The sequence below is a fragment of the Simochromis diagramma genome, unplaced genomic scaffold (assembly GCF_900408965.1).
Source record: "Simochromis diagramma unplaced genomic scaffold, fSimDia1.1 OVJJ01000753.1, whole genome shotgun sequence".
In the NCBI taxonomy this organism is placed as follows: Eukaryota; Metazoa; Chordata; class Actinopteri; order Cichliformes; family Cichlidae; genus Simochromis; species Simochromis diagramma.
In genome coordinates, this window is record NW_024387523.1 from 17933103 (window position 1) to 17996011 (window position 62909).

General features: G+C 42.6%; 2 protein-coding genes across 5 annotated transcripts in view; both read right to left on the bottom strand.

Annotated features, from left to right (window-relative positions):
• Positions 1-1457: 1457 nt before the first annotated feature.
• Positions 1458-40810, bottom strand: fam49al (family with sequence similarity 49 member A, like). 4 transcript variants are annotated; one of them, XM_040020647.1, is made up of 12 exons: positions 40431-40810; positions 21583-21673; positions 15083-15162; positions 11297-11418; positions 9545-9650; positions 6682-6818; positions 6467-6544; positions 6061-6177; positions 4476-4555; positions 4055-4181; positions 2017-2087; positions 1458-1916 (listed from the first exon to the last, which is right to left on the bottom strand). In XM_040020647.1, exons 3-12 carry the CDS (start codon positions 15153-15155, stop codon positions 1853-1855), a joined length of 975 nt encoding a protein of 324 aa, XP_039876581.1. In that variant the 5' UTR covers positions 15156-15162; positions 21583-21673; positions 40431-40810; the 3' UTR covers positions 1458-1852. The 4 variants fall into 4 exon arrangements, with proteins under 4 accessions (XP_039876581.1, XP_039876580.1, XP_039876583.1 ...); XM_040020646.1 differs by having other exon boundaries at positions 20233-21673; XM_040020649.1 differs by lacking the exon at positions 15083-15162 and adding an exon at positions 17055-17134 and having other exon boundaries at positions 40431-40808.
• A 21463-nt stretch (positions 40811-62273) lies between these two features.
• Positions 62274-62909, bottom strand: part of txnl4a (thioredoxin-like 4A) — a 4599-nt gene continuing 3963 nt past the window's right edge. The window contains exon 4 of the mRNA XM_040020930.1: positions 62274-62821. Within this exon, the coding sequence (XP_039876864.1) occupies positions 62650-62821 (172 nt within the window). The 3' untranslated portion in view covers positions 62274-62649. The remainder of the gene's footprint in view (positions 62822-62909) is intronic.

Consider the following 62909-nt stretch of genomic DNA (forward strand, 5'->3'; position numbering starts at 1 on the left):
CGGCTGTTGTTGAATGTAATAAATGACAAGTTTATTGTTGCACAAAATATACAAAATAACAAGCAAATGGACAGCCCCGGCCCCCTCCCCACTTGGCGTCCCTCCCCTCCCTCCGGTTCATTCGCCATTAATGAAGCTGAATTTCTGAAACCTATGACTACGGCAAGTCCGATGGTCCAAGCCAAACGCATGGTAATTCTGAGAGACAACACATACCCAATTTCAGCGTCACTGAACGATTAAAAATGAATAAAAACACCTTATTTACACATTTCTGTCAGAACTTTTGCAACATGCCATCTATGTATTTATACAGAATATGCTCACGCACATACCCCTGTATAGAAAATATATTATAAGATCAAATTAAATAAGACTAAGGGCTCTAGACATTACAGCACTTCTTTTGAATCTCCTTTTGGATCATTTTTAGTTTCATTTTTATTTCCCACTTATTGATGGACTTTTTAAACCTCGCTCTAAAAGAAAGCACTCGAGTTTTTATGTGTGAGTTCGTGATGGTGGTTTTTTCATATTCCCCGACGGGGAACGTGTGGATACCCGCTGTGAAACGCTTCACGTATTTACACCGGAACACTCAGATCGCCCTTAAAATGTATGTAAATCGGACCACCTTCCCACTTGTTTTTCACGTGTGTCTCGGCTTTTTAATCCTCTTTTACAAAAGAAAAGAAAGATGAGTGATATAATAATACCATCAAACCCTCGAGCCTGACTCACGTGCGATGTAATAACAGAATAAGCTTTGGCACTGGGTGAAGAACTAAAAGTGTGCTGCGGTTTCCCTAAAAACGCCCTCTCAGATTTGACCCCCTTTTTTTACGCACCGAGATGCTGAAGGCTCACTCGCCATCGTGGCTAACTTGTGCACAAAAGAAGAGGATGACAAAATCACTGTATGTCCCACATCACAGCCAAACGATATCAGATAAGAAGCTGCGATAAACCACATTAGCACCATGGAGAGAGTGAAGGACGTAGTTCAAGTAAAGCCAGACAGCTGGCAAGATGGTTTTTGTGTGCAGGAACATAAACGGCATCGGGGCACACGACACGGGCGGATCTTTAGTTATTTATTTATTTATTTTTTTACATTTTTGTTGGTGATGAGGAGAAATTTAAAGGAAAAAAAGCATATACTTGATAGATGGACGATGAGGAAGAAATCGGGGCAAAAACAGAGGCGTCCCGTCTCCGCCTGCCTGCTTTCCTCCAGCTGCACCAGAAAGAAAGTGAAACGGGTAAAAGCAAATCTCCGGAGTGTATCCATCACATTGCTTTATGATTCACCCGTCGGTGGAGACCAGTGCAGCTGAAGGAGAGCCCCTCCAGTTCAAGCAATGGGAACCAGTTTGGGATCAGATTTCATTGGGGAAGGAGATGTTTTCAAAGTGTGTGCAAAAATACTCGTCAGACTACTTCTGGAACATTAACCCTCTTTTTTTTTTCTTCCTTTTTTGTTTCGTACACTTTCAGTTGGTTCTGACCTTAAATCTTCCAATATAGCTTCCTCTTTAATCCTACCTATTCTTCACCTGCTGCTCAGTGTTTCACTTTTCTTAATATATATCTATATCTTCTTTTCTGGCTTCTTTTTTTTTCTTCTTTTCTTACTTTACAAAATGAGAGACAGAATGATGGACAGCTGACAATATATATAATTATTTTCCTCTTCTTATTGTCATCAGGTCGCACTTAACCCCGGAGATGATTTTTCTCTTTGTTCGTTGTAAACAAACAGGTTTATCAGCGTTTGTTTCCTCCTCCTTCAAGTGCGCTCCTTCGTTTCCCCTCCTCCTCCTCTCCTGGTCGCTTCTTTTTCTTCTTTGTTTCATTGCAGGAGGGCCCTGATTTGTTTGGAGGTGCTGTCATCGTGTAGATGCCGTGTCGTGTATCTGAAGAAGCAGAAGCACATTCATGTCACATTCACATTTATTCAGAGCGAGGAAGGAGGAGGAGATTTGTACCTTTCTACTCTTCTACATTCATACTCACCTCAGTGCGTTCAGGAGTCCCTCCACACTGTTAGACGGTTGCTCTTTCAGCACCTTGATGCAGCCCTTCATCTGCCCACCACAAAGACAACACAGGGCATTAGAGAAAGGTCAGCGGGCTCACATCACATCCTGGTACTGCTGCTGCAAAAAACCCAAACTCACGTGCACACATTTATGAAATGTTGTCAAGAGCCTCCTGTCTCAGTACACCCTCACTGCTTTCATAGGAGTTACGAGGGCAAGTAGCAGCCAGGCGCCGCCAATCAAATTCACTTGACTAACTGATCAACAGGAAGTGTGAACACCTCTATAAAAGCTAAATTCACCCCAGATCAGACCATCCTGTGCCCAGAGAAACTGCACAGAAACCCAAGAGCTACGTCTTAAATGCATCATCCTTTTCTCTGAAACTCAGTGAGCAGGTCAGGAACCATGAACCATGGCGTCGTTTTTGGACAGTGATCACAGCTTTTTGTATCATATTCAGGAACTTAATATCTCGCAAGTTAAAAATTCTCAAACCAACTCTCCTAACAGGTACATAGAAATGTGAACATGTTATCCCATTATTGAAGTGACTTCACGGGTTCCCAGTTGAATACAGAATTACCTTTGAATTCTTTCTCATGAACCTTTTAGCTCCCCAGAACATCTTGTCCTGCTGATGTGAGGTCAGTCAAATCCTTGCATGCATTTAAAAACAGACTAAGTTCTCGCAGGCTTGCAGTTACGAGTGTGTGTGTGTGTGTGTTAGCTTTTATTTTCATCTTAAACCTACACAGGATTTGGTGTTTTTTTTATCTACTGTAAACACACTCAGATGAACTATAATGAAATGCAGCAAATAAATGAAACTGAGACTGACAACTCAGTCTCTACAGGCCTCGGCTAGAATGTTAAATTTTAGCATTCATTAAAATTCAGTACAGTTAGAAAAAGATTAAACATGTATGGCTTGACTGGAAGGTTTGCCATGAGAAAGCTTCTGCTCTCAGCATGTCTTGTGTTTGCAAAGTTGCATCCAAATAAACCACAAGACTTCTGGAACAATGCCCTTTGGACAGACAGGGCCAAAGTGGAGATGCTTGATATCTCTACTTTGGTGGAGAGCACTACGTAATGCGCAGAAAGGAGAAAACCAAACGTTGCATATCACTACAAACACCCCATAACCAACTGTCAAGAACAGTGGTGGAGGGGTGATGACTTGGGCTTGTTTTGCAGCCCTTAATGACACCTTGCTGTCATTAAGTCAACCATGAGCTCCTCTGTATATTGAAGTACTCTACAGTCAAATGTGAGGCCATCTGTCAAAACAACTGGTTCCCAAGCACAGCAGCAACTCTACAACAAAACGTCTGAAAAAGAAAATGTGCTGCAATCAAAGTGCAACAGGAGTTAAAGAGAGCTGTGCATGAACAAATGCCCACCAACGTCAATTAACTGAAGCTGAAGATGTGGGTCACTGATAAAGGACAGCGTGTATCAGTTCTGTGCTCGTCTATTTGTAATTCCTTATTATCAGTTTGTCCTGGTAATAAATGGATAGAAAAAGACAAAAACATTTAAGAGAGGCATTCATCTTGGTATGAAACTTGGGGATTTGAAGCTAATGGATTTGCATCAATCATAACAAAGCCCACATTACATTCATGCTCACAATACCCAGCTATTAACAACTCCATCCATCTTATGCAAAATTTAAATATTTTCATTTTTTTCTAGGTCTGTTACTCAACACTCATCACACTTCTTTACAAACGTGCTCCAGAGAGCAGATAATCTGAGCTGTTATGAGATAAAAAGATTATTCTGAGCTTTGAGTCGTGCAGATCTTCTCTGGTGGAGCTCAGTAATAAAAATATGGAGATTGAAATGAATGCAACTGGTCAACTAAAGCTTTGTGATTGATGACCAGCCTAACCAAACTGTTGGCTTAGCAGGACCCCTCAGGTACACTAGATTAACCTCCTTTGCTTTACACATGCAACAGAGGGCCATTATTTTCAAAGTATGCAAGTATTTGCTGTACTCACATCAATTTTGGAGGTCTTGGCGAAAGCCCCGACAGGGTGAACGTGGTCATACAGGATGATGACGCCCACCATCACCCTCATGCAGAACAGCATAGTGTCTGTGTTGGTGAACCGACAGCGGTACTCCCTGGGACAAAAACAAGAGTTAATATTTGCTCTGTTTAACAGAGGGCACGGCGGGGGTTGGGGGTGTCCACCAAATACCAGTGAACAAGTTATAGATGAGAGTTTCTTCACACAAAGACACACAGAATAAAGATTAAACATTTTATATTTAGCATGAAGGACTCTGAGCGTCGATCTATTGAATTACTGACATATTATACGGCACAGTGAAAGAGCCTGTTAATTCGAATTTAGGATTCTGACATTCAAGGAGATGGACTGAGCGAAAGAAGATGGGGAGACAAGAAGCACTTACGGAGTCTCCAGCATGACGCGACACACGCAGGCCATGGTGCTCAGGCAGTCTGTGGTGTCCTCTATGGGCAAGGTCTTATTCTGATGAAAGACAAAAGGGAAATGAAAGAAGATGTAAAAATGGCTTCCATTTGGATGAGCGGACAATGTGAGAAAGTCCTCTACACTTTACTGCACTGCCTGCGCCAAAATGTTCTGCCACAAGGTGGCGACAAAGCAGGGCAAAAAGCATGAGGACTGTGCAGCTGCTATGCTGGAAGGCGTTCATCACCAGCACGCCCTCTACATATCGCACGAACCTCTGAAGTCTTTCTCCGTGTGGCGTGCGGCCCATCAGGATGCATCGAGGTGTAAAGTTAGCAAAAGGCTGCTGCCTCGCCCGTAAAACTGTGTTTTGACAGGAGAAGGCGGATGTTTCACACAGCAGTTCAACATGGCCGCCTGAGGTGAAGACTCGAGTGTACCATGGAAGTATATGGTTTTGTTTTTTTTCTTACAAGCACAGCAAAAACAGACTGTACATAGAGACACACAGTAATTCGGATCTAATCTATATAGAGGGCTCTGTTCTTCTATTCGCTTTATTGAGCTTCACTTCTGTGCTGACAGACTCTACTTTACTCTACTGACTCTACTTTAGTTACACCCAGATGTCTTGACAATGACCACGTCTACGACTAAGACCCCCACAGTGAGGGAAACAGGACTCCCTTTTATACTGGTCATTGTAACTTGGGTTAGCCCCTCTTCAGAACCCAAAAGCAGTTAACAACCCAGTCCTTTCATTTGCTCTCAGGTTAGCAGGAGACATCTGGTACTCTTGTTTCTTTAATTTCTCTAAATAAAAATCATTATTTTATTTTGTGTTTTTTGCTTGGTCGCTCCACACTTGGAGCAGCTCTATCCCCCATCAGCTGGGGCCTGCTTACTGTCATATATGAAAGTTTCACTGCAAATTAATACAGCAGAATTCAAGAAACTTGCTAAAGTGGTTAGTCTACAGCAGGGGTGGGCAACTCCAGGCCTTGAGGGCCGGTGTCCTGCAGGTTTTAGATATCACCCTGGGTCAACACACCTGAATCAAATGATTAGTTGATTACCAGGCCTCTGGAGAACTTCAAGACATGTCGAGGAAGTAATTTAGCCATTTAAATCAGCTGTGTTGGATCAAGGAGTCATCTAAAATCTGCAGGACACTGGCACTCGAGGCCTGGAGTTGCCTACCCCTGGTCTACAGTGCTGTGTTGACATGGCTGACTGGTGCAGAGCAGCTGTGGTGTTCCTGGTCAGTGTTAGGTTACACTAAAGACATCGAGTTAAATTTAAAGGGATGATGCTGATCAGATTCACTCACTGAATTACAGCTGGTAGAATTATCCTCCAAAGAGCTACATTTTACTTTTATCCAAAAAATGGGGTAATACTACCAGAAACCTTGTCTGCATTGAATACTTTTGGTCTTTTACTCATTGTTGAGGATGAATTGTGTCACCACTACTTTATTCATTATTATTGATTGGAATGTTGTTCTTGGAAATGTGGACTAAGCCATAAACACATGTAAGCAGTGAGTGGATGACGTGTACCTCTGAGACAAACTTGGTGGTGGCGTTACTCAGAGTCTTCAGCATTGGTGTTGCTTCGGCGTAGAACAGCGACATCCTGTTTGCCATCTCGTTGTTAACCTCGTTCTCCGCTTCCAGCTGCGCGCCGAAACAAAACAGATGTCACACTTAAAACAAACGTTTGTTTTCAGACGATCCGATAATCATGTCACACAGCTGGTGAAAGGAGAGCGTAATGATGAAGGCAACCCTGGTGTTAATTTGTATAACTCGAAAGTTAGATGAAATATTGATTGTACACGTCTTTGCGTCGTTGGAAGGAAACGGACACCCCCATTTCATTAATGATTAAAGAGGGGAACTGAAGCCGCGCTGAACCATTTGATCATGTATGCAGTGCAAACATCCGGAGCCAGGCCTGCCTCACCTGCTGGTTGTTCAGCCTGTTCCTGCTTATGGTCCTCCTGTAGTAGCTGAAGTCATTCTGAATGGCTGGATTTGTCATCTGCACGGCGAGAGAGAAGGTGGCATTTAGTTTCACAAAGGCTGCTCAACGACCGTATTGATGTTTCAGTACAGTAAAGGTCAGCGTCTGAGGGCTGTAATTAGAACAACAACAACAACAACAATGATTTCCTTCACCTTTAGTTCATCGAAGCTGAGGGTGAAATGGAGGATCTCGGCAAACTGCTTGGCCAAGGCCTGCTCTCTCTCCAGGTGCTGCATGGGAGCATACGGCGGGCTCGTCAGCGCCTCCAGCAGGCTGCGCAAGGCGTTCTCTGCAAATGGATCCAAGTCAGAAATTCATCCAGTCCAGCTAGGACCTGGCTGTTTTATCTTAGTTTGGTCAGACTTGTGTAATCCTCTCTAATCTAGCCAGGATCTGAGTGTTTCTTCTTTTTTCTTTCTCTAAAATACATACATTTAATCATCGTTGTCATCAATCTCTGGCTCTCTTCCACAATGTGTCTTTTGTCTTATCTACCTCCCCTCAACCCCAACCAGTCACACCACATGGCCGCCCCTCCCTGAGCCTCGTTTTTCTAGAGGTTTCTTCCTGTTAAAAGGGAGTTTTTCCTTCCCACTTTCGCCAAGTGCTTGCTCAAAGGGGGGTTGTTTGATTGTTGGATGTTTTCGCTGTATTATTGTATTATTCAGGTGTCCAAAAATTTAGAATTGGAGCCAAACAGTTGGTCTGAGAAATAAAGCTTCAGAGGAAGTGAAAGTATGCGAACAGAAAAGCTGCTTTCCTAAAAGGAAATCATTACCAGCGTGTCTTCTACATTTTGCATGAGCCTTAAAAGTCTTTCTCTGATGTGTGTCCCGTTAGGATGCACAAAGGTGTAAATTTAGTAAAGGACTGCTGCCTCTACACTGAAATCGTTTTTGACAGCAAAGGAAAGAATTTCTTTATTTATTTCTTTATGCAACAGCTCAGCGTGGGCACCTGGGACAAGGGGTCAAGTTTATCATGGTATAAACACCAAAATGGCTTTATCACAGCAGAAAGAACGTTTGAAGACTGCGGTTCGGCAGACAGGCCACTTGTGGCTGGCAGCTCCCACAAACACTATATGCTATACACAATTTGACAGATCTATACTATTTGCAGTCTCGTGACCTAAGAGGACATGCAAGAAGTTTTATGTTCCATACTTTTACTCTTTGCATAAAGTTCCAAAATTGAATTCAACAAACCAACAGGTTTCGTCACAGTGGCAATTTCCATCTTTTATATGCAGTCAGTGGAGCCACGGGATTTTAAACAGCATGTCTGTTGCATTTTTAATGTTGCATATTTAGCTACACTTCGAGGCAGAGCTCTCAGGGAGCAGTTTCAGTTTGTAGGTCGTGAGTGAGATGATTAGAGGCAGATCAGTCCAACATTTTATGTATTTATTTTTTTGGAAGCAAATGCAGTGGTACCTCCCTGAACTGGTAAACAGACATCGGTCGTGATGGTGAACATGATGAATGTTTTTCTGCTTAGCATGAAATCCAAAATACCCACTTGCACGCTCTCCTTGCTATTGTCTTGCTAGTTTCACTTTCATTAAGGCTCTCAGCAGGATTTTATTTGCCCTCAGTGACCACAGGCTTAACAGAGCGCTCCTTGCTAAAACAAAGACTGCATGTTGCATGTTCACAGATCAAGCTACAGCTGCTCACACAGCCTGAGTGTGGCTGTGACTGCAGAGGCAGTGGCCATGGTTATCCCACCCGTGTCATCCATGATGTTAAACTAAGTCTGCAACAAATCACACTCCATAGCCGGACTCCAGAGGCTGTATGTACAGTGGTGTTGATGCCTCAGAAGCAAAAGCTCCTGGGGCTCCATCCCTTCCTCTGCATTAAAAATGCACGAGTGCCTTCTATAAATACAACATGGAATTGTTTCATCTGAGGCCCTGGGCAGATACCCCAGTCTCGCTCCTGCCGAGAGCACAGAGTGCACGATCTCCATCCTATGACAGCTTATAGAGATGCAGCAGCTGTTAATGTTAAACTGGACCTCTCCACCCCTTACTGCCCCCTTTGATCAAATAACTATAAAGCAAAAGGTGGTGCTGGGACATACTGCCACCTTTTCTCTTCAGCACGATGGAAGTATGTGATCTCTATTGTACTGAATCTCATAGCTACATTAGCCGCCAGACATTATCATCAATTATTGGCCAGCTCCCATTGTATGGTAATCTGAGAACACAATGTCCCTGAGACTGAAAGTATTATTGGAAGGCAGCGCAGAGGCGGCAGCTGAACTCTATTTCTCTGCTCATACTCCTCTCTCTACTCTCTCTCTTTCTCTCTGCGCTGGACCACTGTGGACCACTGTTTCCGTAGCAACGGCTGCCTGGCTGCTGCTGGGTCAGGATGCTGCAGAGATGGCTGAGAGGACATCATGGAGTATGAATGTGAGTGTGTGTGTGTTTGTTGAGGAATGCTGTCAAGCCTGGAAAGGCACAATGCTGATGGAGCTCTCAGCAATGCCAAGGCCCGTTTTTATCACTTTAAACGGACCTCCTTCCTGTTTAAGGTAACATATGCGGCGTGGACACTTTTGACTGCATTCATCAGTCAGTCTTAACAGGATTTATCACATCCTGAAATTGCTGAAAAGATGCCAATTTAAAAAAACAACAAAAGAAAAAGCAGTATAATAGCTAGTGCTGTAGTACGATCAGCTCTAGCCTGTGCAATGAAGCACAGATGCTAAATACCAAAACAGCTGTTTCAAACTGAGATAAACAGAGGACAGAGACTTTAATCTGAGGGGTGCACCCATCACCTCATCTCCACTCATTTTCCTGCCTTCTTCTGGCTCTGCAGCACATCCACCCAGCTGACAACCCTGCTTCTCTCATAAATGAGCAGCTGACAGCAAATGCCGTCTCTTTAGATTTTAGGTTCATGTTACAGATGCTTTCAGCTCCAACATGGCCACCAGAGATGGGGTTACATCACTCTCTGAAATGCTTTCATAGACTGCAACGGCCACACTCACCCAGTCGGAGGGAGAACTCGTAGAACCGCTTCAGCTTGGCCACCAGAGGGCACACTGCGTTCCAGGCCTTCTCCTGAAGAGCGAGGTCGCCCGGGTTCTGGATGGCCTGCAGCCCAGTAACAGACAGATGTTACTTTTAAAAACCTTGCCATCTTTTTTGTTCCCTGTCCTTTCCTCTGACCAGTGATCTCACGCACAGTATCACACACTCAAATTGGCCTCAAATAATCTCACCTGATCAATATGATAAGAAAAAGTGTAAATGGTGTATATTTCTTTGCATCAACAAATACCAATCAATAAATAAATCAAAGCAAAACATGTTAATCCCAACTCTCAATTTCTTTACACTGAAAGAAAACAACAACAATTATTTGCCCTCATAAACATTAAATAATTATTTTGGGTAAAATGTAACTGAAATGTATAAAATCAAGCATTTATTTCTTCAAATTATTATTCATTTTTAATTAGTCATTCCTCGAGTTTCATTAAAGACAATGTGCCTTCTATGTTGTACTCCTATAAAAAAAATTAGAGGTAAAATTTACATGTAATCAAATTTGTCAAAGTCAGCATTGTGTGGATACATATATTCGTTTTGCACCTACTTTTGGTGTAAATCTTTAAATAGGGCACAGAAACATTTTGCAGAGGCTAACTCAGTGCTTAAAGCTGTTTAAACAAGAGGAAATTGGTGCATTTGCTCAGAGCTATTTTCAGCAGCAAATCAATACATATCAGCTCCATAATAAGCCCTTATGACTGTCATTATTTGTTTTCCTGTAAATTATTCTATTGAATATATAAGACATATAATCCTGTTGTGACGGCACGTTCTTTTGCCAGCAGATATCCCCAATTTTTAAAAAAAAAAGAAAGAACTATGAGTTTTTCTAATTCTCTGAGCCAAAAAGCTCCACTCGAACAGCTCTTAAATTCACCAAACTTCTCACTTTTACTGTTCTGTCTCTATCCTGATGATTTTTACACAATCAGCTGTTCATATAGCCCTTCAAAGCCTGATTTATGGCCCCTTTCATTGCTAAAACACAGTGAAAATTGACTTTTTAATGGCTGTTATGGAGTGATAAACACAGATTTCCAAAATCCCTCCTGCAAAAAAAAAACTTTTACTCCAATTTGCCAACAATATGAAAGAAGACTTTTTGAACCCGGATCATCTAAATGTTCCCATTTCTGTCCTGGAAAAGTGTGCAAACTGACACATATTTAGTCAAAATTTATATTTCACAAATGCCTCAGTGTAAAAAAAATGCAGAGTGGAATATCTGTTGGTTGCATGTTATCACTAAAGATATATTTCTAGTTATCTTTACTCAGGTTTGGTAATAATGCTCTCCTCAGTTTCTCTCCGCTGTGGAATTAATAATACATTATCTTCTCTATAGCCCCCGGCATACAGTATCTGTGTCCTCAGAGTTAGGATGCAAGGAAAGGAAATGATTCAGCACTTATAAATGTAGTTATCCTGACAGCTAAGCTATCAGCAGTGGTTCTCATTAATGTTTCTGAAGACAGTTAATTGTGTACCATGTGATCATCAGGACCAGTGTACCAGCTTTGTAGCTGATTATATTTATGGAAACGATATATTGCATGAAATGTTTCTGGTGTTTCTGCTTGGATTTAGATTCGGTGCCTGCTGCACGGCAGAATTCCAACCCTGGCATCACACATGAGCGCTAGTTTCCCCATGCTGCAGTGGGGGCTCGACTGATTCATGCTCACTTCTCGTATCTCCTGGCCCGCTCCGTTGTAGGACTGCAGCTCGGCCAAGATCCCGTGAGCCTCCTCCAGCACGGCGCTGACCTGGTTCCACACGGCCGTCTCTGCCTCTGTGGGCTGGGCATCTGTGAGGGCAGGGAGGGAAGAAGGACGGGGAGTGGGAAGTGAAAGTGTCATGACGGGATGAAAATATCAAGAGCAGAGGTGATGGGATACAGAGAGGAGGGAGGAAAGGGAGAGCGAGTATTAGTGAGGAGCTTAGATGATGATGTCCTAGAAGGCCAGATAGAAACCTGAGATTAGCAAAGAATTAGAAAGACAACGAGTAATCATTGCATGTGTAAATATCTAAGGTTAAAATCTGGCCAATAAACAACCTACAGGTAGAACAATAACAGGACACTCATAGAGCGCTCTGTCACACAGCGAGGTTTGTGGTTACTCATATAACAAGTCGGCTCCGTGTCAGGGAACAGAGTTTTGCATTTTGATGGGCTGCAGTCGCTGTAAAAGCAACCATTCATGTCCACTGCCCATTCAGCATAAATGTATCAAAGCCTGGGTAGGTGTAACAGCAGAATCAGACTGATGTAATAGTCTTATAGATTTTTCTCACTCTCCTTTTCCCTTTACACATCTGTGAAAATGATTTTTTTAATGACTGCTAAGTTTAATTGTGAGAAAAAATAAGCAGCAGAGAGGGAAACCTCTGGGCATGCTCAGTCTTTATCTCAGTTTTTTTTCCAGTCATAGTTTTTGCTTCGTTCATGTATGCACGCAGGACAGATGAAGTGCTTACAGGGACACAATTTAGGAGGGGTCCTCTTGAGTCAGCGATGTGTTTGGTTTTTCTTGCCTCTGACTCAGGTATAAAGAGTGGGAGTGTGCCCAGGCAGCTCGCTACATGTGGTAGCTCTGCTGATTATTTTTGCACCCCGAGGCGCTGCTTCCCTGCGGAGAAATAGTAATCAAGGTATATTTGCTGTCCTGCGTGCACACCAGCTGCCATTATAAGCACAGCAAGCAGTGCAACATTAGTGAATTCTCTCTAATGCCCTCCTTCATTATTCTGGTAAACAACACATTATGTTTACTTGGTATCAATTAAGTATAGCATAATTGCTTTGTATTAAATACAGTTATTATGCCAAGATCTTGTGATTGATAACGCCCTCATATTTGTAAGCTAAATTAGTTCTGTATAAAAGATGGACATATTCAGGTATCAGTCTTGAACTGCCTTAAACCCGCATTCTTTATACTGGCCAGCAGGGGGGTCGCCTTTGGTTGGAAAAAATGAATCAATTGTAGATCTTTACAGACAATTATCCTGCTGCTAATTTGATTTATTAGCTAAAGAACTATTTATGGTCTGAGTTGCAAATTTAAAGTCTTCCTTAATACAGAATGATTTCATTTTGTAAGCTGTAGTTCAAACAATACAGCATAGTATACTTCAGGCAAGGCTACACTGTGATCATATAGTTTTCTCATTCATATCCAGCCCACACTTTTGGTTCTACTAAAAGGCGTTGCTGTGTAGTTTTCTTTATTTTGTTTTAACCCTGTCTTTTGCTAGCCAAATTAGCCAAATTAGCATCCCAAGTACGGCTAAGTAAATAACAGATGCACCTCATTAGCTAAGCTAGCTAGCTAGCAGTCAGTATTAGCTGATCAGCAGAGAAGGTTGACAGTCAAAATGCCAAATTAGAGGCGTTAAAAAAATTATTTTCCAGAAAACAATTGGTTGCATTACAGTTGTGATGTCCATTTTTAATATACAGTTAATGATATGAACCCGGAGCAGAGAATGTGTTAGCATGCGCTAGTATAACAAAAAAAGCCAGGGATAGGGTCTAAGGTTTCGACTTCACTTTTATGGTTCATTCGTTGTTGTAATTTAGCAACATAAAAATTAAAATGAATTGAGCTGAATTACTTAATTTTATTACTTTGCATATATAAAGCTCATGCAGTGGATGGAATTACTGCGGGGAGTCATCGATATAAATTTAATGACACAAAATTTAGATAATTGAATAAAATGGACGACCCTAACTATAATACACAGTGCAGTGAGTGATTCGCACACACTGTTTGTGACAGAAGTCTCATTATGGATATGGGAAATCTGGCCATAATTATCACAGTATTACACAACTCTGATAAACCTCAAGCTTCACTTGTTGATTTTTGTATTTAGTCGTGCTCCCAGGGGGATTTTTACAATGTGTGCAAGTTTGTTTCTCTCTCCGAGGTTGGCTGATTACAGCTTCACGGTGAGAGCAGTATCTTCCCTGATTCTCAAACCATTTCCCTCAGATGTTTTAAGACACAGAGGTTTCTATAATTCAGTCTGAGGATGACTTCAAGCTGACTGATGATTTTCACAGACAGCAGCTCAGTCCAGACATCCATCCTGATAATCTTTTTGTCAGTGGTCAGAATTGCATCTTATCCTTCAAAGGGTGTTAGGGAGGTGCGATCAGCGCCGAGCTATAAATAGTTTAACGAGAAACCAAACTTGAAGCTGTGTGACAGAGGTGAGTGTGTGTCTCCAGGTGGAGAAGGAGAGCTCACAGATGGCACAGGGGGGTGGATGAGAAGGGGGAGGGACGCTCCCAAAGCTGCCATTCCCGAGTCTGACTCATCCCAACTCGCTTTTGAAGTAAAGTGAATCACAGGCCCGACACACGAAGGGGAAATTCAACCTATTTGACGGCTGACGTCTCTCGCCAGCAGTGAGCTCTCCCACTCCCACTGTAACAGCGGGTAAAGAAAGAGGGGGGAGGAAGGCAGCTGTTAAAAGGGAGAAGGGGATGTTTGAGGAGGTGCAGAGCATGTTGGGGATACAGTGCAAAACATCTACATCTTAAAAATTCATAATCAGTGTTAAGATCTTCACTGGAGATGTTTTTTCACAGTTTTTTAAACTCATCAAAAGAGGAACAAAAAAATCTGAATCTCAAAGATACCCAACAATTCAAGAAAACCTCTAAACATGTCAGCTCGCTTACTGAACTTTGTGTTAAATGCCGAGCCTGCTAACAAAGTAAATTATAAATTGACATGAACTACAAAAAGATTTTAACACTGAGTAATGAAGTAAAAAAAAAAGATTTGTTAGGATGGATGCTTTGCAAAGTTCATACTTCACTGACTGGGTAAATTAGAAAAGAGGGGACAGAGGTGAAATCATTAGCCTTTCTTCGCAGTCATACTTCAGCTTCTCTTTATCAGTCCCACTCTCCTAACGCACACTCACACTCACAAATAGATTAGACGTACAATAGGGGATGAGGAGATGAGGAGGTGGAGGGATGACGATAGACTTTTTGTTAGCCATCGTCATCCCCGAGCAACAGAAACCCACACAGGACTGGCATTCTCTGTTTGTTTCTCCTCAGCTCTTTGTAGCTTTGGAGAGCAAAGTGTTATTGTTGTCAGTTTTTAACATTAATGAATTTATTTTCTTTTTGCTGCAGTGCCACCCTGCTATTGTGCATCTGTGTGCGTCTAATAGGATGCAGCGTGCGTGAATAAGACCCTTCAGAAAAAAGCCAGATGCCTTTCAAATGCCGGTCCCCAGAGCAGAAATCAAAAAGATAAAGAAAAGGAGGAGGGGTGAGGAGGGGGAGAGCTGAGGAGGAAATAAAATATAACTAAGGACCTAAAGATGACACAATGGTCAGCTAAGATGGATGATATGACCAAAAAATAAAAGGGAGGAGGGGGGAAGCAACAGAGAGAAAGGGATAACTCAAAAAAATAAGAAGCGGATGGTCTCACGTTCAAAGTCAAGGAAAACTATTGGGCCATGCTCAAGTTCGGCGCAAGCCAGCACTTTCAGGAGGTTTCCCATGAGCCCCCTGGAACAGAGAGAGGGGAGAAGTCTGTGGGTGATGAGGGGATGGGTGTTGGGAGTGGTTGTGCGCGCGTGTGCGTGCCTGTGAGGTGTAGGTGGGTGTGCGTTGTGCGAGAGGTGAGGGTGTCGAGGTGGATGAGAGGACGTTGTTGGAATGGCATGATGGGAGTATGTCCTGGGTGGAGCGTGACAACGTGGACGCAGAACGTCTTTAATCCCACTCTCACTGTTTCCTCTGAGATAAAATAGTCCTTCATGAGGAGGCGCCGACTCCAAAAGCAATCAAACTTAAAGATCAAAGGTCGCAGGAATGCACTACTAGCCTCAAACTCAAGACAGTTTGTCGCAAGAACAGTTTGAATTTATTTATTTTGGAAGACAGGAAACTCATTAAGACTCAAATACAAGAAACTACCTGAGTCTGGTGCAGAAAATTTAAATCAAAAGTTGCAATAAAGTCATGAAATATAAAGATAACGACTTAAAAAATACTTCAGGGGCGCACTTTATTTTTTGTTGCATTAATAACACTTAATCAGCTGTGCTTCCTTTTATCAAATTAGACAAACACTAGGAATAATATGTTCTGATTAGACACAATACCTTAATTATGATCTAGTTAGAAACTCCATATACTGTCAGATCCAGAGTATCCAGTTCTACTCTGTGTACTGGTTGACACTGAAAACACTGCACTCAGAGGACATTTACTGGGCCTTTATTGACCATGTTTTTACTTTATTACAAGGCCATTTGTTGCTCATTATAACTGCTTCACATGCATCTTGATGTGTTCAAGTCCTGTTGAGTTAGTGAGCTCGTATCAGTTTTCCTGCATTCTGCCTCCATGTGCAATTTATTGATCTCAAACATTCGTGTATAAAATATGCTGCCCTTGGTGTTATAGGATTACCTCCAACAGCCTAACACTGGCCTAGAACTAGTCAGGCAATGTTATTATAGTTAACTAAAACTACACTAAAAGCTAAAACTAGGTGATTAAAAAAATCAGTTATTTTAAAATACAAATAAACTGTAAAACAGGAATACACTCATTGATAAACCACTAACAGTTTGCCTGATGAGGCTTTGTTGAGCCTGTGATGTCTGCAGTACTGCGAGGGCCTTTGTAAAGTGTTAAAACAAATGTTCCCCCTGCCCACTCTGGAAACTAACTAAAACTAAACTGATACAAAGAAAATTGAGAATGAAACAACAGTTTTTTAAATGCCAAACTATCATAATTCTGTTGTCTGAACATCGGACCCATCCAGAGTGTGAATGAAACACATTACAAGAGAACCGTGCGGTAAAATGAAGTGAAAGAATAAAGTCTTGCTCTGTGTTTCATCCCATTGTAATAAAGGCCAAACCTGATGTAATTAGGTTTAATACTTTTGGATCCAGAAACATTATGCACAGGTTCTAATTAGCCCATAACTGCAGTGTAATTAGGATATGACTGTGTTTGTTTACTGTGTAATAAAAACAGATTGTTTCTAGTTTGGTATAATTTGATGCAAAGTACAGCTGGTTGCGTAGCACTGGTGCAGAGTTTCTATGAGACAAAAACCCCATGTGCTGCTTTCAATTACCTGTGGTCACTGTTCTCTATTTTACGGTCAAGCCTCTGAGGTTGTTGGTTTGGTTTGTTTCTGTTTATTGGCTTCTTATCATATCTGATTTCTGTGGACGGCTGACAAGTTCATGAAACAAAGGTTTCCTCGTGTGGAGAGTGGGACTAAAGAGTGTCTGTTAATGACAAACCACACCCTCAACAACACTCCATCAAATCACCACCAGCTGGCCCCACCCCCTCCCCGCCGCACACTTCCACTCCACACACTCACAATTCAACCACACGGACACACGCACGCAACCCTGGCGCCCACTTACTTTCAAAGTCCAGGAAAAAATGTGGACAGTTCTCTAAATCCTTGCCAAGGACCTTAATGAGGTTCCCCATGGCTGGCGACCTGGACGGGAGGAAACAACAAAATGCATACAGTACCCTGGATCTGGCAACCTGCATCAAAATACACAACCGGCACATGGAGGACGCAGCAGACGCACTTTAGTTTCTTACCCATCTGCACTTGTCTAATTTTCCCCTCTGCATCCTTCTGTCTAAGCAATATGTGCAGAGCGAAGCCGGACGTCCAGTCACAGATGACACCGATTGCAGTTTGTGTCCGATACGCATATGCTGTATTCAATTACAGCACGGCCCAAATCTAGCCGTGAATCATTTAGCTCACTCATTGGGAGTCGCTCGAGCTGAGCGGTGGTTTTAATCCATTTACATTACTATAGTAACCCAATAAAAGCCTGCCATGTGCAGACTGCTCCCCTCTAATGCTCTTTATATACAGCAGTCTATAGATACTTCTTCAGACCACAGGGCCAGATGCCAGAGCGTGAACCCAAGGATCCAAGCTCAAGAGATAAAATTTGTGGTCAGACAGGTACGTTATAAAGTCTCGGGCTTTTCAGCTTATTTCTCCATGAAATACAGAGGTTTTCAGAATGATTTCATAGAATTAAAAAATAATAATTTCAAGGTGTTTAATGGTTTTACTGGTCTGGCCCATTTAAGATCAATTTGGTAACTGGTGAAGCTATTTTCTGCCACTAATCACACTAACAGGAGCGTCTGTGCTCCAAACTACTAGTAAGTACAGGTGCATTAAGTTGTCCACATCTCAATGAAAATATCAGATGTGTCAGCTGAATTTTATTTCTGTGTCTGAAATGATGCTGATGATTTACCTCTGACTGATTCACACACAGCTTCAGTAACACGTGCACAAAACATTTCATACTGTGGAACAAGATGATTTTTAAAATGTTAAAACTGCTTAAACAGGAAGTTTAGAGCAAAAAACACCAAAAAAAAGTCATCCTCCTTAAAGGGGACCTGTTATGCCGTTAAGGAAGCTCCTTATTTTTGTATATACACCGCTCAAGAAAATTAAGTGAACACTTAAAAAACACATCAGATGTTTCTATGCTGATGTTGACTCTGTAGGAATGAAAGGATCCCACATTGTTTGATGGAAATGAAAATGATCATCTTACAGAGAGCTGAATTCAAAGACACCCTGAAAATCAAAGTAAATTATCAAAGTAAATTATAGAGCAGATTACTCTATTTTGCCTATAACAGCAAGGGGGGCAGTCAGTGGTGTCAGGTCCTTCATTCTCCAAGAACTGCCTCCATACTCGTGCCACATGAAGTTGGAGATTGTCATTCACCACCCATTGCACCAGCATAAAGTCTGGGAATGGAAGTAAGGGTTTCATCCTGATACCTAATGGGAGTACCTAACCTGTAGAGGTCTGTGTGTTCCTCCATGGATATGCTTTCCCAGACCATCACTGACCCACCACTTAATCGGTCATGCTGAATGATGTCAAAGGCAGCATTATGTTCTCCACAGCTTCTCCACTTCCTTTCATGTCTATTTCATGTGCTCAGGGTGAACCTGCACTCATCTGTGAAAATCACAGAGCGCCAGTGATGGACCTGCTAATCCTGGTATTCTATGGCAAATGCAAACCTGGCTTCAGGAGCCACCCTCATGATTGTTTGGTCAGATCAGGTCTGATTGAGACTGTGCTGGGAGGAACCACAAACCTTTTGGCAATGGCACGTATTGATGTGCCATCCTGGAGGAGTTGGAGTATTATGTTGATGCCAACCATGCCTCATGCTACAAGTAGCTACAAACAACAACTGTCTCATGATTGCCCCTCGAGTGCACCTGTTGTTAAATTCATCAACACCAAAGCAGCTGAAACTGATTAAAACCCCTCTGCTACTAAACCGAGCAGATCAATATCCCACAAGTTTAATTCCAACACTTCAATGAAAGTGTTCCTTTAATTTTTTGAATAGTTTAAAAATCATAAATGTTGATAAGAAACATGACTTAGCCAAACGCACGAGAGAGTACTTTGAGAGTGACAGTAGATATCCTTTATATGTCAGCATTGGATGCCCCTCCCAGTTCAAAGGTTTGAACTGGGAGGGGCATCCAATCACAAGACATCTGTCCTCATAACCAATATAAGATAAATAACGATTATTTTTAACTCATGCATCTGCTCTTACAGTAAAAGCACGGAGCTGGAAATGAGCATAACAGGTCGCCTTTAATCGTCTTCCTGCTTCTTGCTCGCTTTGGTAGCAGAAGGTAAGCGGCTGCCAAGTTTCACTTCCTCTGCCGTGCCCTTTGTGTTTGTGCATGTGCTGTGTTAGCTCACAGCTGAGGTCTATCAGTTTCCGGCTTCAAGAATAAGCTACAGCCGGCATTTGCATGTTCTCTAGATGCCATCTTGCAGAAAATAAATTAAATGTATCAACTGTCTTTTCCCTGTTACTCAGCAAGAACGGGTGTTGCACTGCAGCACAGAGGAAGGGATGGGGTTACACTGTCCGGTCGCTGAGACAGTTTCACACGAGGACTGCAGCTACCTGCCGTACTCTGTGTCTGCTCCATCTGCAGGTAAATCGCTTAAACGCGGCTGTGTGCTGAGTCACGGCTGTAACCTGTGAGCGTTGGCCCAAAACGCACCTCGTCTCCGACCTGACTTTTCCACCACCTGCTCCGAGAGATGCAAACCGAGCCGACACCGTGAATATATGAATAACGGATCCTCATCTTCGGCCTGACAAGGTGACTACAAAGGCGAAGTCAAGCTGAGATCCACGTCACAACCTCGCATAGAAAGATTTCTCTGAAGTGTTGGTGCGTGTCCGCCTCACAACAGCCACACACGCACACATTAACACACACTGAGTCTGGAGCAGCATGTGGTCCGTGCCGAGAGCAGAGCTGGGCTGATGGTTGCCAGGATACTGTTGGCCTGGTAATATCTTCTCAGCTGAAGATGAAGGAGAAAAAAGGAAAAAAAAACCCAACAGCATCCAGCTCACTCGCACACCGGGTCAATCGCTCACAACAGCGATCCGATGCTTCACTTGTTACTACTCATGAGATTGGTCTTTATTTTGTGGCACGGATGGTAAACGCGATTCATTAAGCTTTAAAGCCAGCCTCTCTCCTCTTACCCTGCTTTCCTATGAGTGTGTGGCCTTTTCGTTTGTCTTTGGTCCTCAGCTTCTTCTCGCACGTCCTCGCCTCCTGTCAGTAAATCCCAGAGTGACAGCGGGAGTCCCACGATGGTTTCCACCGGTTTCCACTCTCGGCTTTTCTTAGAGACTGATGTAAACTTCTGCTCTCGCTCTTTCTCCCTCAGTCTGTCCACTTCACACTTCTCTTTTTTTTAGACATCTATTTAAAGGCCTGTGGGTTTTTTTCCTTTTCTATTTGCTCTATGGGCTTTTTTTTGTTTTGTTTTTGCTGTTGTAAGCTTGTGAGTCTACAGAACATAAGATGTCTCTCTCTCTCTTTTATTGTGTGTGCGTTTATATCATTTCTACTCAAATAGAGAAAAGTCTCTTCTCTCTTTTTTTGTTTCTGACGTCAGAATGGGTTCCTCAAAAATATCCCCTTCAGCTCTCCTTTCTGCTTCACTTCCCTATTTCACCACTCAGCAGCACTCTCCCGGCTTCTTTGGCCTTGTCTTGTCGCAGCACATCTCTGTCAAGGTGCCATTCGGCCTCACTGGTGGCCCTCGGGCGCAAACAAATCCAAGTGGCAGAATGGAAATGGCGATAGGGTAGCGCAAACACACGTTTGCTATTAAAACTTTCCACGAAGCCACTGGATGCATCACAGATGGACTCTCTGGGCGCTGAGACGCAGCACTCTGTGGAATTAGGAAGTGTGTCTTTGGTGGCCACCGGTTGCAGCTCCTCTCACACGCACAGTGTTTGCAGTCTGCCGGCGTTTGAGTGGATGAAAGTGCCTCTCTTATGCAACCGCACAGCACACACAGCTCTCATCTGTAGTCCGGCAAGAGACACCAAAGCGAGGGGCTCCTCGAGCCTTAATAAAGACACAGCCCGGCTCCCACATGGGCCTGAAAAGCAAATCTGGTCCAGACTGGAAGCCAAGCGTCAGCGCTAAGCCTCCCAGCCTCCTTTCAGCTCTCACTGAAAGATTCCTCCTGTTACAGCCCAGGAGCTTCATCAGTGTGGATTTAGTGAGCACAGGAATGGCACTGCCAAGCCTAACCTCTATTAACTCACCAATAATACCATCCGCATTCCCTTTCTATTCTGTCTTTCTTCCTCTCTGTCTCTAACCACAATCTTTCTGTCACTAACTGAGTATTCAGTGGCCTGTGAATCAAACCCTTTAGCAGCTGTACTGTATGCAACGGATGCAGCGACTGCACTCGTTCAGCTCTCATCTTCACCAATCTTTATTCAGAAAATCTGCCTCTCCTCTTCCCCCGAATGGTGTTTTGTACGCTTCTGTTTTTCTTTCTCCGAGTTATCTGCTTGCATTCCTACCTTTGCTTGTGTTTATCCCACTGGAACACTTCACTGCATCAACCAGGGCTTGTCAGCTCCAAACAGTGGTTACAGCATCAGCACCCACAACCTGACAAAGACAGAGAAACAGATTAAGGAGGGTAACAAGAAGGAAAAAAAAGCAGAGGGAGGGGAGTCGGCGTAAATTTCAACTACATGTGGAGACAATGTGGGGAAAAACAGGAATGTAGTGTGTTGTTTATTTGGATATCAAGATGTTAAGAGTTGGTAACGGCAACAAATTAGGAACAAATATGACTGTGATATGATTATAATTGGCCAGACTGAACATGTGACGTCATCCAAAATATGTTCAAGCCTTTGTTTAAACCTACAAATAACAGATTTATTGCCACACACTCACTCTCCTTCAGCTCTGTTCTTTATCTTAACCATGCTTGTTTCTTTAGATAGCCAGTAACTTTGTATCTAGTTGTTTTTAACTGATGAAGGCTACCTTGGTTTGACCAGAAACTGAAAACAGGTCAGTCAAGACCACGACAGTCAAAGAAGATTGTTAATTTAATCTGTATTTATTTAAACTGCCTGAGTGAGTCAGATAAAGCATTAACATGGAGCTCGGTTAGGGGTGGGTTGCAAAATGGCTTGCAGAGCATACCGCTGTTGGCAGGCTAAGGCAGACTAAATAGCTGGCCTTGTATATTTCTTTTCTACATTAACTGAGCACTCACAGCACTTTTTACTAGATTTTTACCCAAACACATATTCATACAGGTGCTTTTTGTGTCACGGGGTGGAAAAGGGACAAGTTATCTAGGGTTTTTTACTATGCATGTTTTGCTGTGTTTTACCTTTTTAATATTTTAATATTGTACACTGGTTTATTTTTATGAGTTTTATTGCATGTTTTTATGGTATTTATTGGTGACTTGTCCTGGAAAGACTCCGCCCCTACCTGATTATGAACCTGATCACACCTGGGAGGTCCCAGAGGCCAATAAGAGGGCCTGGCAGACCACAGAGAAGGAGGCTTAAGGGGAGGCTTGAGAGACAGGCAACAGTGGCGGAGTGAATGGTGTCAGGCGGCGGTGCCTGCAAGCCCGGAGGGCTGGTAAAGGTTGGCGTGGGCTGTGAACGAGGAGACGACGCCAGCGAGCAGGGATCGGAGAGAGCGCTCCGGCTGCTGGAGTAACTGGAGGCCAGATCACGCTTTTGCGGGGAACTAGAGGCAGTGAGACAGTGCTCTACCTTCCGCGGCGAGACGGGCCAGTGCCGATTGGCGTGTTACAAGGAAGCAGCGGGCAGAGTTAAGAGCTCTGCCCACCCGGGCGCGCCGGAGCGGAGAACGCGGACAGGAAGGCGAGGACGCCGCCGGGTTTCCCCCTTGCACACTGCTTGCCTGGATTTTTAATTTTGAGTGACTTTTATACCGTGGCGGACGCCACTGGGTTTTTAATGTTGTGTTTTATTCATGTTTATTGTGTTGTTCCCTGGCCAGGGTTGTTTTAATTCATTTTACATTTTTAACTGTTTAAATATGATAAATTATATTTTAATTATACAGTCTTTAATTCAGTGCATTCCCTTGGCTGCTCCACTGCTCCGTCCGTTTTTGAGGAGGGTTTCCCTCCTTTAGTAACACTTGTGCAAAAATTACCTTCACCTCGGTTACATAAGCACCTAATCTAACATTCACACTCCAATAGATGCATCAGGGGCAACTTGGGGTTCAGGATATTCAGACATGGAGGAGTCAAACCACCAGCCTTCTGACTGGTAGATAATCTACTCCAGCTGCCTTAATGAGCATCTGCAGAGTCGGGTAACAATTCTTTTTACCATAAGCAACTGCACTGCATTATATATATTTAGACCATACACTAAAAGCAGCTGTAATCCACACACAGTTGTGGATTATAGACGTTTTCTATGTCCCAGGGTGGTTTTGATGGAGTAATACCATTTAAAATACAGACGCTTAACAATCTGTTCAGTCTGGGAGCCCGTGAGTGGTGCTTCTTGCTTTCTTCTTTCCATTTTTATGTCTTCATTTAAGCTTGTTAAGCTCATCTTACTGACTGAGCGTCTTGCACACCTCCAGCACTCTTACCCGCTGACTGGTGTAACTATTAACACTGCTGCTGCTGCCATTGCATCATCAAATCTCATCAGAGATTTGTACCACAGGCCTTCAAGCTGGCAGTAGTTAAACCTTTACTTAAAAAGCCATCTCTAGACCCAGCAGTCTTAGCTAATTATAGGCCAATCTCCAACCTTCCTTTCATATCAAAAATCCTTGAAAGAGTAGTTGTCAAACAGCTAACAGATCATCTGCAGAGGAATGGTTTATTTGAAGAGTTTCAGTCAGGTTTCAGAGCTCAGCACAGCACAGAAACAGCTTTAGTGAAGGTTACAAATGATCTTCTTATGGCCTCTGACAGTGGACTCATCTCTGTACTTGTCCTGCTAGAACTCAGTGCAGCGTTCGATACTGTTGACTATGATATTCTATTAGCGTGATTAGAACATGCTGTAGGTATTACAGGTACTGTACTGCAGTGGTTTGTATCATATCTATCTAATAGACTCCAATTTGTACATGTAAATGGAGAGTCCTCTTCACACACTAAGGTCAATTATGGAGTTCCACAGGGTTCAGTGCTAGGACCAATTCTGTTTACATTATACATGCTTCCCTTAGGCAGCATCATTAGAAGACATAGCATACATTTTCACTGCTATGCAGATGACACCCAGCTCTATCTGTCCATGAAGCCAGATAACACACACCAATTAGTTAAACTGCAGGAATGTCTTAAAGACATAAAGACCTGGATGGCCGCTAACTTTCTGCTTCTTAATTCAGATAAAACTGAGGTTATTGTACTCGGCCCTGAAAACCTTAGAAATATGGTATCTAACCAGATTCTTACTCTGGATGGCATTACCTTGGCCTCCAGTAACGCTGTGAGGAACCTTGGAGTCCTTTTTGACCAGGACATGTCCTTCAACGCACATATTAAACAAATATGTAAGACTGCGTTCTTCCATTTGTGCAACATCTCTAAAGTTAGAAATATCCTGTCTCAGAGTGACGCTGAAAAACTAGTTCATGCATTTCTTACTTCCAGGCTGGACTACTGCAGTTCGTTATTATCAGGAAGTCCTAAAAACTCCCTGACAAGCCTTCAGTTAATCCAAAATGCTGCAGCAAGAGTCCTGACAGGGACTAGAAAGAGAGAGCATATTTCTCCTGTTTTGGCTTCCCTTCATTGGCTTCCTGTTAAATCCAGAATTGAATTCAAAATCCTGCTCCTCACATACAAGGTCTTAAATAATCAGGCCCCATCTTATCTTAATGACCTTGTAGTACCATATCACCCTATTAGAGCGCTTCGCTCTCGCTCTGCAGGCCTACTTGTTGTTCCTAGAGTATTTAAAAGTAGAATGGGAGGGAGAGCCTTCAGTTTTCAGGCCCCTCTTCTGTGGAACCAGCTTCCAGTTTGGATTCAGGAGACAGACACTATCTCTACTTTCAAGATTAGGCTTAAAACTTTCCTTTTTGCTAAAGCATATAGTTAGGGCTGGACCAGGTGACCCTGGATCCTCCCTTAGTTATGCTGCAATAGACGTAGGCTGCCGGGAGATTCCCATGATGCATTGAGTTTTTCCTTTCCAGTCACCTTTCTCACTCACTATGTGTTAATAGACCTCTCTGCATTGAATCATATCTGTTATTAACTTCTGTCTCTCTTCCACAGCATGTCTTATTCTGTCTTCCTTCTCTCACCCCAACCGGTCGCAGCAGATGGTCCCGCCCCTCCCTGAGCCTGGTTCTGCCGGAGGTTTCTTCCTGTTCAAAGGGAATTTTTCCTTCCCACTGTCACCAAAGTGCTTGCTCATAGGGGGTCATATGATTGTTGGGTTTTCCTCTGTATCTATTACTGTACGATCTACTGTACAATATAAAGCGCCTTGAGGTGACTGTCATTGTGATTTGGAGCTATATAAATAAAATTGAATTGAATTGAATTGAATCAGGGGAGAGTGCAGACAGGAGGAAGGCAGGATATTTGCAGAATAGTTGCCAGGGAAACACAGCCTCTTATTCTCATGGCAACGCACAGTTTGGTGTTATCAATGAGGTGGGATGGATAGATGGACTTCACTCAATATCTGGAGCACGAGGGGACACCAAAGCATTTACTTTCCTGTAGCAGTGTTAAAGTGCTGTGCAATCATGGAATCGCGTCTTCTGCCTTATCGGGGAGTCATGGACTGATTCAGGAGTCTAATGTTTATTCTGTCAGTGAAAGGGCAAAGGTCAAGCCTTTCAAAGGAGACTAAACCCAAGAGACTAAAGCCCAATCCACATAAAAGATTGATTTGTCACTTCTTGCATTTGCAGCTGTAAGGTGGTTGCTAATCGACATACCGGTGGTCACCAGCAGTGCTAGCTAGCTAGGTAGCAGCAGGCGCTATATGTAAAAACCACAGATTAAATGTGTTGTGGCAATGTTTAGTGTTCATCTGTGTTAAACTGTCGTCTTTACTGTAGAAGAATTTAATATGCAAAGTCACATCTGGTGAGTTTGCAGCTCGGTGCAGACAGAAAACTCAGTGAGTAGCCTTTACACATTTATCCACTTAACAAGCGCAGTTTAAGTTTGCAGACTTATTGTGAACTTTATTCTTGCTCCTAACTGTGGAGCTCTCACACGAGCCCTTTTTGTTGCAGCTGTAACTATTTGAGCCTTTACCAGACAAGAATAGATATCTAATTTTACCCCTGCTTCAGGGCCTCGACTACACACTTTGATGGAGAACTATTTTTTTAAATCTGCTAATTGCTAATCAAATGGTCCACTTTTCCATTAAAGCTACATGCCACTTGTTTGCTTTCTCACCATGCACAAACTTCAGTTTTCATCTCTACTTCCAGCATACATGTTTATATTTACAGCTCGAGGGTTTAAGATGCATCCACCTTTATAGTGCACAGCTTTTCATTTCAAAATCCAATCACCACTAAGTGAGTAATACTGCAGTGTTACAGGAGGCGTAAAAATGGTCCTCATGACTAATGTGCTTGATTAACATTTAAGTAAATACATTTAGTTTATTTTTTTATACAGATGAGTAAAAATGAAGGAAAAATGGTCTCAGGGACTCAGTAAGATGAGGATGCTATCTAGCATGTCACGCCCAAAATTTCGTAAAACTGTTTCAAGATTTGAGCAAATAATTCATATGATTAACTTTATGGATGAATTTACTTACACAAATCTGATCTGTGTTATTACAGTGTTAATATATATACAGAGGACAAAATTATTGGCCGCATTTGTTTTCTAATCGTACTAGTTTTCTTTAGAAAGCATAAATTGTTTATATTTGGACACAGAAACAAAAACTACCAGGGTCATTATAATTAGCCACCTGAAAAAACTTTTTATTGAGCAATAGCATGAACCAGCACTGTGCAATGATGTGCTTTAACTTTGTAATGCTCAAAGCTCGTGAAATCAAGGTCAAACTGAGCGTTAGCTACTATTTACACACAGTATAAAAACTTCAGCAAGGGTTTGGGCTGAAGCTTGAGAAAGCATCACGGCAAAAACAACATAAATTAGTTTAAAATTGAGAACTGTTGATGCTCATAAAGCTTTTTTTTTTTTGCCACTGAGGTGCTGCTTAAGTTTAGAGAAAGAAGGGAGAGGTGTACAAGCTAAAGAGCAGCATCCCTACAATGAAACATGGTGGTGGGAGTATCATGCTGTGGGGACGCTTTAGGATTTCTGTAACTGGAAATCTCGACAAAGTGGAAGGAATCATAAAGAAAAAAGGACGTGAAGATTTTAAAAGAAATCCTCAAGCAGTCAGCAGCAAAACTGGTTCTGGGTTGTCACTTTGCCTTCCAGCACGATAATGACCCAAAACATGCTATTGGTGAAGAGCTACCTGCAGAAGATTAAAGTAAATGTTCTGGACTAGCCTGCACAAAGTCCCTGGCTTGAATCATTAAAAATCTGTGGGGTGAACTGAAGACCAAGGTCACGCCAGAAGACCAGCACATCTGGAGGAGCCTGAGAGATTCACCAAAGAAGACTGGGCTGGGATTGCTCAGGAAACATTTGTGAGACTACAAATAAAAACTACAACAAACAACTGCAGGATGTTATCCAGCAAAAAGGATACACAACTGTATATCAGCAATAAGCTAATAATTTTGACCCTGGTAGATTTTGGTTTTTGTGAAATAATTTCGTTTCTGTGTTCAAAGTAAAATAATGTAAGCATCCCCCAAAAAATGAGGTTAGGAAAAGCTATTTGAAAAATTTGTGTTTCTGTTTAACACAATTTGGGAACAAATTTTTATGAAGTGCTAATCATTCCGTCCTCATTTGGAAACGGTCAAAACAAATCGATGAATACTCGTCTTTTTGCCCTTCATGAGCCTCATCGTGAATCAGTGTCATGTTAATCAAATATCAGACTACTCTGCCGTCTCCAGATGGCAGACACTGTTAGACGAGCCAGCTGGAGGGGACAGTGTTTAAATGCACTCTAGCTGCTTTTTTCAGCAACCTGACAGCTGATATGTAGAGACTCAGACTAGAGGATTATAGGTGGGGCAGGAGAAGACACAGATTAGAAGTCATTGCAGAGACACATCATTCCATTTTGATTCTGCGCTCTCAGCAGGTCCCACCCGTGACTTTTCTCATCCTTTATCTCTTCCACTTTTTCTGCAACCTTCTTTTTTATGCAGCCAATCATTCACTTCTCACCACCTGCAATTTTGACTTGTTCACTTTCTCGTTTGTCCTTTCTTGCCAGATGCAGATAAGTGTGGTATCACAGGATACATCTGTTTTTTTTATACTAACATTAATTGTAACTAGTCTCTACAATGATCATGGTTGCTAATTTCGATCTCGCGCAAAAAGTAACGGAGCATGTGTCTCAAAATCCTAAAACCAAGAAATTTGGCATTTTGTACTTCCAGTTCTCTTCATCTAGAAAGAGAAGAACTCAAACCTGTGACTTTTTTAAGCTTTGCGCTACAACATTAAATATGTAGGTAAATAATTGACCTGTAAATTTCAAAGGTGTTATGTGTCCCAGAAAGGAGTTTGCTAACAAGTGGCTAAACATGACCGCAAGCGATATTAAACGCCGTGACAGTGAGCACAGCAGCTTAGCGGCGATGACGCTCAAGTAGTTCGTTAGTCTCAGTGCTGATTGCATTCAAGCTTTGAAGATCAAAAGTGGCGTCACTTCATGGAGATTATCTTTCTCAGTAAAACGCCTGTTTTCTCCAAGAATCCAAAAAGCCTGTCAAAAAAATACCGCTGGCTATTTTACTGAGACAACCAGAGTGATGCTGGGCTTGCATCATCCTCGTGGAGCTCTTGTATGTTGAAGTGCTCTGGGAGCTCCTCACACTGTCAGATTGGTTGAACTTTGACCACTGCGTGGCATGTCAACTTCTCATACAGCCCACAGAAACCCGTCATGCACCTAGAAGCAGGAAGGAAGGGCAAAAATGGCTGAATAGTTGATGCTGTGTGTGTGAATTCTTTCAAAATAACTTACACGCCTCATTAAGGAAACACTTTGCATTCAAGTGCACAAGTGAGGTGTGTGTTTAACAGTCAGGCAGCGTGTTTAGATGAAGCTTTAAAGATCTATTAACGCTTCAAAGTTAAGGTTTGGAGAGAAACAGGTACAGCTCTGGCTATGGCCGCTGAACCCTGCTGAGAGCCCAAGCAGTGTGTGAGGACACAAGAGGAGACAAAGAGGCTTTTCCAGTAGCAGAATGGGAGGTAGAAGCGTCAGACAAGGCCAGACCATCACCAAAGATTGACCACTGAAGGAATGTTACAGCCAATTTGCCTCAGGCCCTCCCCATCCACATTCATATACAATAATAGATACCGCTGTCCCTCCTTGAAGTGAGGTGGGATGGAGAATGAAAAGAAGAGAGAGGCTGAGTGTGAGAGCAAAAGATGGAGTGCAAAGGAGGGATGGAAATCAAAGGAGGAGGTTACGATTCTCCACCGCTACCCCTCCCCCTTCTCTCGCTCTCTTTCACACACACCAGTCCGGAGGAGAGCACGGTGCCTCGTGAAAGGCCGATTGCAAATGAGCATTGTGAGTCTGCGCTGCTGACAAAGAAAAGAGGATATAATGAGAGGCAGAAAAAAATGGCAGGCAGGCAGATGTGCGGCTCGTTTAAGTTGCACTTGAATCCGTTTCTACAGTGGAACATCCTTCAGTGTGATCTTTTCTCAAGTGAAATAGAGAAGTGGGGCAGCGACTGGGGGATTTCATAGCTTATTTGTTCAGAGGTGGATAAAAAAAACACCTGATGTGTATTTGCCTTTGCTGCGGCAGCTCATTTTGCTGAAGCGTTGAACATGGGAAAATCTTGGGAATTAAATTGAGTTCTCCTCTGTAGTTTCTTTCTCTTTTCTTTCTCAGCACAGATTAATATATGCCTTATATTTAATGTGGTCATTAATATTTGAATACCGTGGCTTGGCTCCGGGGCATTTTCAAACTTGGCAAAGCAGATCTGGAAAAATTACAGCTTTATATATCAGTTTTAATAGCGGTTTTGTCTCTGTGCTTCGGCTGTCAGAGGACATAAAGGAATGTATCTGCAAGCTCTTGTTATCTGTATTTGTGTTGCGGGATACCAATTAGCTGCCATCAAAGAGAACAGGATAGGCTTTTAGGGTTCTACATGCACTCGCAGGGGGGCTCGTGTGTGTGTGTGTGTGTGTGTGTGTGTGTGTGTGTGGTAGTTAGTTATTGTGGTCCCCCTCCCCCATTGAACCCCCTTTTCTAGAACTCCCCACCACCCACTACCTGTAAACAAAGACAGACAGAATATGCGTGCGTGCATGCTGGCGCTCTTTGTTCTTGATGGACTGCTTGCACTGTGTTTTATATAGGTCAGAGGAGAGTGTGTATGTTTGTGTTTTTACATGTGACGATAACTGCAAGGATAGACGTGAACAGCGTGAGCATTAGAGCAGATGCCTCCACATGCAGTGAGCGTGCATTTGGCTGAATCAACATCATCTACATCAGTCAGGATGGACTTTAATTACACTGAGTAATAATGTACTGTATCTTATGGACCTAAAATTTTGGTTGTAAGAACCAGTCGAATGCTTTGTTTTACCTGTTCAGCTGACCTCTGTCCACCCTATCTGGACCAAATGAGGCGTGCTTTATCGTAATTGCATTGTTATAACTAGATTAAAAATTTCAGCTTCACAGGTGCTAAAATATGACTGTATTTGAAAATTGTTTTGACCAGTAAGGAAGCATGGGTAGAAGATGAGCATGGTTTTAAAATGTAGTTAAAAAGGAGATCATCACATGCTTCAACCTGTTTTTGTAAGTCAGCAATACAATATTCTAATATGACTCTAAAAATGTACCCAACCATTGTTAGGCCTGTTTGTGCAGTTGGCAAACTGACAATACTAAGCCTCACTGACAAAAATGAAAAACTACAAGCAGTAGATGTTCTTTATATGCTAAAAATGGGTTATTTTAGCCTGTTACTAGGTGGTTGCTAGGCAGCATAATGACATCCTAATGCGTGATGTAGATGAGAACCTTCAGGGGCCTAAGCTCTATCTGTGTGCAAAGTTTGTTTACTTGACTCCTGGTGGTCAAGCAGGAGTTTGTAGACAAAGAAACAAACACACAGAGATTTTGTGTTTAATATTAAAATGAAATATCCCATAATACTGATGCTCAAGACTGGCTATAGACAAAAATCCTGCCAAAGAAAAACTGTCTTTGCTTATGGGCGTAAATGTGATTTGGTCAAAGCTTTTAACAGAGCTTCCTTTTTTAACACAAAAAAATTCTGTCACTATCTTCTCCACTTAATACCTTAAATAACTTAATCTCTTTTTAAATATTTATTTTGTTTTTGTATAATTTCTTTATCATTGTTGACTTGTGTAGTCAAGTCAGGGGATTTAAGTGAGAGAGGCAGCGAGAGACACAGTGTGTGTAAAACACAGAGAGTGAATGTCACAAGGACGAGGACTACTATAAAACGGTACGTAAAGGCAGTTTGAAGTCAAGTCCCTGGAGTCTCGCTGTCTTGTGATACTCCCCTCCCCTTCAACTCTCCTTCACTCTTTCATTCCACTCATTCCACGTCTGGTTGTATATTTTAGTCCACTTCCCTCTTTGCCTGCACCCACTAGCCACTGTTCTGTTCTTTAACAATAATTGTTTTCAAGTAGCACTCGAGCACCAAAACTCTTCCTTATCTTGAGCCTCAAACTCCAAACTCTCTAGTTGTGATCCAGCTCCAGTATATAAGCAGTATCTATTGTCTTATTCACCTTCATCAAACAGAAGCTATGGCATGGACAGAAGGATGCCCTATTGACAAATAAATACTGAGAAATTGACAGTACAGTAAATTTCATGAAGTCTGCATGCCTGATAAAAATGCTTCTGATTGCACAATTTTTGCTGTTTGCTTAAGTAGAGGAAATTAGAGAAGAGTTCAGCGCCATCTTTGATGTTGAGTTCCGGGTAAGTGATTTCCACGGATGCACATCTTGCCCAATTTTTCCTTAGCACAAAACAGCAAAGCAGATTCCAGCAGATCTGGTGTCTACTGGCAGTTGTGCTGCATTTGCAAAAGCGACTGAGCCCATTAGAGGTGCCTAAAAATGGAAACGTCATCCTCCTGTGCAAGTGCATAAAAATAGTGAAAGAAAAATTGCTCCAAATGGCAAATGAAGGCAACATGAAGCGGATGGAAGGAGCAGTGCACATACCTGAAAGTGAAACTTTACAAATAAAAGCTCCTTAAACTCCAACCTAAATGACACAGAGCCCCTAAGCAGGCTTTAAATCTGGATATAAATTCTCTATAAATATAAATTCTCTGTTAACTGAAAATGACATTAGTGTAGCAAATGCATCACTTATTGCTAAAAAACAGCTAACATGAATGCACCTTGATGTCAGACTGCATAATGCAGAGACCAAGAAGGAGAGTGAGAAGAGGCCAGAGTTCGTGCTGATGGTAAACTGACAGTAATAGTGATGCTTGGAATTGGGAGATATTATGTGTCTCACTCCATTGGAACATGGCCACAGAGAATAAATGAACAAGGTGACCTCTAACCCCAATTTGACCTTTATGTACACAGAGCCAATCTATATTTAGCATCAAAGTCTGCCAGCAGACCTTGACACCTCTGCTGTGCACACCGTGCTGCAGTGTGTCTCACATGGCAGAGGATGCGGTGGGTGTTTCACCGTTCCCCGTCCCACTGGGAGGGGCAGAGGCTCTTAAATGTAGGAGACTGGCTGCAGTCTGAGGTATGGGCTCAAGCTGACACAAAGAATGGAAAAAAAGAGAAACTGATGGAAGAGGATAAGAACAGACAAAAAAGAGAGCACATTTGGGACATGTTGGTGGATCCCTGGTGTGAAAGTTTGAGCTCTTGGCTGTTTTCCTGGTTTATTTCTGTCCGGTGATTTATTTTGGACTTAAAAGCTTCTTTCAGTGCTGTTTGATGTATTAAAAAAAGAGTGATATATACAGTCGTACAAATCCTTGCTAAACTAATTAGTGAGGATATCTCAGTGTCTATGTGCATATTGGCGGAGGGGCGGGGGGGGAGTTTCTGTGTACAATCTGGCAAGCCTGATCAAACACAGTATAAAAGTATGGCTGCCAGCATCTTAGTTTGCCCATGGAAGGGCATGCACACACACACACACACACACACACACACACACACACACACACACAAGCAGCAGTAACATTTACTAAGATCGGCCATAGTTACTGTTGCCCACCTGTCCAGCTTTACAGTGATAACAGAGGCTACACAGTATCATCAACTGAGTGAAGACTGCATTAAAAGAAACAGAAATATGCTGTACATAACCAAAAGTAGTCACAGCCAGCTTAGTTCATGCCGCCTGCTAATCAAAATTTTATCATGCCTTGGAAGTGAATTTCCAGACTTAGCTGGATTTTTTTTCTTCTTCATCTTCAGTTTTTACTGGTTTTATGAAACAGTAGTACTCGGTTTAGGGATAGGTCATGTGTTGGGTTAAAGTTTTCAGAATGTTAATCGTGGTTTGGAAATGCTTTCTTTTTTCTGGAAAAAACTAATGAAGTCCAAACTCTCCCATCGGGGTTTGAACCTTGAGTGCTGCTGGATTAAAAGCTTTGTTGGGACTAGGTCAAACTCCACCCATTGACCCTGTCATGGCACAGCCTTTCGAATGCTCTACACCACAATGCAAACACTGTCCTATGGCCTGAGGAACACAATAGAGAATCCAGGACACTCACCGGACCTCCAAATTCCAGTACCACCTTCAGGTCCAGCTGCCTACATCCTAGTACATCCCCGAGGCCCCACATCCATGCCTAGATGGATCTAAAGTTGTTTTGGCAGTACAAGGTAAACTGGTGCAATATTGGGCAAGTTTTAATGTTCTTGTATTTTTTTAAATTATATTATTTTTATGTTTATGCTATAAACTGTAAGTCTTTGACAAAAGTAATTGCCGGATGTGGCAATGTAATGGTGTCTTGTCTCATTGCTGAAGTGTAAACCTTCCCAGGAAAGAGCTCCTAAAGTTAGCCTAAATTCCAATGTAGTTTCACTAAGGATTTCCAAACTGTAAGTAAATGCTTTTTACCATAACGTGTACCCTTACACAACAATGTAGTTTGGTACTGAAAAGGTCTTTTAGTTTTGGAAGTAGAACCATTTTCTTTCTAGCTGTAGGCTACATGCTAACAATTAAGAAAGAGTAAACGAAGGGATGAGGTTTAAGCAACGATCAAAGACATGCTCGATTACGCTGCGCATAATGGCTGCTAAAGTAAATACACAATCACTGAGTCATTCTTCTCTCACAGGGAAAGTGTTCCACTCCACAGTAAGTATATTTACCTTTAGCCTCGAACCAAACATTAGGATATAGCCTTATAGCAGACCTTATAAAGGAAGTTAGAGCCATTGCAGAGTAGATAACTTGTCTTTCACTTTTTACACACTAATTGCAACACAGTATTGCTTCCTCTCCCCTCGCTCTGCTCTCTTTAGCCTCCCACCAGCATAAATTGATTTCACCTTTCATTTATTGACCTTAAATATGACCAGAGGGTGAGCAATTGGACTTTTCGTTGGTGTTAGTGGAGGCTCATTGTTCTCATCAACAGACAACAGACCACGGTGTTATTGTAAACTCAAGGTGAGCGTAACTAAAGTAATCTGATTACATCATCTTTCGCTACCACAGAAGAAAACGAGTTTGACAAGCCAAGTCATGTCGAAGTTAGAAGCTGGAGAGGATTCACTGTGGCTCGTCTCTGTGTCTTCCCGGATTTAACAGCACAAATTTCAAAGAGTTTCAGCAGAACACCCATAACAAGGATGATAACAGAGTTTAATAAGACTTCGCAGCAGTTTTCAGAAGTGCAATCAAGCATTGAGAATAAAGCAATATCGATGACTTATCAGATCCCGGCTCCCTAGTCACAAAGAATTAAATCTCACTGGCTCCTGAATCTAGTTTTTTACTGATTTAGTGGATGAATTCAGGACGTGTTACATTAGCCCTTTTGATAACTTGTTAGTCGAGATTTTTTACCGTCTAATGGGCCTTAAAGTTCTTATAATTTCTCCTGTTCGTTTCAAAATGTTGTGAGAAAATTCCTGAAGAACACCTGAATTACTCTAAAACAAGTTGAACGCGTTGGTTTCGTTTAACTAACAAAATTTCTTATCTTGTTAGCAAGTCTTTAGCAAGTCCTTTGAGGACACGTTTTTTTTAGTCTTGTTGGTTTACATGGACGACCATGAGCAATATATGGAGCGAGACTAAGTTTATTGAATATGAACGTTATCGGAAAAATAAGCAATAGTTTGCTGATGCTTTGGAGTTGACTTTGATTTCAAAACCCAAACTGTATCTTTTTTCCTGTTCTGGAAATGACTTTGCAGAATATGACTGAGAACTACCAATATGAATGAAATCAACTAATTTGTAGGCGTATTCATTCGAAACCTTAAGAGAGAGTGGTAAGGAAAGGAATTTTTGTTATATGTGGGCACACATGTTAGTGTTTCCACTAGTTTTCATTGTTAATACAAAGCTATATGTCTCTTGTGTCTTGATAGTCTGTAGGTGCTACATGGAGCTTTGCAGGCCCAACGGCTGCTTGTGTTGATGTTTGTGCTGTTGGTGGTCTACTAGCTTAGCCACAGAGAAGCTAGAAATCATGATAGACAAAAAACTTCTTTGCAGTGGAGTGTTGAAAACATTTATAACTGCCCACAGCAGCCACTGTTTGTATTTCTCGTCTGTGCTTTTTTAAATCTTTGATGGGCTTTGGGGTTGGTTTGTTTTTTTCACTTGTTTCTCTTTGTGGTGATGTTTGCTGTGGCTCTCTTTCCTGTTCGTGCTCACTTTTGGACGAATTCAACCTAAGCATAATCTATGCTGACTTTTTTGTAGGACGGTGTCAAAGTGCAGCCTCTGTATTGTTTAAATTCACATAATCCCTGTCTTAGGCGTGAATCCAGACCAAGACCCTGAATCTGACTTTACTCTACAAACGTAAAAGTGTTGTCTATCTTTACAAATTACTCTCAGCAAGAAAGAAAACTATGCATATGCTCCAGTTTGTCAAGCTACTTAAGAGTCCTAAGACTTTAAGACTGAATTAATAATGGTGGTATTTACATTTTGTCTTTTATCTCACAAGAGTTTTCTGACTAATGCTGGATTTAGTAAACGCTCTTCTTTCATACTGCCCTCCAGCATCCTACGCCTGCGCCCACCCTCTCGTCCCACACCCTCTGTTCCTCCACCCAATGCCCGTTTAACAGGATCATCTCTGCTCGCAGGAAGTAATCCATAATTCCTGACAATACTGGATTAAATACTACAAGATTAGCGGCTAGAGACAGCTCAAATCTCAAATTCCTCAATTATTTCAGCTCTGTCTATGACACCAATCTGACCTCTGAACTCAAATGATAACAAAAGAAGACCTCAAACGCAAGCGTGAGAGCTCAAGTGACAGATGTTGAAGTGACAGATGTTGCTGTTGGACAGATGGGCGGGGAAGTCAAATAGATTAGAAGTGGTGAGATAAAGTGTGGGCTGTCACACATTTTGAGAAAGCTTGTGTGGCCACATGGGCAAACATATGGATGATGGTGTACTTTAGTAAAAGGATTGACTGAGAATGGTTGTACTTTCACGTGTTTGTTTGACATCGTAGAAGGCTATGCTTTAAAACAAAAAGCCAAAATATACTTTTAAAACACTGTTGTGCTTTCCAAAGGCACTGGTGGGGCAAGTGTTTAATTCTGGGCTTCAATTTGGGCTTCGACAAGAACCATTTCAAAGCATCATGAGAGGATGAGCAGAAAATTCAAAGTGACTTGATTTGGATAGCTCTCTTAATAAACTTACATGTAGTACAATATGTATATCATGTACTTCCTTTCATACTGCATGAAGTTCAACAGAGTCCTGTAGTCAAACTGAATATGTCAACTGGTCCACTTATTGGAAGTGACAGTTTCAGAGTTTGACTGTCACTGAAACGCTAGCTGCTGCATTTTGCAGCCACAACTAATACTACACTGAAGACAACACTAATATGCACAAACTTCAACAATGCCACAAACATACAGAAGATGTCAGCCAGAAGATAGATAGCCAGATGTCAATGGCATTTATAAGCCCCAACATTAGCATTTTGACTGCCACCATGTTAGCTTTTCCAAAGCAGAAGTATATTTGGACAAACACGGTGACTAAAAACTAGGGATTTTAGTGCGAAATTTGGGTATGAATGTGTACTTCATTGCAGACCTTATCATTTGTTGGATAATTTCATTAAAAAGGCTCCAACACACATAGACAGCAGCAAGGTCCAGTTAAGCTATTTTAATTATATGCTATAGTAGCCTATGTCATAAACCTGTCAATCAGAGTGGTGAGCCTCCAGTTTCAGCCAGTACAGTTGTTATGAAGTAAAAAACTATCAACACTGCATAAAACCTTTTTAATACTGCTCCCTTAGACGATTTATTATGAGAGCTTCTTGGTCTCTGGGAAGCTTGCTAGCTAACTAGCTAGTACTAGCATTGAGTTTACAGCTACAAATAAAACAAATGTTTGTGTGAAGACACCTTACAAAATAAGAGAGTGCATGTTTGAGATGTAATCACTAACTTCCCTGACTTTCACTTGTTTTAGGCTAGGCTACTACTAGCTAACTAGCCACTATTCTGTGCAAAAATGTTTTGACGAAACACTCTTTCAGGCAGAAACTCTGTTCACACTTTACAAAAGTGAGAAGATCAGAAAACAAGACTACAATTACTCGTACTTTCCCCTTTTTCCTTCCTCCTAACCTTAAATAACCTAATCTTCTACCCCCACTCCCTTAACATGTGCTAACCAACAGACTGGTGTTAAGGTTGCATGACTCCACAGTGAAATACATGACAGGAAATAATGTATGGCTGTGAACCTGAGGTTATTGCAGTGATAAGGTGAACACCAATAACTGCACATATTGTGGAGGAGAAAGGACAAAAATAGATAAGGTGATGTCTATTACGAGAACCTCCTCCGCCGTGACACCCAAGCCCCTATTCCTGTCTTCTGCCTTGTCGAGGCTGATAATCCTGACACATGGAAAACAGCCTGATGATGCCTCACCTCGCATGGACAGACGAAACAGGACAGTATGAGACACACACACACACACACACACACAGTGCTAATCCTCCGCAAGACAGCAGGAGAGAGTGATCGTGCAGCGCTGGAAGCCACCACCGCACACTGTCAACACCATTTTGCAGCGAGCATTTTGACTGGATGAGAGAGAAGGAAGTGACAGAAAGTGGCAAGCTGATGAAGACTGATGGGAGGAGTGACTTACTGAGAGCAAGGAATTAATAAATGAAGCAATAACGAAGAAGAGAGAAGAAGACAAAGAGAAAAAGATATGGGAGAGAATGGGGGAGAGATATGGGGGAAAGTGGGGGGGGGAGACAAAAGAGTGACAGAGAAGGAGCGAGAGGAGAGCAGGGAGGAAATGCAGACGGGCATGTTTCTATGGGCGCTCAGGAAAGATTTGGGGTGAGGGATTCTTGCATCATCACGGCGAGCCAATGAAAAGGCTCCGTCAAAATGTTCAAAGGGAGTGTCCTAGCAACAGCGGAGTAAATACCATAGCAGCCACCATTCCACCTCAGACTGAAAAATCCTGCATGCACGCAAACACACACACACACACACAATTTGATTAACACATTGGTATGCTTTATATATAGATATAAACAAACTGATTCGCATTGAGTAGTTTTTGTCTAATGTTAAAGACATTTTTTAGTTAAATATATTTGTTTATGCAGTTTTACCTCAGTCACTACATGTGCTACAGTGATAAATATAATAATTGTTAATAAATACATCACATATTGTACATGTCATACTTTCAAATATGTATGCATGCACCTGTACAGTATAATAAAGGCCTACATATAGATATATTATAGAACACTGGCCATGCACACATACGCATTCATGTGTGTCATTTGTATGATTGACATACATACATTGGTATGCAAACCAATTTATGCATGCAAACTTAAATTACAGTGAGTCATTCATTATCATAATCATAACCACATTCCTAGCGGCTGCAGCAGGCATGGATTCAGCCTCATACTTTGAATTACACACCTTTCATCTCAGTCCACTCTTACACACATGCTTTCTCTTTCTACCTTGCTTCAAATGCATCTGTCCATCCACACATCACCCCTCCCTCCCTCCCTCCCTCACACACACACACAAAAAGAAGACCTGCAGAGTCACATGGTAGCTTCACTCTTTCTGCTCCAAATGCACACCTTTCTCATTCACCAGTTGTTTTCCTACATTTGAAAAGTCCAAACATCCTTAGCCCTCATTCATTCATCTTTCCATTCAGTTTTTCCCCCTCCATCCATCCTTTCCTTCCCTCCTCCCTGTTATCCACTCCAGTCGCATGCACCCACCCCTTCTGATCAGCGTTGCAATTCTGAGGCTATTGTTTTTAGCAGGTCTGTTTGCAGAAATGACCGGCCTGAGCTTGAACCTCAAACACCTCATCTCGCTGCATAAAGCCAGGCGCCTTTTGTACGCGTCGACAATTAGATGATATAACGCGTGTGCGGTGAATGGATCTCAATGTGCGAGAGGCCATGCCTGGCATGCAATTTATCCACATTGTTCCCACAGTATCAGTGTAATATACAATGCATGTGCTGCAATGGTTCTAGGTCACATATGTCCTATGACTGAGCCACCAACCTTCACAGGAAATTTGCACACATGAGCTCTCCTGATGGTTTCCAACATGCAGAGCAGATCCCTGATGGTGTGTGTGTGTGTGTAGAGATGTGTATATGACTGTGGCAGTGACTGTGGCAGTGACTGTGGCGCTCTGGCTAAGCACTGCAGTGAAAGAGGACAAGTCCCAGTTGACCAGCCCCACATGCTCCCTTCCTCCCGCCTTACACCACAGGGGGGTTCTGACCCAGGCTAGTCTTTCCCATCCGGTCCATCTACCCTGCTAAAACTAACCACCCAAGTCACCCACCAGCCTCACTCCAAAACCTGACCCACATGCCTCCTCCATCCTCCTTCTCCAGCCTCTCTTTAAGGTGAAGGGTGGGACTATCCGATCCCCTTCCTGTGCTGAGTGGACAGAACGTTGGTGAGAGGTGAAACGAAGGGAGAGGGGGGGAAAAAAGAGCTCAGCTTACCGGCTCGGCGTGCAGGAGGGAGGATGATGCCTCTGACTATGCTCTTCCTGCCTCCTCTGCTGGACCGAGGTGAAACGGAGATGGATGCAGAGAACAAAAGGTAAGGATGGGAGGGAAAAAAGAAGCAAAAACAGCCGCTGTCGGCTTGCGGGAAAATGAAGCGAGGAGAAAGAGCGCAGAGGATGCCAGAAGAGGAAGAAGAAGACAAAGTCCCCGCGCTGCTTTTCTCTCCCTCTCTCTCTCTCTCTCTCTCTCTCTCTCGTTTTCTGTGTGGATCCTTTATCCTCGTGAGCCAGAGGGTTGTGGATTCACCTAAACACTGAGCACACGCACTGCCTCACGCCACACAGCCCTCCCTCTTCCTCTCTCTCTCTCTCTCTCTCCACTATAGACAGCAGCTGCTGGTCTATGAGAAATAGAACGCTATGTCCCCCTCCCTCTGTCCTTCTCCTCCTACCTCTGTCGCTCACAAAGACCCCCACCACACTCACACTCAGCATATCCTCACAACACCCCCTCCCCCTTTGACTAACATCTCCCACTAGCCTGCTGGCAACAAGAGGAGGGGGCACTGCTGTGTGAGTGTGTGTGAGACACAGAGAGTGCAGAGTTGCATTGTGTTTGACATTGTTCTAGTGGCAGAGTGACTTATTCTGTCCGCACGGTGAGAAAATGCACCGCGATGAGCAGGGATGTGCATTGGGGGTATTTTTTGCAAACTGTGTGGGTTGACTGCTGAGCATCACTCGCTGCCACGTTGCAGAAAGGGAAGGAAATTCGCATTATTTGTGGTTATGGGTAGCGGGAGCACGAGGGTGTATTTATTTACAGCTAGGCCGAAGTGTACATAAGTGTGAACAGAATGAGCTCCTATTTATGAAACTTTGAGCATCATGGGCACCTCTTTCGCTAGAACGCCTACGAAGTATGTGGTTGACTGTGTGCGTCGTCACTTTCCTCTGTGCTCTCGTCCTTCAGCAAGAATTTGGCCTGGTGAAAACTCCCAGTAGGGAACCTTACTTCAGGGTCACAGCCTGTAGGTTAAATGAGCCGTGGCTAAATTGTCACTCAGTGTGCTTGTCGGTGTGGGTGTGTGTGTGAGAGGGGAGAGAATGCCTATTATCTGGTGGTCTTGTACCCAGATCAGTGCTTGTGGCATCCCCCTTTTTTTTTGTTTGTTTTATTCTGTTTTTTCTGTACAAAAATTTAAAGGCGTGATGCTGCAATGCAGAGTGAGGCTACAATGACCTGCTGCCCTTTTACAGTCAGGTTATGTGAGGAAATCTGACTTGACCAGTGGCCATTATTGATGTTCTGACCATGGCTGCAGTTAAAAGCCTCATGGGTCATATAAGGACACTTGTTCTCTGAGAATGAGAAGCTTACACTCGCATACAGAGACTCAAAAGTGCTTCATAATGAGTTTATTCACTCATTTTGAAAGCCCACCCATCCATCCATCCATCCATCCATTTTCTTCTGCTTATCCAATTCAGGGTCACAGGGGAACTGAAGTCTATGCCAGCGAGTGGTGAAGTACACCCTGGACTGGTCATGAACATTTGGCAGCCCTTTTGAAAATCATGAAACAATTTTAAGTCCTAGTATGTACAGATGAGGACATAATTATTAGCCTCCCCGTGGATTTTCCAAGACCTGTTAAACAGAACAAGTAATTTTTAACACACCTGTTCCAAACATCCTGGGGTTTTTTCACACAGAAGGAAAATAATGTCACAAATAAACTGAAACTACCAGGGGTCAGAATTATTAGCTGCCCTGATGCTAACAGTCAGTTGTGCATCCTTTTAGCTGGATAACATCCTGCAGTTGTTTGTTATAGTTTTTAACAAGTCTCAAAATCCCAGCCCATTCGTCTTTGGTGAATATCTCAAGCTCCTCCAGATAAGATGGTCTTCTGGAATTGACCTTAGTCTTCAGTTCATCCTGCAGATTTTTAATGTCCATTAATGTCCAAGTCATGGACTTTGTGCAGGCCCATCAATAATTTTCTCTTTGGTGTTGGAAAAGCGATGTATGTTTTGGGTCATCATGTTGGAAGACAAAGTAATGACCCTGAACCAGTTTTGCTGCGGACTGCTTGATGTTTCCTTTGGAAATCTTCACATATCCTTCTTTCCACGAGATTCCCTTTTCAGAAACTCTGAAGCGTCCCCACAACATAATACTCCCACCACCGTGTTTCACTGTGGGGATGGTGTTCTTTGGGTTGCCCGCCTTCTTTCTCCAAACATAAGCAGCACTCTGTGGCTCTGAAGTCATCTGATCAAACGACGGACTTCAAGTGTATTCCAGTATTGCATAATCATTCCCCAGGTTGTCTTTAGCATACTTCAGTCTGACTTGAAGGTGTCTCTTCTGTAAAAGTGGGGTTTTCCTTGTTCTGCAACCTCACAGTCCATTCTTGTGTAGGGTTCCAGTGATTCACTTCTTTGAGACAACTGACTTGGTTAGGTTGTTTTTATACTGTCTTGGCAGTTGTTCTGAGGTTTTTAGGCACATCTCCAACTAGTTTTCTTTTCTGGGTCTATTAAACCTTCCAGTTCCTTCCTCTGCCAGGCATGTTCTCCACAGCGTGGCTCTGTTTGATTTCTTGATGATATTTTCACTCCAGTTCTTGAGACTTGGAAATACTTAGATAACTTTCTTATATCCATCTCCTGCTTTGTAAGCATCAATTATTCTTTTTCTCAAGTCTAAACTGATTTATTTTGTTTCTGACATGATGCTTTCTCAAGTGACAGCTCAAACCCGTGCTGAAGTTTTGTACTGTGTGTAAACTGGAAGATAACCCTTGCTTTTAACTTTTAAAAGTTTTGAGCATTACAAAATTAAAGCACATCACTACACAGCAGTGGTTTGTGCTATGGCTCAATAAAAAGATCCATTTTTCAGGGGGCTAATAATATTGACGCTGTTAACTTGTTTTTGTGATGTGTAACTTATGTAGACCACTTGAACCTTGATGACAGTTTTACAATGTGTTGTTGTGTCGGTATTAAAAATAGACCTTACCTTACTGGTATTGTAGGTGAACAATGTGACAGAATTGGCATCCTTAAAAAAATGGGACTGCACGCATTGTATCTGTTACAGGTGCCCCAAGTGTGGAAGAGGTTAAAGCAAACGTTGAAGCGAAACCCTATAAATGTGAGCCAAACTTTGACTTGGCCAATCAGATGGAAGGTGTCAAAATAGCATTTGACATTTGAGGTAACTATAAAAAAAAACTTGCCTCACTCATTTCTGATGGAGGTCTACGCAGCACCGCTATCTGTGTGATCATTTCTTTCATCTTAAGTAGCATGCTAGCATTGTAGTAGCTAATAATACCATCTTCTAGCATAGCAAAGAGAGCAGCAAATAACATAGTAAATGAGCGCTGTCTTTCTGCACATTTTCAAACCTTTAAAGTTTTGTACATTATTGATAGAAAAGGATCTTTGTGAGTCAGTCCAGTAAAGATACACCAAAGCTGTACTCCTCACACCTCTGCATGCCTAAATGTAAACCAGAGTTGAACCTCTAACAAGTACACAGGGGGTCTTCCTGTTGTGTGGTTCTGCCTGAGAAGGTCTTTTTCTTTCTTCTACTTTCACATTTGCAAATATTCTCCATCATTACTTAAACACACTCAAGAGCTGGCTGCGTGCACACCTTCTCTTTCACAATACATTCACACATTTATAACATCATATATAGTATTGCATAGTCATACCAGATATGAAGGTTAGCAGGCCCCAAAAAATGTTGCCACCAAGCATTAGACATCTACAGAGGTTGTTTTCTGGGCTCCATCTGCTCGGTCAGCTGTTCCATCGATCTGTGCTTGGGCCCAGTAACAGAAGTACACTAGCCAGACTTTCTAGTATATTTTTTAAACAGGGCTTGAGCAGCAGTTTTTAGCAGTTAGCTTCATCTTTCTATCTGACCAATTTTAGAAAAATGTTTTTGGTTTTTTGGGGTTTTTTGGGGGGGTGAGGAAATAGGTCATTTAACACTGACCTATTTCATTCAAGCAAAAAAGGGGTCATAACCAACACCTCAATGGATGAGAACAATGAACAGTGTCAGAAAGTCGTGTCTGTAAGAAACAAGAAGGGGGAAAAAAGCAAAGACCTGACAAAGGATCTGAGAGATGCATCTGGTCCTTCAGTTTGTCATCTACTGCTCACCAAGGCCTCACCAGAAAGGTCTCAGTGGAAGAGTGGCTGTCATTTTTGTCTTGTATACTGTATTTCCATGTATGTTTGCACCCATTTCCCCTTTTTTTCCCAAGCAAAATATAAAGCAATGAGGTGTGTTGCAGGATTTTTGGACAATACTGTAAAAAAGACATTTATATCATCTATATATGTCTCAGTATGTGTTGCAAGATCATTTATTTGCACAAACTTTAGACAGTTTAGATGTATTGGCCCCTTAAATGATCTGAAAAGACGTGAAACATCTTTTACATCATCGTGAAACTTATTTAGTTGACTTTTCAACATGTTTTTGCTCATCGGTTTATGTGAAAATCTAAAGCGTATTGACTATGAGCATTAAAGTCTCCAGGCAGACACCCAAAGAAAGTCATGGCAGAAGTGCATATATCAGGATACACCTGTGCCACGTGTTGTCCACCACAGAGTAAAAAGCTCATCATGGACGTAGGGCTGCAGTGCTTCCTGTTAGCTGAAGAACCATCTCCATCACCATTTTTTTCATCAGTAGTGAGCAAGTTCTTCAGCTTGACAGCACAATCCTGGTAGGAGAGTTCGTCTCCTGTGAGGCTTAAGAAAAAAGAATCAACGTCAGAGTTTTCATGAGTCACTCGAGCTCATTGAGTGGGAGGTTATTATAAACCTGGTGTGAGACTTATTATGATGATGCACCTTGGTCAGTTATGATTTATTTAGTGACAGTGTCTGGTTCCCCTCCTTACTGAGGTAAATGAAATTTACTCCAATGTTAATGAGCTGTGCAGTAAATTCAATCCAGCGTCACAATAAAAGACCCAAATGCAAAAACCTAAGTATCCTCGGGAATTACACTCGAAAATGAAGCTTCAAAAATAGCATCTGTTGATGGCGGTGTGTAGCAGTGTCAGCGTGATGACACTGGTTTTTCTGAATTTTCTTCTTCCCTTATTACAACCAGCACCACCGCTTTTAATTTCTCATCTCAGAAAAGACTCTGATCATTCATTAACAGGATCTGGAAGGCTTTCAAACAGTGAAACACTCCAGTTTCACAGTTGTAACAAGCCCGACCACCACCACCCTCTGGCCTAATGACTCAAATATGCACAGGAGCAGATGTTCTCTTTGAAACCAGAGAGGATTGGAGAGTCAGTTTTGCCTGTTGTCTGTTAATAAACATTGTCTTTGATGGGAGGCTTCCTACTGATCCCTCACAACCAGCTGAACTCGCCGGCTAAAAGATCAATTCAAATCTCAGCACACTGTGAAAAAGGGCTCACTCAGATCAGTGTGTGTGTGTGTGTGTGTGTGTGTGTGTGTGTGTGTGTGTGTGTGTGTGTGTGTGTGTGTGTGTGTGTGTGTGTGTGTGTGAACAGCAGAGAGTGTAGACCCCGGCTGAGACACATGATCATCACCTGATCTGCGTGCGTTGCTCCAAGAGGCAGCGGCTCTGCAGTGAAGGAGACCAAAATGAATAAATAACTCGTATCCAAGGATACCGAGGGAGGATGATGAGTAAGTCAATTTGCATAAGCTTCTGGGGAAAGTTTGCTTCCAAAGATACCTACTGTATACAGTCTCTTAGTTTGCTAAGCTGCCCAGAGGTATTTGAGGCTCTGCATCTGGTAATCACCATGTTTAACTCCTTTCAGTTCATCCGTGGAATCGAAAGCCTTCGCAGTCTGTTTTCCTACATTGATTGGAAGGCAAAAAAGGGCAAGCTGTCCTTTTAACCCATATGGAAAAGAAATAGAAAAAACTTATAAAAGACTTGCATCAAATGTGGCCTACTTCATATAGTGAATCATTTAAGACTTATATGATTTACTCATCAAAGTGGCCACTTTCATATATTGTTTTTGTAAGTATCCAAAACATACAAGTTTCATTTATATAATTTTTCTCGGGATCTTATATCTGTTTTCACTCTTGTTTGGTTTTCAAACAAGTTTCACACAAGACAGATACAAACTTTATAATATTTATATACATCTTTTCCATATAGGAAGACCAGTCCACGATGCACAGAGAGGGATACGGAGGTGAAATATTTATACCGTAGCATAATTGCCAACCGACACAAGGTGGAACAGCTTGGATTATTTATACAGTGTCTGATTATTTTTTTTTTAGGTCAGTCGACCTGTCTTGCTTGCCACTGCATGAATGACACAGACTGCCTGTGGTGTCTGAGTTAAGTGTCCATAAAGGCTTGCTTCATGAATTATAAGGAGATGTAAAGTGCACAACTCACATTAGGTGTAAAATGTGGGGTGATGCTTGTGGTGAGGAAATATGAGCTGAGGAGACTTTAATACAGAAATGTCACAACATGCACACATTTCACCAGAAAGGTTGAGTTGTTTAGATTCTTTTTAAGCACCTTGAGGCAACTGTTGTTGTGACTTGGCACTATATAAATAAAATTGAATTGAATTGAAATGAAGGAGCCTATGAGGAGGGATCTAGCTCTAATTTGTCCTACATCTGGAACACCTCACCGTGGAGACACCCAGGAGGTATCCTAGTCAGATGCCTGAACTACCTGAACTGGCTCCTTTTGATGTGGAGGAGCAGCAGCTCCACTCTCAGCCTCTCTCAGAGGTCTGAACTCCTAATCTTATCTCAAAGGGAGAAACCAGCCATCCTACGGAAAAAGCTAATTTCTCCAAGTTGTATTGTTGACTCGTTGTTTTGGTTACTACATAGAGCTCGTGACCTCAGGTGAAGGTAGGGATGTAGATCAAGAGCTTAATTTTTATTCTCAGCTCTGAGACCAATCCAACATCCACATCACTGCAACTGTGACCCCAATCCATCTGTCCATTTCCAGCTCCTGTCTCCCTTCAGTCGTGAACGATACCACGAGATACTCAAACACCCCCACTTGAGCATTAACTCATACCTGACTCTGAGTGGGGACTCCACTTCACTAAGAACCATGATTTGGCCCCAGATTTGGAGGTCCTGATTCTCAGCTTCAAACCGCCCCAGAGGCAGCTGGAGGCCACCACCTGATGAAGCCAACAGCACCATATCATCTGCAAAAAGCAGAAATGAGATTCTGAGACCACCAAAGTGGAAGCCTTTCGTCACCTGGCTACACCCAGAAATCTGGTCCATAGACCCTATGAACAGAATAGATGTATAAGGGCAGCCCTGGCAGAGTCCAATATCCATCAGGAAAAAAGTCCGACTTTTTGTGCGGACAAAGCCCCTGGAATGGTTTTACAGGAACCAGACACCCCATACTCCCAATTCAAACCCCAGAGGACAATCCAAGGGACATAGCTGATTGCCTTGTCCAACTCAAAAAAGGGTACGGAGGAAGCCAGAGAACCCAGAGAGAACCAATGCAAACATGGGGAGAACATGCAAACTCCACACAGAAAAGCCCCGGCCAGATGGTGGAGTCAAAGTCCGGACCTTCTTGCGGTCACGGAAGGCTAATCACTGCACCACCGTGCTGCCCTACACTATTATTTTATTTAGGTTCATTTTAAATAAAAAACAAACAAACAAACAAACAAACTAGAAAAGTAGTTAAGAGGACAGACAGACTGATGGACTGATGAATTCTGCACAACCCTTTGGTGGTAAAAGCAGTGGTTGGTGCTTCCAAAGAGTAGCCTCTTTGCTACATGTGCAATGAGAAGTGATAGCTGTGCAGTGTTGGGAAATGTACTGTTTTTACCTTTTACCAAGGTGGGAGAGGCTGTTATGCTTGTAGCCAGACCTGAGATGGCTGAGATGACCATATTATTCATATCCCTCCTCATCCCTATGGCAGAGAGGCAACACCAGGAAAAACGTTTTTTGAGAGCAGGGCTCCGTACTGTAAATTAGCTTTTGTACATGTAGCGTTTCATGTCCACTTTAAGTAGAAAAAAAATGAGTTGTTAACCCCAAAGAAGTCCCTCAGCAAGATCAATGACACAGCAATAGCAACACTAATTTAAGCCACCGTAAACTTCTGGTCATATGAGAATAGGACAGGTTTACCAACAAAGACTGTAAGTCTACTGAATTAAGGAAGGGTTTACTTTATTTCTAATCACTTGCAAGAGGAAGAAGAAACATCAGTGCTTAAATGGTAAATGGCCTGCATTTGTATAGCGCTTTTCTAGTCCATAGGACCCCAAGGCGCTTTACACTACATTCAGTCATTCACCCATTCACACACTGGCAATGGCAAGCTACATTGTAGCCACAGCTGCCCTGGGGCGCACTGACAGAGGCGAGGCTGCCGGACACAGGCGCCATCGGGCCCTCTGACCACCACCAGTAGGCAAACATGGGGTTAGTATCTTGCCCAAGGATATTAGGCATGCAGCCAGGAAGCAGCCTGGGATCGAACCACCGACCTTCTGATTAGTGGCTGACCTGCTCTGCCACCTGAGCTACAGCCACCCCCCCCCAAAAACCCCCAACTAAAATTAAATACATCAGTAACAGGAAAGCTGTTTAACATGCTGTTCATTTACATTTTACATATGACAACCTGTAATATATTGCCTTCATTTGGGGTGAGATTGAATAATTAGGTTATGTAAGCATACTCAATTGTGTTGTGTGATCAGGTTCACCCAGTCAAAGGGCGCCTTATTCCTCTCATCAAAATCTGAGTCCTGGACCAGTCACGTTGCACCATACCGACATGCACCACACTGAAGCCCACACTCTCCCTCCATGACTCTCACCAGCTGAATTTTAGACTTCTGTATCGATGAGTATGTGGGCAGCTGGTGAGCTGGCATCATGCAGATACTGCTTAGAGCAGAAAATGGAAGCTTTGTGAACGTATATAATCAGCGTGGACCAACTTTTGGCTTTTAAAATGAGAGGTAAACGATGTTGTGAAGCTCTTTGCCTCTTAAAGCCTCGACCTGACGTGCAAGCCTCCCCACTCCCACATTCGTTCACCTGCCTTTCCTCACCATCATCTCTCTACAGCCTCTATCCTCTTCTTTCTCATCCTTCCTCCTCCTCTCTTGTGCCTATTTCTGTCATCTCACTTGGGGGGTGGGTGGGGGTGAAGGGGTGGTCATTGACAGAAGTGTGGTGGCTTCACCCCCCCGTCCCCAGCTATCCATCCATTCTCCTCCATCCTCCTCCCATCTCACCCTGCCGTTACAGTTGCCGTGGTCCTCCTGCCCCTGCAACACCCCCGCTAAGCTCATGCGGTTAGTACAGTCTGCCTGTGCTCTCTCCTTATAAGGGCAAAATACATTGACAAAGGCAGAGAGAAGGGGATGTACCAGCACAGGCTGGCAGATAGGGGGACAGCGGCTCAAACGGAGGAAAAGAGAGAAAAAAAGAGGCAGAGAGAGAGAGAGATGATGTAAAGGCAGAGAAGCAGAGATTAGGAAACAGTGAACAAGGAGAAGGAGTGATGAAAATGGCCAGAGAACGAGGGTGACGGCGATTGTTTGATAAGAACAGGGCTTAACCCGAAGCTTTCAGAGCTTTTGAAAGCAAACAGCAGCATTTTTAAAAGGAGGGTATAGCTGTCAATCAATTTTCAGGCTTGTGCAGGTTTTTCTGCCTTTGTCCCACTGCGCAACAGGAAAAAACATCACAGTTTAGACACGATCTATTACAACTGACTCACTGAAGATGGCTAATAGCTAATAATTCCTCAGAATTAAATATTTCTATATTAGCCTGCCTTTAGATTTCTAAAAGCAGCTTCTGAAAAACTGCCAATGCAAACATTTACCCAAAGACTCCTTTAATACCTCTACTCATCAATGTGTTTCTAATGTACTAAAACAGTGGAACATTTACAACATGCTAATATTTGCTTCACATGTGTGAATTATTACAGGAGGCGGCCCTACACATTACTGTCCACTCTTTATTCATCTTATTGTACCCTGTTACTGCAGTTTTGTGTATTGTAGTGACAATTTTGTACCTTGATATCCAAAATCAGATGCTTAAAAAAAAGGTACAAAGTAGTATTAAGCGGTATCTGGGAATCTGTTTTATATATTTTTACTCATTTATTCCTTTAGAAATGGACTGGCAAGTGTATAGAGCTTTTCTAGTCTGATTTTCAAAGGAAAATTATTTTTTTTAAAAAGGTACATGTTTCCCAGCAAGAGTGGAATGTACAGTGGGGCAAAAAAGTATTTAGTCAGCCACCGATTGTGCAAGTTCCCCCACCTAAAATGATGACACAGGTCAGTAATTTGCACCAGAGGTACACTTCAACTGTGAGAGACAGAATGTGAAAAAAAAATCCATGAATCCACATGGTAGGATTTGTAAAGAATTTATTCGTAAATCAGGGTGGAAAATAAGTATTTGGTCAATAACAAAAATACAACTCAATACTTTGTAACATAACCTTTGTTGGCAATAACAGAGGTCAAACGTTTACTATAGGTCTTTACCAGGTTTGCACACACAGTATTTTGGCCCATTTTGGCCCATTCCTCCATGCAGATCTTCTCGAGAGCAGTGATGTTTTGGGGCTGTCGCCGAGCAACACGGACTTTCAACTCCCGCCACAGATTTTCTATGGGGTTGAGGTCTGGAGACTGGCTAGGCCACTCCAGGACTTTCAAATGCTTCTTACGGAGCCACTCCTTTGTTGCCCGGGCGGTGTGTTTTGGATCATTGTCATGTTGGAAGACCCAGCCTCGTTTCATCTTCAAAGTTCTCACTGATGGAAGGAGGTTTTGGCTCAAAATCTCACGATACATGGCCCCATTCATTCTGTCCTTAACACGGATCAGTCGTCCTGTCCCCTTGGCAGAAAAACAGCCCCATAGCATGATGTTTCCACCCCCATGCTTCACAGTAGGTATGGTGTTCTTGGGATGCAACTCAGTATTCTTCTTCCTCCAAACACGACGAGTTGAGTTTATACCAAAAAGTTCTACTTTGGTTTCATCTGACCACATGACATTCTCCCAATCCTCTGCTGTATCATCCATGTGCTCTCTGGCAAACTTCAGACGGGCCTGGACATGCACTGGCTTCAGCAGCGGAACACGTCTGGCACTGCGGGATTTGATTCCCTGCCGTTGTAGTGTGTTACTGATGGTGACCTTTGTTACTTTGGTCCCAGCTCTCTGCAGGTCATTCACCAGGTCCCCCCGTGTGGTTCTGGGATCTTTGCTCACCGTTCTCATGATCATTTTGACCCCACGGGATGAGATCTTGCGTGGAGCCCCAGATCGAGGGAGATTATCAGTGGTCTTGTATGTCTTCCATTTTCTGATGATTGCTCCCACAGTTGATTTTTTCACACCAAGCTGCTTGCCTATCGTAGATTCACTCTTCCCAGTCTGGTGCAGGTCTACAATACTTTTCCTGCTGTCCTTCGAAAGCTCTTTGGTCTTGGCCATGGCGGAGTTTGGAGTCTGACTGTTTGAGGCTGTGGACAGGTGTCTTTTATACAGATGATGAGTTCAAACAGGTGCCATTCATACAGGTAACAAGTGGGGGACAGAAAAGCTTCTTACAGAAGACGTTACAGGTCTGTGAGAGCCAGAGATTTTCCTTGTTTGAGGTGACCAAATACTTATTTTCCACCCTAATTTACGAATAAATTCTTTACAAATCCTACCATGTGAATTCATGGATTTTTTTTTCACATTCTGTCTCTCACAGTTGAAGTGTACCTCTGGTGCAAATTACTGACCTCTGTCATCATTTTAAGTGGGGGAACTTGCACAATCGGTGGCTGACTAAATACTTTTTTGCCCCACTGTATATAATTGTATTTTTTCCATTAGATTTAAAGATGATGATGTAATCATCATGAGCTGGCCAGTGCTGTTGTCTGAGTATTAAGTTAGCCAAATTCTTGGTTAATCCTAACTGTCACTAGTGATATAAATTGGATTTACAAATTTGTAAAGCTAATAACTAACGTGCATGTCTGTGGAGAACTGAGAGAGAACCCACACAGGCACAGGAAGAATTGAATCGCAGGACCTTTTGCTGTGAGGCGACGGTGAAAACCACTGTTCCACCAAGCCACCCTACCAGGAGATACCCAAATACAAAAAGAAATTTTAAACTAGAAATTGTTTTTTGCTCCTAGAATTTAAGTGTTTATACTTGAAAGAGTACACATAATTGCCTTCCAGTTCTGTATTTATCCCTAGGTGTAGCATGTACCTGTAGGGACACTTAATCCTATTTCTGAGTGCGTGACAAAACAGTCATATTGTGTGAATACGAGTCTTTAATTCCAAACTTTCATATTTTACCATAGCTCATGAAATATGTGTACCCTACAAGATAACATCCTTTCAGTGGAAGTAATTTATTATCCCCACAGGGCTACAACAGAAACTTTTATGAGCTTGTAATCAGACCCACTGTTTAGGAACTTTAACAAGTCATCAGCATTTAATAATCAACATCCCTTTCCGCCCACGTTCTTACTGATCACTTTATTCATTTCTTGTAAATGAGGAAAAGTTATACTTGTGTGTCTGAGTAGCTGATAAAAACACTTGGACGTCAGCTATGAGTGCATGTGTATGTGTCCTTGTATATGTAACCCACTCAGATCTTACTTATCTCACCATTAGAATAAAAATCACTGGAATTTGAAGATAGTAAGAAAGAATTTACAGACTGTGTGGTGAAGTATGATAGTATGATGTTACTACCACAGGCTACAATTCGTCCACTATTTCATTCTGTGCTAATTATCTGCTTGGCCCAGTCATGTTAACAGCTTGATTGCATGTTATATTCAGGTCACATGTAACACCATGTTGTACTTTGTTCAAACTCTTTCTACCTTAGAATATAAGGCTGGTAAATACTCCAGGGTGTACCGCACATTTTACCCTTCGAGCCTAAATTGGATAAGCAGAAGATGGATGGATGGATTTTCTGAAGCCTGAAAGGATGCATGACTGTAGCTCCCTCTAGGACTCTAGGACCCTCTAGGACAGCATGCATCCGAAGAAATCATCTGATGTCCAAACATGCACTGTTAGAAAGAGTGAAATCATGAGTTTCACGTGTTTGCTGGTAGGTAGCATAACAGCAGCCATGACTGCAGTCACTCCCGACATGCTCATAAAAGTATGGGGACATATGCTGTGTGTCCAAAGCGGGACACACTGAGCACTTATGAACAGTGTAATTTTGTATGTAAAACATTATATTCAGACATGTATTTTAGTTTCGTTTATTTCCTCCACAATTATGTAATCCTTTTTATGGGACAGTGCAAAATAAATTTCTTTTCACATAATCCACCCTGAGATGTTCACAAAAATAAATAAAAATTAGAAAGCTACATTAACCCCTATAACATCACTAATTCCTGACACCTCTCAAAGCTCCTCCCTTGCTGCCACAAACATTTTACAGGCTGAGCAGTGACACCTGAGCACAGCTTAATGTGTAAAATCACTGGATTGCTTCTTGCTTGTCAAATCCTGCTGCACACATTACCCACGAGCCACTTCTTAAAATGGGGGGAAATTGAGTTTTTCCACTCTTGTGCTTGTGCAAGTGCGTTGGGGCGTTTGTGCACGAGTACCAGCACGTGCATTGGTTTTGTTGGTTCAGCTGGGGCATTTCACAACATCACACTTCCCATGTAGCAGGAGGCCTGGTCTTCCTGTGAGAACTGTGCAGGTGCTAATTGGCTCTGAAGCTTCTGAATGGAAGTGGCTGCCATGAATGGAGTGAGTGCATTAAGCCCGGGGTGATGGGGGGTCAGCATGTGTACAGTACATCAGGTGTGTTAGCATTGCGACAGACTGCATAAACACACCTCCTCTCCCGTACACACTGGTATCTGTTTCACTTGAGTTAAGTAAACCGTCCCGCATGGAGGGATGGCACCCCTTTGGGAATGATGCAGAAAAAGAGATGCAAATCCATTTAGTCACAGGTCCCTAAGTGGAGGAAAAGGCAGACAAGAGGAGGGGGAAGGAATTAAACCAACACAACAGTCGGCTGCTAAGTGTGTCAGCGTTTATGAACTGAGGCGGGCGAGGAGCTGGCTGATGGCGTAAGGTTTGTGTTTCTTTAGGGTTATAATCAGTATGACTGATCGCCGCTTGCTAATCTATTGCAACCTGTGGGCAATGGTTCATTCACTCTGAGTAATTCCCCAATGGGGCCAAAACTCAAACCCACCCTAAAGCCCACACAAATAAGTCGATCTTAGAAGAGGAGAAAATATCAGATGAATAAACAGTATCTTGATTCAGAGTTTGGAGATAAGCCAGTGCTCATCATCTCTTCTCTCAGAAAATCTAACAGTCCTATCTCTCCATCGGGTCTCTGAATTGACATTTCCCTTGAAGAAATTAGAGAACTAAAGCTATCGAGGAGGAGATGAGACTTGATAACTCTCCCTGCTGTGTCAGTTATGTAAAAAGAGCCCGTGATATAACCCAAGAGGAGAGGTGGAGATCGGGGAGAGAGTGAACTGAAGGACAAGCAAGAACGAGGTCGCGGGTTTGCAGTGATGGAGGCTTGATGACGGGATGATTATGTACAGATATATAAACACAGACTGCGAGTGGCAGCAGCAGCACAGTCACAAAATATTTGTAATTAAGAACATAGTTCATAGGAGAGCTGACAAACAAAAAGCAAGAAAAAAATTGAAAATATGGACCAAAAAGAAGTGAAGTTCCACAAATACTATTTATTTATTTAATATGGTTCATATATATATATATATATATATATATATATATATATATATATATATATTAGGGGTGCAACAATACTCGTATCGGTATTGAACCATTCGATACAGTGCTTTCGGTTCGGTACGCATATGTATCGAACAATACAAAATTTTTAATTTATTTTATCAACTTTTCTTCTGACGATGCTGTCTGTGTTGAGCGCTCAGTGGATCTGCGTTCGACTACTCCGCCTAGGCTGCACTGTCAAGCGCAGATCCACTGAGCGCAGCGCAAGCTAGCAAGATAGAAGTTAAGCTCGTTGCAACATGGCAACTGCCTCAATGCACCCTCATTCAGATCTGGCTTTTGGAACTATTTTGGTTTTCATGTGAAGTATGACCCTGATGGTAAGCGCGTCATGGACAAAAGTAAAACAGTATGTTGGATGTGCCACGCAATGCTCAATTACATTGGCGGGAACTAGTGCGTTAGCGCAGTTAGCTCGTTAACGTGTTGACGCCGCCCAGCAACCCATAACGGCAATGCTCAGTGGCTAGTGGATCTGAGGGCAGACCATAGCGACCTCCCTGAACAGGGTCCAGTAACCATCACAGTGGCAGATATCCAAGAAAGGGTCTCCAGTATGAAGAATTGGACAGCACCAGGGCCCGACATGGTTCACGCCTACTGGCTGAAGAAGCTGACTGCACTCCACGAGCGTCTGGCAGCACAAATGAACCAGCTGCTAGTTAACGAGAGACACCCGGAATGGCTAACCGAAGGTCGAATGGTCCTGATCCCCAAGGACCCCAAGAAGGGACCGGTCCCATCCAACTACCGACCAATAACCTGCCTCAGTACTACATGGAAGCTCCTGTCAGGCATCATATCGGCTAAGATGAACAGGCACATGGGTCAATACATGAGTGGGGCACAGAAAGGGATTGGCAAGAATACCAGAGGCGCAAAACACCAGCTACTGGTAGACAGAACAGTCACCCGAGACTGCAAGACCAGACTGACCAACCTGTGCACTGCCTGGATTGATTACAAGAAGGCCTATGACTCAATGCCCCACAGCTGGATACTGGAATGCTTAGAATTGTACAAGATCAACAGGACCCTAAGAGCCTTCATCAGGAACTCAATGGGGATGTGGCGTACAACACTAGAGGCCAACTCCAAGCCCATAGCACAAGTCACCATCAAGTGCGGGATCTACCAAGGAGATGCTCTGTCCCCACTGCTGTTCTGCATAGGCCTGAACCCCCTCAGTGAGATCATTAACAAGACTGGCTACGGATACCGACTATGGAACGGAGCAGTTGTCAGTTGTCAGTTGTCAGTCAGCCACCTCCTGTACATGGATGACATCAAGCTGTATGCCAAGAGTGAACGAGACATCGATTCACTGATCCACACTACCAGGCTATACAGCAATGACATTGGAATGTCGTTCGGACTGGAGAAGTGTAGTTGAATGGTAACAAAGAGAGGGAAGGTAGTCAGAACTGAGGGGATTGAACTACCAGAAGGCAACATTGCAGACATAGAGGACAGTTACAAGTACCTGAGGATCCCGCAGGCGAATGGGAACCATGAAGAGGCCGCTAGAAAGGCTGCAACCACCAAGTACCTGCAGAGGGAGGCAAGTCCTGAGGAGTCAGCTGAACGGTAAGAACAAGATCCGGGCCATCAACACCTACGCCCTGCCCGTGACCAGGTACCCTGCTGGGGTAATAGGCTGGCCAAAGGAGGAGATAGAAGCCACTGACATAAAGACAAGAAAGCTCCTTACCATGCATGGAGGGTTTCACCCCAAGTCCAGCACCCTGAGGCTGTACGCTAAGCGGAAGGAAGGGGGCCGGGGACTGGTGAGTGTCAGCACCACAGTCCAGGATGAGACAACGAACATCCAAGAATACATTGGGAAGATGGCCCCAACTGACCGAGTGCTCAGTGAATACCTCAGGCAGCAGGGCCCTGCACGGTATGTACCACCGGCAGATAGAGGAGGTGGCTGATATCCAGAAATCCTACCAGTGGCTGGACAAAGCTGGACAAAGCTGGACTGAAAGACAGCACAGAGGCACTAATCATGGCAGCACAAGAACAAGCTCTGAGTACAAGATCCATAGAGGCTGGGGTCTATCACACCAGGCAAGACCCCAGGTGCAGGCTGTGTAAAGATGCCCCAGAGACAATCCAGCACATAACAGCAGGGTGCAAGATGCTAGCAGGCAAGGCATACATGGAACGCCATAACCAAGTGGCCGGCATAGTGTACAGGAACATCTGTGCCGAGTATGGCCTGGAAGTCCCAAGGTCAAAATGGGAGATGCCCCCAAAGGGTGGTGGAGAATGACCGAGCTAAGATCCTGTGGGACTTCCAGATACAGACGGACAAAATGGTGGTGGCTAACCAACCGGACATAGTGGTGGTAGACAAACAGAAGAAGACGGCCGTAGTGATCGATGTAGCGGTTCCGAATGACAGCAACATCAGGAAGAAGGAACACGAGAAGCTCGAGAAATACCAAGGGCTCAGAGAAGAGCTCGAAAGGATGTGGAGGGTGAAGGTAACAGTGGTCCCCGTGGTAATCGGAGCACTAGGTGCGGTGACTCCCAAGCTAGGCGAGTGGCTCCAGCAGATCCCGGGAACAACATCGGAGATCTCTGTCCAGAAGAGCGCAGTCCTGGGAACAGCTAAGATACTGCGCAGGACCCTCAAGCTCCCAGGCCTCTGGTAGAGGACCCGAGCTTGAAGGATAAACCGCCCGCAGGGGAGTGCTGGGTGTTTTATTATAGTTTTAAATAACTTTATTTGACATACCATGGATGGATATCTTCCATGTGTCTTAATAACCATAAACAAAAAGTGTATGGCTAATTAACTTTCCGTACATGTATTGATTTGGTTTGCAACGACATTTGGGTCGGTGGCATACAGTATGTCAAAACACATACATGAATAACAGGAACCAGTATACTGGGTCTACAATGTCCACTTTAAGATTCAGTGGTTTTAATGTTGCAGCTATAGGATTAAATTCACATCTTTTCAAATGCAATCTGGATTTATTATATTTCCTTCTTGTTTGACCTGATTAAATCATTCCAGTTAAAGCTAATAAAAAAATTAAGGGGTTCACAACCTAGTGGAAAGTAGAAAATCAAATAATACTTCTACCATTTTCTACCTTTTTCTGGTTTATAAGTGTGTGCATTTTATAACACTCTATTTAAGCTAAGCTAAGCTAAGCTAAGCTCTAGTTAAGCTATGATGTTACCTAAAATGCTAGCTTGTTGATAACATATTTTAGCTTTTTTTATTTGTTTTTGTTTGTTGTGGGTGGGGGTGGGGGACAAAACAAAAACTAATTTTTGTAATTTGCCAATCTCATCTGTTTAAAATTCTTCTGAACTGTTTGCCGCTAGCCTGTCTCATTAGCTAGCTTGGCTCTTTACCTAGCAGCATAGTAGAGGTGTTGATTTTGATTTTAGATTAGATTAGATTAGATAAAACTTTATTAATCCCTCTGCTGGGTTCCTCTGGGAAATTCAGTGATTTTAAGGTTATGTACAATTTTTTGAGTTATTGTATGGTGAAAACAAAACTGCCATAACTGTAAGTGTGCACAGCAAACATAGCTAACGTGACATAATACAACAGATAATTCAAAAGTAAAACAAAATTCACTTTAAATTTATGGAGAAAGAATCTAATTTAGGCTTGTAAAATCTAATGAGTCTGAATCTGGTTGAAAAGGCCATGTTGACTCATTCTGTGGACCAAATTGTTAAAAGATCTTTGTTTAGCTTTAGGGGTCAGCAGTGCTTTACCCAGGATGACAGTTGATGCTAACTTTGAGAGCAGTGGCTCAGATCGTCATGTGGCACACATTTGGGTTAGGCTGTGACCAAACCGTCACCGGCTAAGAGAAATGGGTAAATACAATATTTGTGTATGAGTGTGCATCTGAATCTGTGCCAACAGGGGAAGCTGCAGGGCTAGGGGGATGGGGTGTCCCAGAAATTGGCAATTGCCCCCCTCCTCTCCATCCACATGGTTAGTGTCAGATGAGAAAGGGAGCAGAGAAAGGGATGGAGAGATGCCAGCGTGTCTTCCCCCTTGGCACCCAGATGATCCTCGCGGTCTGCATGCTGCACCCCTCTTTGTGCAGATCCACTTTAAACACTATCAGCTGAAAACAGATCCTGGATTAATGCAGCTTTAGTGCGTGCACGTTCCCTGTATAGTGCATAAGAGCAACGACTCCACTACATGCTCTTCACTGTGTGCGTCTAGACTGGAGTTTCCCTCCACTTTCCCCGGAGGCTGAGCTGATTAACAGTTACAGGGAACAACACAACGCATGATAATGTGAATTATAATGGACCGATGGAGTTGGCCTTTGGCCCCGTGCTCCATATGAGGACAGTGGCACAGTAATGGTGTGCGCGCGCCCTGCAGGGACAGGCCAGACAAAGACAAAGCCATGCCAGGCTAATCTAAGTGGAAAGAACATGCAAGGCCTTAAGGGTGTGTGTATAGATTCCCAACATGGTCTATAAACACAGACTAGTATGAGGATATTAGTTTATTTTGAACTGCAAATATTCTGCCTGCCACTGTACACAAATTAAGGCAGTGAGGTTATTTCTTGGCTTTAGCTTTCATAATGTTAAGCTTAAAAAATCAACAGCAGCTTTAAAAACACTGCATTTTTCTGTTTCCTGAAAAACAGATATTTCACATGTTATGTCAGTGTGGTCAGAGTGTTTGGTTTTGGCAGCAGCCAAAGCAGTTATTGGCCCTTTTCGGTCCTCACTCGTCTCCTTTCAGTGGCCAGCTGTCTACTCTCTGTGCCCAACACACTGGGCAGAAATATACAGTGCAGTGAACTGGAAGCGAACACACACCCTGATTGTGAGATTAGAGGTGAAGAGGTCAGGCTGTTTTCTCTGGATTCTTCTTTGTGTCTCCGGTCCAAACACGCTCGCGTAAAACGAAACAGACGGAGAGAGACGGAGTTTGTCTCCTTTCACCTCGTCTGTCACTCGGCAAATTGGACTCCCGTTTGGTGTGCGGTGTCCAACCGGAAGGAGCTGTAAAACATGGAGCTGACAGCTGAAGGATACTAATGAGATTCTCTTATTCTCAAACTCCTCACCGCTCTCTTTCCCCCCTTTTCTTTAAATGCTGCATAGAGATTAAAACCAAAGACTGTGGAAAATTCAAACCCTGGTTTCATTTTCTTACCCTTAATGTTTCGGGAGTTTGCAACTATGAAGACCTATAAGTGTTGTTTTTTTCTAACAGAAGTATTATCCATCTAAGCTTTAATCGTGTTAAAATGTATATACTTTGGTTTAAAATGTAAATGCAGAGATATAACAGTAACCAGGACTCCTCTGAGGGTTATTTTTCCATCCCAGACACTTCACACTCTGTCCAGAACTTATGTGAATTTCTCCCGTCTGGCAGGCGCTAAAGAGCTCCGAAACAGGCTGACACAAGAAATGCTTCTTCCCACAGGACATCACACTCATAAACAGTTCAGTGTGTGAACATGTCCCAGGGTTATTATAGTTTCGTCTCTTTGGTTTTTTTTTTATTACATCAAACCAACTTTTCTACAGATGTGAAGCAAAATGGAAAAAATGTGATCAAACTGACAGAAACTACAGCGATTTCCTGTTTATTGTAATCTTTCTAGCTCGTGTAAGCAATAGTGTTTATTTTTTATTTATGTATTTTTACATGTGGCTTGATAATTTGATTTATCCTGTTTAGTGTTTGTAAAATATGCATAATTTAGTTTTTATCCTTGTGACGTGTACACACGGAGCACTTGTTTGCCGTGCTGCTGTCTGGTAATATTTTAGTTAAGTAGTTAAATTTTAATCATTTAAACTGAAAGTGAGCAAAAAGTCTTATCTTTTATTTAAGTTTGTATGCCTGGATGTTGGCCCCCTTCGTTTGAGTTATGATTATTTCAAATGATCCATTTCAGTAATAAGAGGAATACTTAGTGAAATTCTGTATTGTGCTTAAAAATTAATCTCTTATTTGCCTTATTGTTCTTATAAATACTAATAACAAGAAAGATTAAAGACAAGTCGGATTTTTGTAAATGATGAATGAAAGTGAAGCGCAGCAGATGAAGGACTATGTTAACACATCCATCTGACAGCAGTAGAATTAGCTGCAGGTGCTGAGTGGAAGCTCCTGTTCCTGTGTGAGGACAAAGCTGTCCCAGAGCTTGCATTTAAACCCTTATCCCTTAAATGAGGCACTACTGCAGCTCCAAGTGGGCATCCACACGGAGTTACACTAGTTACTGAATGGGAGGGTGCCGGGACAATTGGAATTAGGTCATTGTGACAGCACACTTGACCAATGTCCAGCAGTAAGGCTGGAACCTGTAACGTTATAACATGCAGTCTTCTTCCAAATAGCTCTGGCTCCATCTAGTGGAGACATCAGGGAATTTTATTTTAGGTCTATAGGTTGGATCTTCAGCTCAGGTCCAAAACACCACATTATCTGTCAAACACTGTGTTAAAATTGAAAATCTGCACTTTATATTTTAATTGTTTGAATTAAAATAGTTAGATATTCAACTATTTACTTATGTGTTTATTGCCTGTGGACCCAACTAGGTCGGGAAATACTGAGATTAGATTTCAACATGAGGACACAGAAAAACTTAAGTTTTTTTTGTCTGTGAAGGTTCTCAGTGATCCAGGTCATCGTAGTGTAAGGAGCTTGGAAAGAAAAGCTCCAAGCTCCTTAGGCATTTTTTAAATTCCTGCTCTCCGTCTAGCGTGGTCATCAGAGCTAAAAGTCTAATTAGACAAAATCTAACTCAAAGCCATTCAACAAGCTATCAACACATTACTAAGAAGCTCATTTGTCTCTACCCATCTTGCAGCCACTGTGTGGCTGTGGTCCTCCTTACAGGAAGAAAAAAAGCATTAAATAAATAAATAAATAAATAAACTTTACCAGCCACAGAAACTTTACTCAGGAAAAAAATCTCAGTAAAAATCCAGGTTTATTACAACTTTTAAATATATGGGCCGTGTACACTGTGTGTGATCTGTTCAGTTCATTTCACACAAGAAAATTTAAAAAAGCACAATAATCAGTTCATTAAGGAACAGAGTTAAACTGATACCCACACACAAAAACCCCAAATGGCACAAAGTAACAAATACACAACCAATAACAACAATATCGTCCTCTTTCACTGGCAAAAAGAAAATACTGGAAAAGAAAATCCTCGACTTCTGAAATTTGTAGTCTCTGTCCAAAACAGCAGGGAAGGAAAAAAAAAGAGAACTCCAACAAAAAGGAGAAGAGAAGTAAAAGAAGAATCAATATCTGTATTTTGTAGAGTAATCCTTGGGAGACACTACCAGACCTCGGCCTTTTCTTGCTCCTCGATACACAGTTTCAATAATGTCTATCATCTCCTGCTTGTCCTCCATTGTCCAGTTGATCTTGTTGTTGTTACCGGTGCCCAAATCAATCATGATGTGTTTGTTCCTGAAAATGGGATGAAATGAAGTTTGATGTGAAGTTCCTTTAAATCACATTTAAATACTAAAAACTGGGTTTCTATCTGTGTTCTAAT

Coding starts and splice junctions, on each gene's coding strand:
- fam49al (XM_040020647.1), bottom strand. CDS start 15,155: ATGGGAAACCTCCTGAAAGTGCTGGCTTGCGCCGAACTTGAGCATGGC. Junction 9,651..11,296: donor CGGGCCAGGAGATACGAGAA/GTGAGCATGAAT, acceptor ACTGGGCTGCAG/GCCATCCAGAACCCGGGCGA. Junction 4,556..6,060: donor CCACCAAGTTTGTCTCAGAG/GTACACGTCATC, acceptor GTCTTTCATCAG/AATAAGACCTTGCCCATAGA.